Source organism: Castanea sativa, chromosome 10 (assembly GCF_040712315.1).
Source record: "Castanea sativa cultivar Marrone di Chiusa Pesio chromosome 10, ASM4071231v1".
Classification (NCBI taxonomy): domain Eukaryota; kingdom Viridiplantae; phylum Streptophyta; class Magnoliopsida; order Fagales; family Fagaceae; genus Castanea; species Castanea sativa.
In genome coordinates this window covers 15,158,224-15,229,397 of record NC_134022.1, presented here as the reverse complement: position 1 = coordinate 15,229,397, position 71,174 = coordinate 15,158,224, and the positions used below count along the sequence as shown (strand labels likewise).

General features: G+C 40.5%; 5 protein-coding genes across 5 annotated transcripts; 3 read left to right on the top strand and 2 right to left on the bottom strand.

Moving 5' to 3' along the window:
• Nucleotides 1–20,714: 20,714 nt before the first annotated feature.
• Nucleotides 20,715–21,586, bottom strand: LOC142612096 (uncharacterized). The gene is made up of 3 exons (XM_075784220.1): nt 21,528–21,586; nt 21,085–21,227; nt 20,715–20,983 (listed from the first exon to the last, which is right to left on the bottom strand). Exons 1-3 carry the CDS (start codon nt 21,584–21,586, stop codon nt 20,715–20,717), a joined length of 471 nt encoding a protein of 156 aa, XP_075640335.1.
• A 243-nt stretch (nt 21,587–21,829) lies between these two features.
• Nucleotides 21,830–22,327, bottom strand: LOC142612095 (uncharacterized). Its single transcript, XM_075784219.1, has one exon. It carries the CDS (start codon nt 22,325–22,327, stop codon nt 21,830–21,832), a length of 498 nt encoding a protein of 165 aa, XP_075640334.1.
• An 8,684-nt stretch (nt 22,328–31,011) lies between these two features.
• On the top strand, nt 31,012–37,101 carry LOC142613315 (lysophospholipid acyltransferase 1-like). The gene is made up of 8 exons (XM_075785618.1): nt 31,012–31,442; nt 33,507–33,562; nt 34,002–34,222; nt 34,347–34,755; nt 35,452–35,537; nt 36,318–36,381; nt 36,483–36,601; nt 36,732–37,101. The coding sequence occupies exons 1-8, from the start codon at nt 31,141–31,143 to the stop codon at nt 36,870–36,872; spliced, it is 1,398 nt and encodes a 465-aa protein (XP_075641733.1). The 5' UTR covers nt 31,012–31,140; the 3' UTR covers nt 36,873–37,101.
• An 8,794-nt stretch (nt 37,102–45,895) lies between these two features.
• On the top strand, nt 45,896–47,294 carry LOC142612094 (uncharacterized). Its single transcript, XM_075784218.1, has 2 exons — nt 45,896–46,399; nt 46,488–47,294. Exons 1-2 carry the CDS (start codon nt 45,896–45,898, stop codon nt 47,292–47,294), a joined length of 1,311 nt encoding a protein of 436 aa, XP_075640333.1.
• Nucleotides 47,295–57,775: 10,481 nt separating this feature from the next.
• Nucleotides 57,776–60,075, top strand: LOC142612973 (BAG family molecular chaperone regulator 1-like). The gene is made up of 4 exons (XM_075785148.1): nt 57,776–58,473; nt 58,587–58,843; nt 58,932–59,081; nt 59,189–60,075. Exons 1-4 carry the CDS (start codon nt 58,254–58,256, stop codon nt 59,447–59,449), a joined length of 888 nt encoding a protein of 295 aa, XP_075641263.1. The 5' UTR covers nt 57,776–58,253; the 3' UTR covers nt 59,450–60,075.
• The last annotated feature ends 11,099 nt before the right edge of the window (nt 60,076–71,174 follow it).

Below are 71,174 nucleotides of genomic sequence, written 5' to 3'. Positions count from 1 at the left end.
CAAAAACGAAGGAGTTGACAGGTGGGTTATTAATGTAGACGGATCGTCCACACTATATGCAGGAGGGATTGGAGTCATACTAAAGTCCCCAGAGGGTGACAAGCTGGAGTACGCAGCCCGTCTACAGTATCAAACCACCAACAACGAGGCTGAGTACAAAGCTCTACTCAAAGGATTGGAATTGGCTAAGTCCTTAGAGGCGGAGTCGATAATAATCAAAGGAGATTCTCAGCTAGTCATCAACCAAGTAAATGGAATGTGTGATACCAAGGAAGATCGGATGAAGAAATACCTCAATAAAGTGAAACGACTTGCACGAAAGTTTTCAGCAGTAAGTTTTGTTTAACTCCCCAGGGAGGAAAATATGGAAGCAGATGCCTTGGCGAAAGCAGTTTCGGCAAGAGGAGTTACGGACGAGTACGACAACGTCCAATATATGCCGAGCATAGACTATCCGGACATACAGCAGATAGGAGGGGGAAAAAATTGGATGAGTCCAATAGTAATCTATCTTAAAGATGGAAGGCTTCCAGAAGACAAGGATGAAGCTAGGAAGTTGAGGGTCAGGGCAGCCAAATACATCCTCATAAACGAAGTACTGTATAAGCGAGGTTTTTCCCAACCTTACCTAAGGTGCTTGGCTCTAGACGAGTCAAACTATGTTTTGAGGGAAGTTCATGAAGGAGCATGTGGGAATCATTCTGGAGCGAGATCACTAGTCCATAAGGTCGTCCGTGCAGGCTACTATTGACCTACAATGCAAGCAGATGCTAAAGCCTATGTCAAGGTATGTGACCAATGTCAACGCTATAACAATGTCCCTAGACAGCCGTCAGAGTACCAGACCCTAATGATGGCCCCATGGCCCTTTGCACAGTAGGGACTGGATATCCTAGGTCCCTTCCCTATGGGAACCAGACAAATGAAGTTCTTGGTAGTAGGGATTGATTACTTTACCAAGTAGGTAGAGGCTAAACCTCTTGCAACAATCACTCAGCAAAATGTTAAAAATTTTGTATGGAAGAATATTTTACGTAGGTTTGGAGTACCCAGGGTACTAGTATCGGATAACGGACGTCAGTTTGACAACGCACCCTTTAGAGACTTTTGCAAACATTTTGGAATCAAGAATCACTATTCCTCACCCTCCCATCCACAGGCGAATGGACAAGCAGAAGTATCGAACCGATCCCTACTAAAAATCATCAAAACTCGGCTCGAGGGGGGCAAAAGGGATATGGGCAAAAGGTATATGGCCAGACAAGTTACCAGGTGTTCTTTGGGCCTACAGGACGACTGTACGAACTCTGACAGGAGAAACCCCCTTTAAGCTAGCCTATGGAAGTGAAGCCATCATACCGGCAGAAGTTCATATGGCTAATCATCGAGTGATGAAGTATCAGGAGAAAGAGAATGGGGAACAACTTCGTCTTGACCTCGATCTTATTGACAAGGTAAGAATAGATGCAGAGCAAAGGACAGCAAGATACAAGAATCTTATGGCTAGACAACATGATGTCATGGTGAAACCCAAACGATTCAGTGTTGGGGACCTTATTCTCAAAAGAGTCTCCTTGGCAACCAGGAACCCAGCTCATGGAAAATTGGGACCCAATTGGGAAGGACCCTATAGCGTAATCAACTGCAAAAGGCAGGGGTCTTACTACCTGGAAGCTTTAGATGGACGAAAGTTAGAGCATCCTTGGAACGTGGAGCACCTGAGGAGGTACTATCAGTGATAAGTAGGGACGAGGGAAATCAATGACGAAGTTACAGCTATGATCTACGTGTTCACTTATATTTACTGTTGTGTTCTTACTACTACTATGGTGTGTATTAAGAATAAAAAGTGCACTAGTTCTTAAACTTTTGCACCACTTACAAACCAGCTTGTGAAAGACGATGTTATGTATTTTCTTAAGTATTTTAATAAGGCACTAGCTTATAAACGGGTGCCATACTTGTGAATAATGTTCATATAATAATATGGTTTGGATTTCTAATGTATTCAATGCATAAATCTAATTTCCATAATAATACCCACAAGGGGGGCAAAAACCTGAAATGAATGAAAATCCCTGGACGCAGGGATGTGACGTTCATAAGCTTTTCTCGAGACGAGGATAAAACAAAGGGAAAATAAGCTAAGGCATGATCGTCCACGGACGAGGAAAAAAAGGCATACAGTGAAATTTGTCTATGGACGAGCATATGGCCAAGACGCCCAGAAGCTTTAGGACGAGGTAAACACTACGAACGTCTGAACGAAAGACGAATGCTAACTGTCTAGCCATGAACGAGGAAAAGGACACATGATCATCGTTGCCATTTCTGAGATGAGTTATACTTAGAAAAATTAAAATGGCTAACAAAGACGTCCATGCATAGGTGGGTTGTCCATAAGAAAAATGCATGGACGACTATACAACACTGCTCACTGTTTAAAAGCCCATATCTAATGGTAAAAACAGAGCATAGACTCGTCCAAACAATATAAACTCGTCCAAACAATAAAAGCCAATACTGGATAAAAGTATGCATTCATCAAAGTTTAAAACAAGGGTAGACAACCAACGTCCAAAAACCCCTGCAAAGTAAGCCTTAAAAGACAATTGTTAATAAACTCGTCCAGAAAACGTTGGACGAGATAATTGTATTCAAATACATCTGAAAAAGGTCCTAAAAATAGTGGACCAAAATAAAGAAACAAAAACACTTTGAACAAATAGTCAAAATATCGTCTTCAGGCAGCGGGGGCATCGGCATTGGGGTCGTCCTAGGCAGGCTTAGTCGAGGCGTCATCTTCAATGTTGATATCTTCAGAACTTGTTTGAAGAAAAGAACTAGCAGCACCCCCTAATTGAAGCACAATGGAGCTGAAATTAACCTTGGGAAACTTTTCCTTTGCCTCCATGCGAAAATCTTCGAATCCGGCTGCATAGTTAGCGTCCAACAGGTCAATTAATTGCTTTGAGGTCCTAAACTCCTCTACGGCATCTTCCTTGGCCTTCTCAAGAGAATTGCTCAAATTGTCAGTCTTCTTCTGAAAGTGATCAAGACGAGTGTCTTTCTCTACTATATCAGCTTTCAGCTCTTCGACGAGGTTCAGCAAACCCTTGGTTTCCTTCTTAGCCTTGGCTGCTATTTCAGCCCAGCCTTTATAGTCGTCCCTGACTTCCTGTATCCTCTTTTCCAATAATATCCTCATCTTATCCAGCTCAGTAGCCTGTCTGGACGCGGCTATGAACTCTGACATAGCCTACACAAGTGATTACGAATTTTCGTATAAAGCAAATAAATGAAGCGTATGACGAGGAAGATATGGACGAAAGGAAAAAGAATGGAGAAAAGTTTGTATTAATTACCTTGAAAAGGTCGTGGACACCTAAGTGTTCGAACTCTCTCAAGGACATGTTGAAGCACGCAGCCACATCCTCGCCAGAAACTGCCTTCTCAAACCTCTCCCAGGCTAAGTCCTCATTCTCGATGATGTTTGAAGCAACTTCCAAAGGAGGCTGGGATGAGGTAGGAGCATTAGTTTTGGACGGAGGGGTATGGGTAGGCTCAGACGACTCTACGTCCAGGATCTGGATGGACGGCGACTGAGATGGAGGAGGAATAGGGACAACAAGAGTGACGACCCCAGACTTGGATGACCTCTTGTGCTTCGCTCTCTTCTCCTTCAAGCGGCTGGGGAGAATCTCAAGATTAACAGCTTTTGACGGGCTTCTCTTATCACCTACAGCAGGACGAGCCCGAGTTTCAACGTCTTGCTTGCTTGCCTCGTCCATAACTTCCTTGCCCTTGTTCTCTTTCATAGTAGCCATTCCTGCAAAGAAAGTTGTTAGCATCATTCAAAAAATATATATATATATATATATATATATATATATAATAATATGATGATGGTAATGGCAAAATGAACGAAATGATGAAGAAATCTTTCAGGGCAAAAACTTACGTCTGTGGATTGTAATTTCGTGAGCTGTGGCTTCTGGAGAGGGCTTAGGGCCAAGTCCCCAAGTAGCGAGGCGTTGAAGGGTAACCAAGGAATGGAAGTCCCTCTCTGGGTGAAGACGAGCTTTTTGAACATGTCCCAAATAAAACTGTTCAAAGATGGCCTTCTAACACCTGCAGTAAGGACGAGGAGCTTAGTATGGAACGACGTGTGATAAAGGTAATGCTATAATAGTAATAAGCATACCTTCAGGATGAAGGTTCCCTAACTCTACTGTATATGGGGCAAATGGATCCCTGCCCACCTCAACAGGGTGTCCTGCCTAAAAACCAGAGACGAAGAAATACTCTATCTTCCAATTCCTATCTGATGTGACCAATGATTTTATTATCCTACAATCTCTTCTTCTGGCTGTAAATTGATAAAAGCCACAGGATTGGCTAATTTCAGAGGGTTTGTAGCAGAAAATGAATTCGTCCACGGTAAGGGGACAATCCCCTTCAAAAACCTCTCTCCACAAAATTTGCATAAAAACGATGAGTCTCCATGCATTGGGATTGAACTGACACAGCCCTAAACCCAATCTAGTGAGTAACTCCCTAGCAAATGCATTGAGAGGCAACCTAAGACCTCCTAGAAGATAGGCCTCATAAATTCCTATGCCAAAATGAGGTTGGCAACACCACTCATCACGGACGGCTAACTTAGGGTTTAGCTCATTTGGAATCTGATACCAGCTCCTAAGAGATGCTAATTTCTTCTCGTCTGTCTTAGAAGGAACCCCCACAGCACAACTATAAATGGTCTCAACCTCGTCTTTCAGAGTGGACGAGGGAGCATTGGAGGGACCAGCCCCAGACCCGGACGCTGCTCTCGTCCTAAATTCCTCTTGAAAGACTTCCAAGGGAACCGCAGGAACCCCAAAAACATACTCGTCTGTGGTGTTACCCCCACTACTACTACTGTTACTACTAGAGCCACTATAACTAGTTGAGTTGTGGTATTCGTCTATCTCTTTGTCAACACTATTACTAGACGAAGGAAAAACTTTAGACATTGTGGAAATTTAAGGGAAACCTAAAGACGAGTGTAAAGAAAATACCTGGCTCTAGATGAAGGGAAACTAGGGACGCTGGAATACTTCTAGACGAGGCGATGGATGAGGAATGTCAAACAAGAAAATTTGAAAAATGCAGAGGGTATGGGAGGAAATCTACTATTTATAGGCGTTGAAAAATGGAACCTGGAACGACGTGATCAATCAGAAAAAGCCACGTGGCAACTTCCTCGAAAACACAAACCGACGCGATGGTTAACCAATAAAGTCATGACGCGTGGCACAATCCGAAACCAATGGAACTCAACCATCAAGATCGTGACACATGGGGTAACTCATGATCATGAACAAGGAAACACGTGTCCAAAGACCAGGAGCTCTGGACGACCTTCGGACAAGGGGGCAACTGATAGGGTACGATAAAGTACCAACCCCGACGTCGTCCATAGAGGTCATCCAGGACTTAGCCAGTGAAGTAAGGACCCCGAAAACATCAATAATAACTACCTCGTCCATGAAGGAAGAAGCTTCGACGAGGTTCGTATGATCAGGGAACAAGTCGCCTCGTCCCAAAGAGTCGCGAAGCTCATCCTGAACAAAATCCGTCCATAGGAGGAACGACCTTTATTTCTAAGCTAGGTACGCTCGACAAGAAGATCCTCGGACGAGACTATCACACTTAGGAAAATTTTCGAGTGTAATATTACAACTCCTTATTACACGTATAACTTCCAGTGACCGTTGTGTGAGAAGTATATAACTCCTAAGCAGTTATGGAAGTTATCTTTGAACCCTCACACCTCCTCGAATCCAGGGGAGGTTACAAGTGTGATAACTGTCTTTAGGACACTATATAAACGCCCATTCAAACCAAACAAAGGTACGCTTTTATATTTCCCAAAAAGTTGGAACTTCGAAAATATAGAGAGAAAACTAACTTTGCCATCGGAGGGTTCTTGGCCGGCAACCTCGGTCACCTTTGATCGCTTTTCTTTCTTTTCCAGGCCATCGAAAAAGCAAGTAGTCCTTTCAAGTCCGGAGCATCCAGCCTACTGATTTTCTTCGCATTAGCAGTTTGTAATTTTTATATTGGTGAGAATAAGAAATATAAAATGTAAAAATCACATAAATTATTTTAAAAGTTTAGATATTTTCAAAAAATACTACGAGCTATAAAATTATTGTAGTTGTGGGGAGTGAAACAGTCTCTACTCAGACTTAGAGTCCAAAAAGTTACTGGGCCACGGGAAAGTAGTTGGGCTTGGCCTTTGTGATGAGAGAAATGCTCAAAGAGTGATAATCCGTGAAAGAAGTGAAAGTTGGATCATCGTAAGGGTTTAGGACAAGGTTGAGTACCATAGTTAGCCCATTCCCGTGAGAAAGGGAAATTGTTGACCTATCCGAGTCATGAAGCAAGGATGATCAATGTGTGACCTCTAGAAGATACTAATAACCACGAGATACTCCTAGAAGGTGCAAGGAGGAAGATCTTTACCTCCGCATTAATGAGGGGGTTCTTACCTAATTTCTGCCGCATTAATGGCGCATGAGACAACCTAAATAGTACATGTAACCCCTTAACCATTAGAATCCCAAGATAAGAGGTGAGGAAACTGATAAAGTAAGGAGAAAAAATATCCCTGATACTCTGGGTAGAAGCAGAATAGTTGTAAGGGTAAGAACACGGATTGAAGCTATAAAAGGGAAAAGGGCCAAAATGAAAGGGGAGGAAAAAGCGGAAGAGAGAGATTGATCCGAGAAAAAAAAAAGAGAAAGAAGAGAGCAACATTTTGTGTAACACCACGGGAATAAAAGTAAAAACCTTCCCATGGTCATTTAAGAATTTGTAATAGGAAAGATAGTATTTTAATGGTCAAAAAGATCCACTGTTTGTGTTTCCCATTGTAGAGTGTTTGTTCCCACTATTTAATTATATTTTTATTGTGTGGGTATTTAGTAAAGCGATCCAAGAACCATTCCTTGAAGATTAACTTTAGTGTCCCTACAATTGGTGTCGTCTATGGGAATAACTCTACCAAGCAAAAGACTCAAAAGTTGGGTTGTCTGAGATTATGGCTAATCGATCACAAAGTGGTCCTGCACATCTGGAGCAGCCTAGTATATCTGAAGAGTCTGTTCATGTAAATAGACGAGTGAGATTCGAAGTGCATAAGGGGACTCAGCAACAACCTAGTCCACCCGCACAGCATGAGGGATCGGCTACCAATATGGAGGGGCCATTTAATGCTTATAAGGACGTGGAGGTGGAGAGGTTGAGGGAACAAGTGGCTTTATTGCTAAGAAATGCAAAGAAGGATAAAGAGTTGCTACACCGTAAAGATGAGGAGTTGAGGGGGCCAAGTCCAGCACCTAGACACTTTTGAGGAGGTGAGCGCCGAAGAGGTGATGGGAATAGAAAGAGGGATAGGAGATCACCCTATTCTCATGAGGAACAAAAGAAGACTCCTTCCAGAGATAAAATAGTTTCTCCACCTCCTCAAAAGACTAGGAGGGAAGAGCAAGAGGGGAAGAAGTTGAAAGGCCCAGTTCCTCACTCTCAAGTCTTTTCAACTCTGAATGTTTCTGGTAAGGATGCCATGACCAAGGCTTTGCATTAAATATCTCAGTCTCTATTCTCGGAAGAAATAGAGAAAACAGATTTACCAGGCCAACTTTCACAATTTATGATGGCAAGGCAGACCCCATGGAGCATGTCAGTCATTACAATCAAAGCATAACCATATACTCTAAGAATGAGGCCCTGATGCGTAAAATTTTTCCTTCTAGCTTGGGACCGATAGCTATGAGATGGTTTAATGGGCTAGAGAAAAGGGATATCCGAGGTTATGATGAGCTTATCAAAGCATTTGGGGCCAAGTTTGTGACGTGTAGTCAAACCTTGAAGCCATTCACCTCACTCCTCTCGTTAGCAATGAAGGAAGGAGAGACCCTTAGAGCTTATTTGGATCGGTATTGGGAGCTGTACAATGAGATCAGGGGAGATAATAGGGGAATTGCTGCAAGTACCTGTAAGGTAGGCTTTCCCATTAATTCTAATTTGAGGACTTCATTGGCCTTAAAACTAGTTAGGGATATGAACAAACTAATGGAATGGGTGGAAGAATATAAAAGACTAGAGGATGACCAGTTGCAAGATAAGGCTAGAGTATGTGTCGACTTCACGTACCTAAATAAGGCATGTCCTAAAGATCCTTTTCCAGTGTCAAAGATTACTAGCTTGTTGATGCAACTTTTGGGCACCCTAGGATGAGTTTCCTTGATACTTTCCAAGGATACTACTAGATAGCACTGGCCATCGAGGACCAGGAGAAAACTTCTTTTATCACCCCCAGTGGTAATTTTCACTATAAGGTCATGCCATTTGGGTTGAAAAATGCAAGATCTACCTATCAAAGGATGGTAACCAAGATGTTCAAAGAGCAATTGGGAAGAAATATGGAAGCATACATCAATGATATGGTAGTAAAAAATACGGCAACTGAGGATCACCTCATAGATCTCGCAGAAACGTTTGAGACATTACAGAAGCACCATTTAAAGTTGAACGCCTCCAAATGTGCCTTTGGGGTTAGCTCAAGAAGGTTTTTAGGCTACCTGGTGACGCATCAGGGTATAGAATTTAATCTGGACCAAATTGTAGCCCTGTAAAATTTAAGATCACCTTAGAGTCCTAAGGAGGTTCAACGACTTATAGGGATGACCGCAGCTCTCAATCAATTCATCTCCAGGTCTGCAGATAGATGTCACCCTTTTTTCCAGTTGCTGAAGAAATGGAAAGGCTTTCAGTAGACGGATGAATGCCAGCAAGCGTTTGAGGACCTGAAATTGTACTTGTCACGGGCACCCATTTTGTCAAGGCCAGTTCCTGGAGAAACATTGTATATGTATCTAGCTGCGACTGATCATGCAGTAAGTGTTGTTCTACTGAGGGTGGATCAAGGAATTCAAAAACCAATCTTTTATGTCAGTAAGATTCTTGTGGAAGTAGAGACGTGATATCTCCCTTAGGAAAAAGCCGTGCTAGCAGTAATTCATGATGTGCGGAGGTTACTCCACTATTTTCAAGCTCATACTGTAATTGTGCTAACCGAGCACCCTTTGCAAGCATTGCTTAGAAGGTCAGATTTTACAGGGAGGATAGCCAAGTGGGGGGCTTCTTTAGGAGCCTTTGATATACAATATAAACCCCGAACCGCTATTTAGGGGCAAGTCTTAGCAGATTTCATTGCAGAATTCACACCCAAACAACCCGAAGTCTTAAGGATAGGTAAAGACAAGACAGCGGAACCTAGGAAAAACGTATGGCAGGTGTACATTGATGGGGCATTGAATTGCCAAAGAGTAGGGGTTGGGATCATACTTGTTTCTCTAGAAGGAATTAGAGTTGAGAAATCATTCAAACTAGGTTTCCCTACGTCCAACAATGAGGCTGAGTATGAAGCTCTCCTCACGGGGCTCCAGAATGTCGAACCAAATTGGGGCAGATAAGGTACAATTATATTGTGATTCGTAGTTGGTGGTTAGTCAAGTCGCAGACAAATTTAAGGCTAAAGACTAGAGAATGATAGGCTACCTAAAGGAGGTCGGAGTAATGAAGTGTCAATTCAAGCAATTAGAGATATCACATATCTCTAGGGGAGGCAATAGCCATGCTGATTCTCTAGCCACTCTAGCTTCTACAGTGGCTGATCCACTTCTAAGGATTGTGTTTGTTGAGCTGCTACCTTTTTCTAGTCTAACTCCCCCTAGCAATGTCGAAGTCCTAAGCATATATCTGTCCACCAGCTGGATGGATCCCGTAGTGGCCTATCTCTGGAATGGTAGTTTGCCCGAGTATAAGAAAGAATCCGACCGAATCAGGTGCAGGTCTTCACACTACTGGGTCTCCAAAGATGGGAAGTTATATAAGAAGTCGTATTCAGGACCTATCTACTGTGTGTACACCCCGAGGTAGTTGAGGTACTTTTGGAAGAGTTACATGAAAGAATATGTGGAAGTCATACAGAAGGTCGGTTGTTAGCACACCGAGTCCTTACTTAGGAATATTGGTGGCCAAGCATGCAGAAGTAAGCGCTGGAATTTTCTAAAAAGTGTGACCAGTGCCAGAGATTCGCTACTAGCATCGATTAACTTGGGGGAATTTTCAATCACATATCTAGCCTATGGCCTTTTGCGTAGTGGGGGCTAGATATAATAGGACCTTTTCCTAGGGCTATGGGTAATAGGAAATGGCTCTTGGTGGGAACAGACTATTTCACTAAGTGAGTAGAAGAAGAGCCCTTTGCAAACATTCGAGATATGAATTTTAAAAATTTTGTATGGAAGAACATTGTGACGCGGTTTGATATGCCAAAAGTTCTCATATCATATAATAGTTTGCAATTCGATAGCAAGACGTTTCGGAGGTACTGCTTAGAGTTAAGGATTACTAATAGGTATTCAACTCCATCTTTTCCCTAAGGAAATGGCCAAGCTGAAGCAACAAATAAGTCTATTGTGAATGGCTTAAGAAGGAGACTTGACTATTAGAAAGGACGGTAGACGGAAGAGCTCCCGAGCGTATTATGGGCATACCGAACTACTCCACGACGCTCAACAGGAGAAACACATTTCTCAATGACATATGGTGCAGAAGCCATGATACCCATAGAGACAGGGTTGCTAACCTCTCATACCGAGGTGTTTCAAGTCGAAAAGAACGACCAACTGCTCTGCAAGCATCTGGACTTGATAGAAGAAAACCTTGACAACACTTCGGTAAAGTTGGCAAACTATCAGCAGAAGATTTGCCGAGGATATAATAAGGGTGCCAAAAGTAGAGAGTTTATTTCAAGAGACTTGGTATTGAGAAAGGTTGTGGTGAATACCCGAGATCCTACTATAAGAAAGCTTGGTCCAACTTGAGAGGGTCCCTATAAGGTAACATCTATTACTGGAATCAATGCTTATCGATTGGAGGATCTAGATGAAAGGCCTGTGGTAAGGCCATGGAATGTATTTAATTTAAATAAGTACTACTTTTGAGTATTATATAAGAGATATGTACTGTTTATCTTCTATGGTGTTTTAGTTTTGTAAACAGCAGAAAACCCCATGAAGACGGAAATGCCCAAAACGACAAAGGAAATAAACCCTGAGATACTAGACCTTGTCTTTGCTTTGAGTAAGTTTTAAATTGAGTTTCTTGCTTTAGTTTGACTCCAGGATCATTATGAGGGAACAAAACTAAAATTTCGCATAAATAAACCTCGAGGTACTAAACCTTGTCTTTGCTTCGGGTAAGTTTTAAACTGAGTTTCTTGCCTTAGTCTAACTCCAGGGTCACTATCAGGGAACAAAATTAAAACTTCACATAAATAAACCCCGAGGAACTAGACCTTGTCTTTGCTTCGGGTAAATTTTAAACTGGGTTTCTTGCTTTAGTTTAACTCCAGGGTCACTATCAGGGAACAAAATTAAAACTTCGCATAAATAAAACCCGAGGTATTAGACCCTGTCTTTGTTTCGGGTAAATTTTAAACTAAGTTGCTTGTCTTAGTCTGACTCCAGGGTCACTATAAGGAAACAAAATCAAAATTTCATAAAGATAACATCCGTGGCAGTAGGTCCCATTTTTACTTCAGGAAGAAGCTGAGTTTCTTACCTCAATCTAAGTACAAAGCTATTCAGAAGAAAACAAGAGTGGAATTTCAAAAGAGCTTTATTGAATAGCAAAGCTGTAATCTGAGGAAATATGGGAGAAAAATTCCGTAGTGAATGGCCTACGCCAACACCTCGGTAAGAAACAAGTTCAGCTTTTACTCATCTTAAATATTTCTAAGATATAATAGTTGGGTTGTTAAATTAAACCCTAAAGAACAAATGATGTAACTTATGTAGGATAAGTTATGGATAAAAACAAAATTGTTAAACATCTAAAATAGTTAAGAAAGCATGAATAGGAAGTATAGAGTAAATAAAAAACAAACTTGGAGATATACTTAGTAGATAGAAGTTGAAGGTACTTAACAAAAAAATATATATTATACAGAGTTGTGGCCCCCAAAAACTAGGCAAGATAGACAAGTGTTCAAAAAAAAAAACATCCGAAAGAAAAAAGCTTAAGCACAAGGCGGCTTTTCGGTGGTAGACATAGCTACTGGGTTGATCACATCTCCTCCTGATCTCGTAGTAGGACCAACCCCTTCAGCTTTGTGGACGAGAGATTCGTCATTGATGTTCACCTGGATCTTAGGGTTAGAAATGATGATGAGTTTTTCAGGGATTAGGATACTACTATCTTGCCTAAAGGAAGAAGAAGGTTCCACTTGCATCTTATCAAGTGCAGCAAACCACCTTTTGGAGAGGTAGACTTGAAGGTTTTGCTGTACTTCAAGCTTCACAGAGGAAATGCAGTCGAGCTGGCCTTGGTCATAGGACTTTTGAATTTTGGCCTCATCAACTGTCACATAACCTTTTAGCTCAGCCTCTTTTTCCGCAAGAGTTTTCTTCACTTCCTCAAGCTATTTCTCTAAAGCTTCCTTCCTTTCGTTAATGGCCTTGATGTTTTCCTTGACCTTAGCTCTAAAGTTTCTCGGATCCAGAAACTTTATTCATCACTTCAAAAATATTCTTTAGAAGATCCTCATTGTCAGTATGCAGCTCTTTAGCCTTAGCCTTGACAACTAGAAACCTCTCCTCAATGACTGCTGAGCATTGATAGCCCTGCCAAAAGTTGTAGAGAAAAGATTGAGTGAATTTGCAAAATTCATTAAAGGAAAATAAGAAAGGCAATGAGATTGCTAATTACCATGATGTCTTCCCTTTTCATGTTCAGCAACAGGGTATTGTCATCCTACTTTTCCTAGTGCTTCATGTCCTCGGGAGGTAAAAGAGCCTTCCTTACACATTCACCAACCTTTCCTCCACGGCCATCCCTCTAGGGCCTTATTCTGTCCATAGCATGAAGAGCCTCCCCATCTACCACAAATGCCTTTATATAGGCTGGTGCACCCATAACATCAACATGAGTGTCACCTAAGTCTAGAGGGGAGTTCTTTGAGTCAGGTAGGGCTGTAAATGAGCCAAGCTTTGCTGAGTAGTGTGTGTTTGAGCTTGGCTCGTCAATAAAAATCAAATCCTCAAGCTTGGCTTGAGCTTGAGACAAGCCTAAAAACAATGTTTGAACTTGAGCTTGTGAGAATTTAGCTCAGCTTGGCTTGGCTTGATTAATTAGTCAAGCTAAGCTCGAGCTTAATATCAAGCTCAAACTCGAGCTCAAGTCAATTTTTTTAGCTTGGGATAAAAAAAATTGCATCATCAAATGCTTATATCACCAAAAATCAAGTAAACAAATATTCATACATATGTATGTACGTACATACATACATACATACATATATATATATATATATATATATAATATACTTATTTTATCATGCTTCTAACACCCGTGATTAGAATTTGTTCAAATTACAACTTTACATAATTAAATCCATCCATCATCATTTATTATCTATATCTTGAGTAATTGTTCAAAATACAATTTTTACATCCACATTTGTCATTCGTACAACTATAATCTTTACAAATCTAAATAAATTAACATTCCAAAACATATATGAATAAACAAGCTATATATTAACATTTCAAAACATGTGTAATGTCATAATAATAAGTTTATTTAGTAAACATATATCAAGCTATAAACGAGGTTAAGCTTAGCATGTTTTGTATCGAGCTCTATTGTTCACGAGCTTGTTCACAAACAATTTTTTTTGCTTGAGCTCGGCTTGTTTATCAAACAAGCCTAAACTAAGGCTCAAGCTTGGCTTATTTGTAAACAAACGAACATGAATGAGCTTTTTATCGAGTCAAGCCCGAGTTGTTCATTAACGGCTTGGTTCATTTATAGCCCTAGAGTCAGGAATTGCTAAGGGCTACTCGAAATTTGACCCCCTTGGTCGCTTATGCCCAGCCCTAGTCTCACGGGTCGGGGAATTGGTCACTGTGGTAATTGGTGAAGCTAGAGGAGGGGTAGAGACAGTTGTAGTAGGGGAGGTGTTTGGCCTTGAGGCCTAACAAGCACAACCAAAACCTGAGCAAGGTTGACCCGACTTCTTTGAAGTGTCATCACGGTGGAGGGATCGTCCAAAAGGATAGCTGCTGGAATGGTGAGTTCTTCATAGGGTGGAGAAGGGTCGTTGGTTGTGTCGCGGTTTGTTTTCTTCTTCCTTTGTCTCCGAAGGCGGTCAAATGGAGTGGGGACGACAAGGGTAACTCCTAGATCCTCAAAGGTAGAAGGAGGAGGGGATTTGCTGTGGTATCACCCCTCTTTTCGGCGAGCACGTTCTGAGGGAGATAATATATACCCCTTATAGCGAACGTTGACGTATGGAAGCAGTGGATGCTTTATTGTGATAGCCTTCCCCGTGGCTTGAAAGTTATGATACACGGGAGAGTACCCAAGGATCAAATAAGTTGCACGAAGTTGACCGTCAGGATGAGGATAGATTGAAGATCTTAACAATCTATTTAAATCTGTGGAGTTGATCAGCTACCTTTTCTTCCTGAATGCGTGGTCCTCTGGAAAAGAAATAAATAAAGGTTAGTCACATTGAATGTCAACAATAGCTCGGGAATGGAATAAATTAGAAAACAGTGAGTTAGTAAATAAAAAATGAGTCTTACAAAATCTACCCACTTGCTTTACTCGCCTTAGTGTGGCAATGGATCCCGCTTCTACTATAGCAACGAGTGGAATTACTATTCTATCCTCCCCTCTTAAGAGTATTGCCTCGACTTCTGGGCAATAACTCACCTTTATATCATCAAGGAAGTTATACTTGCTCTTAAACTCGGCTAATCTCTCAGGGGTATTAACCATCAATTTAAACTTCCTAATAGTAGGCAAAGCAAGAATTAAGAAGAAAGAGATGACAAAGATTAAATCTAAAAAGTGAAGGAGTAGACAGACTTACAAGATGATAGAAATGCAAATAAAAGGAAGGTCGTTGGAAGTCGCCTGAAGGTCGTCGGAAAAGAAAGTAGTGAAGAGAAGAGAAGAAGAGAAAATTTGTAGTGTTTGAGGAAAGAAAAAACGTGAAAGGAACCAGAGAATGGGTCTGAGGTCTCCCTTATATAGGAAAAATGGGGGAGAGGAAGGGACAAAAGAGACATTTCCTTTCCTGCCTTTTTTTTCGTTTTCTAAAAGACCCATCTAACCATCCATTCAAAGACACGCACAAAAGATCGTGGGGCGAGAATATCAAGCGTGTCCACCGCATTTAATACCTGACGCTGCCACTATTCATAAATGCCAGTTAAAAAATGCCACAATTTCCTTGAACCACGATCCTCACATCAGTAATGATGACCTGAAGATCGTGGGGGGCTATTGTGGGAAGTGAAACAGTCTCTACTCGGACCTAGGACCCAAAAAGTTACTAGGCCACGAGAAAGTAGTTGGGCCTGGCCTTTGTGATAAAGGGAATGCTCAAAGAGTGATAAGTGAAAGAGGTGAAAGTTGGATCATCGTAAGTGCTTAAGACAAGGTTAAGTACCACGGTTAGCCCATTCACATGGGAAAGAGAAATTGTTAGCCTATCGGAGTCATAAAGCACGGATGATCAATGTGTGACCTCTGGAAGATACTAATAACCGCAAGACAATCCTGAAAGGTGCAAGAAGGAGGAAGATCTTTACCTCCGCATTAATAAGGGGGTTCTTACCTAACTTCTACCGCATTAATGGTGCATGAGACAGCCTGAACAGTACACGTAACCCCTGGCTATCAAAGTCCCAAGATAAGAAGGTGAGGAAACTGATAAAGTAAGGAAAAAAAATATCCCTGATACTCTGGGTAGAAGTAGAATACTGTAAAGGTAAGAACAGGGATTGAAGCTATAAAAGGGAAAAGGGCCAAAAGAAGGGAAGGAAAAAAAATGGAAGAGAGAGATCAATCTGAGAAAAAAAAAAAAGAGAAAAAAGAGAGCAACATTCTGTGTAACACCACGGGAATAAAAGTAAAAAGCTTCCCATGGTCATTTGAGTATTTGTAATAGGAAAGATAGTATTTTAATGGTCAAAGAGATCCACTGTTTGTGTTTCCCATTGTAGAGTGTTTGTTCACACTATTTAATTATATCTTTATTGTTTTGGTAGTTAGTAAAGCAATCCGAGAACCATTCCTTGTGGACTAACTTCAGTGTCCCTACAATAATTATAATTATTATTACTATGTGCACCCAAATATGCTATTGGGCCTAAAATCTATTTGGGCTCACAATTTATTTGTATTGTGGACTTTCAGATTTCCTACAATAGGTGGTTCTATGTTCGGCAGCCCAAGTACCCAGGTTCCCTAGGCTCTCAAGATCACTCTCACTCTTTTTCCCAGGATGGTCACCTTCTTTCCTTGGTATCTACTATTTGGAATTTCCAACCCCTTCAACTGAATCTTTTTTGCTTATTTATAGTCAGAGTTAGTGGGATTGCCATGATCATTTTCCTAGTGGGTGGAAGGAGAGGTCCAATACTGTTTCTTCTAAGTGGGTGCTTAATTGCAAGTGGGAGAAGGTGACAGTAGCATTGGAACTAGCTCCACCGTTAGGTTTGCTGCCCGGCAGGGGCATTCCCTAGGCGACGAAAGGAAGGTCCAATACCATTACTTTTAAGTGGATGTTTGGTGGTGAGTGGGAGAAGGTGGCAGTGGCAGTGGCATTGGAACTAGCTCCACCGGTAGATTTTATGTCTGGCAGCGGCATTCCCTAAGTGATGCCGTGCAATCCGAGTTCTACATGCCCGGGGAAGATATTCATCGAAGGTGGTGAGGCTTTACCTTCACCGGTCATGTCGTAAACGTTTTCATCCCTAGGCTTCGAGCTTTAGATGAGCATCAAAACTTGCTTAGAATGAGCCCGTGTGTCTGATCAATGTAAGGTTCTACAGGTGGCATCAATATAATGGGCTTTTACGAACAACCGGGCCTTAAGGAGGGTAACGCCCGTAATATAGCCCCTCCTTGATTCACATTCGGCGTTTAGCATTGAATCAAGGATTCTGGTCAGGTCATGATAGTGGTTTCCCAAGGGTACCGAGCACCATTTTCATGTGGCCAGGGTAATTATTGCAAACTTCTTAAAAGTAGTGCCGTGTCAGGTCGTCACATCAATAACTGTAACTTGTTGGTTGGCAAATCGTTTGACGGTTGGTGAACCGTCTGACGATTCGCGAACCGTCTGACGGTTCGTAAACTGCGCCACACGTGTGGGGAGGTTATCTAGAAAGAGTTGAGAGGGTTTTTCCCGCTCCTCGCCTCATTAAATGCCTTAGTCCCTATATATAGTCTTTCTTGGGTTTTCATTTCACTTTTGCGTCCTTTTCACTCTCAATCCCTTCTTTGCCAAGCATTCCTCTTCTGCGCAAAAACACTCCTCAGTTTTTCACCCTCTAGAACCCAAAGTAAGTCTTCTTTACCTCTCTCTCTTTTTCGATTCTTCTCTGTTTCATACTTTAGGAATGGGGTTTTCTCACCTTTTCACCCCTGGGGCTGCCTTGGCTAGTTTTAGAGAGACCTTTGGTGTCCCAAGGGATGTCGACATTGCGTACTACAATGTGGGCGATATCGCACTTGCGAGAGCTGCTGATCCGAATGCAGCATTTTTTCCGTTGATGTCTATACTTGAGGGTGGGGTTAGATTTCCTATAGACCCTCTCATCATAAGCACCCTAGGGTTCTATGGTCTGTGCCCCGACCAGTTTCCCCCTAATTTTCATAGAGTTGTTAGTTGTGTCAGCCGACTGAATCAGATATTCGGGCTGTAACTGAACCATCATGACATCAATTTCATGTACGAATTGTGCGGTAATTTTACAAGTGACTATTATTTAAAGACTAGAGATATGCGAGTCCAGCTTATCTCTTATCTGCCCAACTCCAATAGAAACTAGGCTGGAGAGTTTGTTCAGGTGCGCAGCAACTGGCTCGCCGGTGAGCTACTTTGCCCGCTTTCTCCACGTGAAGTTGGTCGGTACCGAGAATCTCCACTTGTTCTAGTTTTGCGTCCTTTTATTATTTATGTATTTAACTGATCGGTCTATTCTCGAACTTGCTATAGAATCAAAAAGGTTTCTGCCGAACTCCCGAGTCATACACGCGCGAGATCTCAATTTTGTTCTCAGGTTAGAGAATTTTGTGCACGACAACGGGCAACTTCAGGCATCTCATTTGATTCTTGGCGTTAACCCAGTGTACACCACTTGGCAAAACTTCAACCAGACGCTTTTAGTAGACAGTCCGCTCTTGTCATACATAGACGTCCAGCACAAAAAATTCCTCCCTCCCTCACTTACTATTGGCGAGGCTCGTGATCTTGGCCCCCGTTATACCACCGTAGATGACATTGTGCCGATAAGGGACGAGTCTGTCGAGTGCGTGTCCCAATATCCCAAGAGACACGAAGCCATCGAACAGCCAGAAACCGTTGTCCAAGTAGTCGAGAAAGAAGCTGCCGAACTTGTAGGTACTTCAGGCGCTAAATCCGGCCACGCAGAAAGAAGCAGAGGACGATGACTCTCGCTCGGTTTTTACCTGGGGCCGACCCCGTGGCTCAACCTCAATCCCTCTAAGGAATAAGGCAGACTCATCTCGTTGGTGAAACCAAAAAGAGGAAACGAGCTACCGAAAAGAATACTCCTGTCCCGCGTGATGCCCTACTGAAGACCTCGCCTCGCGCAAAAAGCGGGCCTAGGATTCAGGAGACGCTAGGCGTTACTTCACCGGCGGCCCAGCTCGGGATCAACGTGGCATCTTTTTCCAAACTTGAGGTTGGTTGGCAGCACACTTTTCTATTAGGCTATAAGCCTTTACTGGCAACAGCCAGCGTTCGGCTATGGGATAAGGGCAAAGGGGGGCGTGTAGCTCAAAGTCTGGCGCAGGGCCTCCTGCTACCCGAGGATGTTCACTTTTTCTCGGACGGGGATGACGAGTCACTTGCTAGACGGTTGCAATGGCATACCATCGCTATAATTTCCTATTCCTTCTATTGCATACGTTGTAACAAATAGCTATCTTCCTAGTTTCATCATTTTGTTACTATTCTGTTTTCAGGCCACGCAGCTGACTAGCGTTATGGACGGGAGGCTGAAGGATGCGGCCGAGACCATTGAGCGGGAGAAGGCACTAAAGGTCGTTGCTGAGGTCACTACTAAGGAGAAGCGTGAAGCTGCCGTGGCGTCGGAGAGGAAAGCAATAGATGCTGAAAAGGCCTGGTTGGCTGCTGAGAGTAAGCTAACCATTATAGAGAAGAACCTAGGCGAGATAGAGCTCAAGCTAGCAATGGCGAATAGCTTGAATCTAGCCTAAGCTGATCAAATTGCTGACTTGAAGGAATCCCTCGAAGCCTATAAGGATAAATGGTACAACATAGGCTTCTCGGAGGCTGAAAACTCTGTGGAACCGATCATTCACCAAACTCGGCACCATGGATTCAAGGAAGGATGGTTAGCTACTCTTCAAGCGATGGGAGTGGCTGAGGACTCCCCGCTATGGAATCCAACGCAAATCCCTACCCGGCCCCTTCCACCCCTGTTCAGAGTCGAGCTGATGCCATGGATAAGGAGGAAACTCCAAGTATGAGGGATCTTGTACGGGACATCAATGCTCATGTGGAAATGGCTGACTCGGAGGTTACAAGAAATATCCGTACTGAAGCTGAAGCTGTTCAGGACCAGACCCCTTTAATTACTCAGACAGCTAGAAACGGAGCCGAGCAACCTGTTGCTCCCCCCACACCAACCGACCCTACCGTTTGAAAATTTAGCTTTCCCTTTTTCTTTTTTTTCTTTTTTTGGTTTTGTGCTTGATGAGCCTAAATCGCTGGGCTGTGGCGATAGAACAATTTCTCTATCTCTTGGATGGTTTTAATTAATATCGTTCAGATATAAATTTGTGTGTCTCATTGCTGCTTGTTTGATAACTACCGACTTTGCATATGATTAGGGTTAACCTGCTCATCATACCTTACTTTCTCACTCTCGGGGGCTGGGAGCAGCTTTTCTGCCCTTAGGATGTTCTAGCTTAGGTTTTTAGTTGTTCGGTGATGAAGGTCGAACCGATGATAGATTTCTGTCTTTAGAAAATTGTAGTTTAAGGTTTAGTCCTGCTCGGTGACAAGATCGAATCGAGGACAGGTTTTCGTCCTTAGAAAATTTTAGTTTAAGGTTTTTACCTGCTCAGTGATAAGATCAAACTGAGGACAAGTTTTTGTCCTTAGAGAAAATTTTAGTTTAAGGTTTCCACCTACTCGGTGATAAGATCGAACCGAGGACAGGTTTCAGTCCTTAGAAAATTGTAGTTTAAGGCTTCCACCTGCTCGGTGATAAGATCGAACCGAGGATAGGTTCTGGTCCTTAGGGTGGAATGAGTTGCCTCGGCCTGCACAATGCTATCCGTATTTGTTGACCGAAGATAATAAGTTATCAGTAATAGAGTTAAATGCGTTTGCATGAATAAATACCGTCATATTAATACGTAATAATGCAAAATTACATCAAATTTACATCCTGGAGTGTAGTTGATTAGTGATAAAACTTTTTTAAGTTGTGAACATTCCATAACTGGGGAAGTGGTTTTTCCTCCAAATCCTCTAAGTAGTATGCTCCTGCACCCGCAATAGCAGTTGTTTTGTAGGGCCCTTCTCAGGACGGGGCTAGTTTCCCTACATTAATGTCTCGTGTATTCCCTACAACCTTTCGAAGTACTAGATCCCCCGCGGCAAACTCCCTTTTCCTCACGTTTCTATTGTACCTCCGGGCGAGCTTTTGCTGATACTCTGCCAGTCGAATGGTAGCAGCTTCGCGGTGTTCCTCTAATAAGTTCAGCTGCTTAAACATTAGCTTCTGATTCTCGGCTGGAGCAAATCCTGCTACTCGGGCGCTGCATAGGTTTACTTCGGCGAGGATGACAGCTTTTGCCGGAAAGTTAGAGAAAATGGTGTCCCTCCCGTGGACCTCCTCGGAGTTGTCCAGTAGGCCCATAGGATGCTTGGCAATTCCTCAGCCCACTTACCTTTGGCGCCCTCCAACCTCTTCTTCAATCCGTTTACAATGGCCTTATTTGTAGCTTCTGCCTGGCCATTGCTCTGCGGATATGTCAGAGTAGAATACCGGTTCTTGATGCCAAGGTCATTACAGAACTCACGAAAAGCTTTGCTATTGAATTGTAGACCATTATCCGACACAAGAGACTCCGACACACCAAATCTTATTACAATGTTTCTCCATACGAACCTCTTGACATCAACATCTCAGATGTTCGCCAGCGCCTCTGCTTCTGCCCACTTAGTGAAGTAGTCTACTGCAACTAGCACGAATCTTCGATTGTCGGTTACCCGGGAAAACGGTCTGACTATGTCTAGCCCTCACTAGGCAAATAGCCACGGGCTACTTACTGGATTTAAACTCCCGGCAGGCTGGTGAATCATCGAGGCGTGTATTTGACACTGCTCACACCTTCGTGCATGCTCGGTGGAATCTTTCCTCATCTGCAACCACCAAAACCCTTGAGTCATTACTCGGTGAGCCAATGAGCATCCCTCCACGTGACTACTGCATACACCCTCATGCAGCTTAGCCAAGAGCTCTCCAGTTTGGTTAGGACGAAGACACTGCAGGTACGGCCCTTCGAATGATCTTCGATATAATTTTCGATCGGCAGATAAAAAATATCGAGCAGTGGTTCGTCGTACTCTGGCTGCCTCTTTTTCATCTTCCGGAGCTCAGTCTTCTGCGAGGAAATCAATGATGGGGTCAATCTAGCACTTCTCGGCTATGACGACCTGTGCAATCGGTGCCTTAACAGCAATACTTGGTTCAGCCACTAACTCCAACCTGATCAATCGAGGTACCACGTTAGCTATTGATGATGCTAGCATCGCTAAGGAATCGGTGTGTCGATTCTGTCCCCGGGCTACCCGTTCAACCTTGACATTTGAAAAATTACCCATGGTCTGCTTTACCAGCTGCAGATATTCAATCATCTGGGGGTCTTTGGCCTCGAAATTCCTTTGCACTTGATTAACTACTAGGAGAGAATCTGAGTAAACCTCCACCTCTTTGGCTCCCAAATCCAAGACAACTCTCAGTCCGGCAAGCAGAGCCTCATACTCGGCCTCATTATTAGAGGCCTTGAAGCCTAATCTAAACGAGTGCTCTAGCTTTAATCCTTCCGGGGTGATGACCACGATTCCAGCCCCCGCTTTTGTCGTATTGGATGGGCCATCCACAAATGCCTTCCACGGTCTGGCCCCCATGAGACAAACTATTTATGTACTCTTCGACGTAAACTCAGCGATGAAATCAGCGAGCACTTGTCCCTTTACTGAGTTCCTTGGCCTGTATCTAATGTCAAATGAGCCTAGCCGAGTCCCCCACTTAGCTATTCTCCCCGTAAAGTCAAATCTTCTCAACAATGACTGAAGAGGATACTCGGTCAGAACATAGACGGTGTGAACCTGAAAGTAATGGGGCAATTTTCGGGTGGAATGCATGAGTGCCAACACTAGTTTCTCCAGTGGTAAATACCTGGTCTCGGCGTCAACAAATGTCTTGCTTATGTAGTAAATCGGCATCTGTACACCACTATCCTTCAGTAGCACTGCGCAGGCTGCATACTTGGATACCGAGAGGTACATATACAAGTCTTCTCCTGGCTCCGGAACGGTCAACGTTGGTGCCCACCCAAGATAGTCCTTTAGGTCTTAGAAGGCTCTATCACACTCCTCATCCCATTGAAACCCCTTCTACTTATTCAAAAGCAGATAAAATGGTCGGCACCGATCAGCGAACTTGGAAGTAAATTGGTTGATAGCAGCCAACATACCAGTCAATTTTTGAACCTTATTCGGATTGCTTGGTGGTTTGAGACGTTTCATGGCTTCAATTTGATCAGGGTTAACTTCAATTCCCCGCTTGGTGATCAAATAACCCAGGAATTTGCCGCATCCCACCCCGAAAGCGCACTTATCAGCATTGAGACGCATCTAGTGTCGTCGGAGTATTTCAAGCACTTCTTTAAGGTCACCTATATATTGCCCCCTGCTTGCTTTTTATCACCATTTCATCGATGTATACTTCGATCGTACCTTCAATCTTATCCCTAAACATCCTCGTCATCATTCGTTGATAAGTAGCTCCCGCGTTTTTCAATTTGAATGGCATCACGGTATAATGATAGTTAGCATCAGGTGTTATGAATGCTATGTTCTCCTGATCCTCGGTGGATAAGGCAATCTGGTGATAACCCTGGAAAGCATCAAGAAAGCTCATCCTCGGGTGCCCATACGTAGCATCCATCAGTTGATCAATTTTTGGCATCTTGAACGGATCCTTCGAGCATGCTCGGTTTAGATTAGTGAAATCAACACAAACCCTCCACTTACCATTCTTCTTCTTCACAACCACAGTGTTTGCAAGCCATTCTGGAAAGAACGTTTCCTTCACAACTTCGACATGCTCTTTAGCAGACCTTCTCAGTCTCTATTTCTTAGGAGGGCATAAAGGATCCACATTCAGCTTATGAACTATAAATTCGGGGTCAACCCCAGGCACCTCATATGGATTCCAAGCAAATACATCCATGTTTTGTATAAGAAAAGTAGTAACTCCACCATTTCTTCATCACTCAAGCTTGCCTCTATCAGGAAACTCCTTTCACCGTCCGGCAGGATTTTCACTTTAACCAGATCCTTGGCAACGTTGGTCTCCTCCACTTGGGGCTGCTGTAATTGTTATAAGAGAGCCTTCTTGGTTGACTCAATTTGTTCGGTTTGTTTGTTGGCCGTGGCTACTAAGCACTGTCTGGTTGCCTGCTAATCACCCCTTATCACTGTAATTCCTTCTTCAGTTCAAAATTTACCTTTACGTGCAAGGTGGACGGCACAGCCCCCATGTCATGAATCCACGGCCTTCCAAGGATTGTCGTGTATGGCGAGAAAGAAGCGACCACTATGAACGTCACAATTACCTTCTTACCTCCCATGCTGACTGAGAGTGAAATCTGCCCTTCTAGAATCACCATATGTCCATAAAATCCCATCAATGGTGTATCATACTTGGACAAGTCCTCCTTTTTCAGTCTGAGCCCCCTGTACAAGTCGGGGTACATTACGTCTGCGCCACTCCCCTGATCTATCATTATTCTTTTTACTATGAAACCCCTTACACAGGCCATGACTACTAAAGCATTGTGGTGCGGCTGAGTGGTGCCTTCCATATCATCATCGTCAAACGCTATGGGTTGTTTAGTGTATCTCAACTTCTTCCCCGGAGGACGTTCGCCTGTGCAACTTTCTGCTAATACCACGACCAATACCCCCTTGTTTTGGGTGCTTGAAAGCTCTTTGGTACTGCATGGATGACTTCTATTACTCCCAAAGGGGGTGGGGGAGGGTTTTCACGTAGTCGATTTGCTTGCTCGGTTTCCTGATTCCTTATTTCCACTAGAAACTCTTTCAGATGTCCCGCCTTCACCAACTGTTCCAGATGGTCTTTCAATACTCTGCACTGCTCACTGGTGTGCCCTTTATCTTTGTGGTAGGTGCAATACAAATTCTGATTCCTCCTTAATGGGTCACCCCCATCTTGTTCGGCCGCTTAAAATACCGCTCATTTTTTATTTGATCAATGATCCTGTGCACGGGCTCCTTGAAGGCCGGATTAACTCCTCCAATTGCCAGCCCGGACTCTTGAATCCTCAGATCCTTCTGGGGTTTGGGTTGGAAACCAGTATTTCGAGGATAATTGATGATCGGGGCCTTCCCCTTGGTCTGCAGCCGATCATCTTCTAATCGCTTATACTTCTCGATACGCCTCATCAACTGCCTCATATCCTCGGGAGGCCTTCTCGTCAATGATTCTGTCAGCCCGGACTCTTCAGGAAACCCCATCCGAAAGGTGCTCGCCGCAATCTTTTCATTGCCCCCACCGATCTCGTTATGCAACTCCCAGTACCGGTTGGCATAGTTACAAAAGGTTTCCCCAGCCCCCATTTTCATCGATAGTAACGCGTCCATGGGCTACGGAACCCGACTATAAGTCATGAATTGTATTTCAAATTCCTGGATCAGTTCCGAAAAACTATGGATCGAACCTTTCTTTAATCCATTGAACCACCTCAAAGCAATGGGGCTAAGGCTCAAAGGGAAGACCTTACACATCAATGCATCGTTATGGGCGTGTAAAAACACCATTTGAATGTAGTGGCTTACATGTTCCACCGGGTCTGTCTTTCCAGTGTAGGAATTGAACGGCGGCCGTGTGAATTTGCTTGGCATAGGCGCGCTTTCGATATCTCTCGAGAATGGCGACTGGGCAGCTTGGCATAATGCCCGGCTCATTGCATCCATGGCCACATTTTGAGGTCACCCCTCATCCGGGGAAGTCAAATCACGGTTCATATACTCCAGCGAACGATCGCAGTGTCGATGAGACCCGGATTGATGGGATCTTGCCGCATGGTGATTCCCTACACTTGCCGACCTTTCTCTTCGCTCGTCGTGGTCCCTTCTTCTGCGTCTGCCCCTCACTTGCAACTCCAAATCCCTTATCGCCCTACGTAGGCGCTCGAGTTCTTGATCCCTTTGCTCAAGCTCCTAGTCTCTTCTGTCGAGGCGGCTGCGGCCTGAAGTGTCAGACACTGTCCAGAGAGTTTGATATGATCCCTCTCCGAGTCCAGATTCCTTTGCTTCCTCATGTCGTCTGTCCTCTTGTCTTTTTTGCCTCCTTTCTCGCCATGTTGACCCCCGCGATGACCCTCTAGAGCCACTTTTAGCATGACTTCCCAACCTATTTCCCGACATTTTCCCATGCGCACCTAGATAGCACCATAGCTACGTAAGAGTTTCCCACAGATGGCGCCAATTGTGCGCACCCAAATATGGCTATTGGGCCTAAAATCTATTTGGGCTCACAATCTATTTGTATTGTGGGCTTTCAGATTTCCTACAATGGGTGGTTCTATGTTCGGCAACCCAAGTACCCAGGTTTCCTAGGCTTTCAAGATCACTCTCACTCTTTTTCCCAAGATGGTCACGTTCTTTCCTCGATATCTACTCTTCCGAAGTTCCAACCCCTTCAACTGAATCTTTCTTACTTATTTATAGTCAGAGTTAGTAGGATGGCCGTGATCATTTTCCTGGTGGGTGGAAGGAGAGGTCCAATACTGTTTCTTCTAAGTGGGTGCTTAATTACGAGTGGAAGAAGGTGACAATGGCATTGGAACTAGCTCCACCGTTAGGTTTGCTGCCCGGCAAGGGCATTCCCTAGGCGACGGAAGGAAGGTCCAATACCATTACTTTTAAGTGGATGTTTGGTGGTGAGTGGGAGAAGGTGGCAGTGGCAGTGGCATTGGAACTAGTTCCACCAGTAGATTTTATGCTTGGCAGCGGCATTCCCTAAGTGATGCCGTGCAATCCGAGTTCTACATGCCCGAGGAAGATATTCATCGAAGGTGGTGAGGCTTCACCTTCGCCGGTCATGTCGTAAACGTTTTCATCCCTAGGCTTCGGGCTTTAGATGAGCATCAAAACTTGCCTAGAATGAGCCCATGTGTCTGATTAGTGTGAGGTTCTACACGTGGCATCAATATAATGGGCTTTTACGAACAACCGGGCCTTAAGGAGGGTAACGCCCGTACAATTACTATTAATTATTTATTTGTGATGTCATGGCCTGATCACCGGTCTGACCTCGATCGAACCAAAAAACAATTCCCCATTTTAGTACTTTGTCCATTTCGATTTTTAGAACCATATTAAACAACTACTTAAATCGCTTTTTACTTATTCAACCGATATGGTTTTTGGTTTTACTGCTTGAATCCTAGTTCACGGTTATATATTATATATTTATTTATTTTTCTCACCTTGAATTTTGGTTTTTGGTTTTTTCATTTTTTCGGTTAATGAGTAATGACACTTCATCCCTTCCTCTCCACTATTTACATAACAAATAATTATAAAAAATAATAAATTTGGATAGACATAGGAGTAACAATTCATGTAGGAACAGTAAAACTTAACATCTAGAATTTGTTGCGAAAATATTGTGGATGTAGCACTTAAAAAAAAGAGCAATATACAAAAATTTCAAAACATTTTTTAACAACACTCTAGTTGTCAAACTTTTACTAATTCTTATTTAGATCTACCACTAATATCACTTTTTTACTTACCACTATCAATTTGCCACATCAACAGGTGTTTTGTCAATTTTTTTGTATCTATAGACTTCCTAAAACAAAAATTCTATGTGGTTCAAGTTAATTAGTAATTTTGCATCTAAACACAACAGAATAGAGTTCAAGCAATATTTAATTTTTTTTAAAAGTCATATTTAATAAAATGCATCAATTCAATGTTTGCCTTAGGCCCTTAAATGCATCAAGCCTCTCTTGAATTTGTGTTAGCGGATTGTGTTCGTGTCGTGTTGAAGTAAGGGTATTTGAATACATAGTTCAACTCTAATCTGACTCAGTTAATAATCGTGTAAAAAATCTTTAAGGACCTCAACCCTAACACAAAGTATTTATTAAACAAGTTGACTACATAACCCATTTAATAGGGGGAAAAAAAAAGCGAATGGAGAGTTTTTTTCCCCATTGTTTAGGTAAAAGGTTAGGGACTTTAGAGGTTAGTGAAGAATTTATCAATATAACCAATAAAATTCTTTTAATTACTCCATTGTATTTAGAATCCAAATTTAAGTTAGATAAAAATGACATTTATTTATATTAATTGGATCATTTTGGGTTATTTGCGAGTTAATCTGACTCGGCATTGACTCATTTATTAATCGTGTCAAAGTGCATCAACCCATTTTTACACGAACTAATTTACTTTCAATACTAACCCATAAATAATTGTTTCATATTAGCGGATCGTGTCACACATTATCACCCCTAAATAGATGAATTATGTTTGAAATTTATGTTAACTGTGAAGGATTAAAATGAAAAATTATAAAACTAAACTAAAGACAAAAATAAAAAGGGACTAAAAAAATATATTTAGAAACGAATGAATATCAGCTTTGCACTAAAAACTATTATTTTCCAACTTATACTTCATTTGGGAACAACTTATTTAGTTCAAACTGAAAACTTTTTGTTGAAAGTTCTATAAGTAAAGTTAAATGGTAGCTGAAATAGTACCGTGAGACCCATGAATAATATCAAAAAGTGCAATGAGACCTATGAATAGCAAGAAAAATAAACTAAATAATAAAAAATAACTGGCCTTTTTAGTCAATAACAAACTTACACTTTGTGTGCGTTTGGCTTAGCTTAAAAAGTCAGCTTATTTACTATTTAGCATGGTTGTCAAAATCTTAATCTGGATCTTACGATCCTACGATTTGATCCCCCTTCCCAAAACGATCCGAATCTTTCAAGAATCTTTACGATCATTCAAGATCGGTAGGATCATATGATTTTGACGATCTCAAACGACTTTGGTTTTTTGTAATTTTCTTTAACTTGACAGAAGGCTTAGTTGACCCTGAATGAAAAATAAAATCCCAATAGACCAAGTTTTTCCACTCTAATGTAGAGAGAGTGTCAGTTGGACCCAAATAAAAAATATCCCTATAGAGTGTTACATTTTGAGGTTTTTAACCTCTTTAAATGATGCTTACAAATGAATGTAGTGATGTATGATAATTATATCAATGAATGTATAATTTATGTAATTATTTAACATACCAATGTGTATTTTTTTCCAAATAATGTAGGATCTTACGATCTACGATCCGATCCTACGATTTACGATCACACCTATCTTTTACGATCCTATGTAAGATCTCGATTTTGACAACCTTGCTATTTAGTTTATTTTTGTTACTATTCATGGTCTCACTTCACTTTTTAATACTATTTATGAGTCCTATTATACTATTTCAGTTAATTTTTATTTTTATTTACAATACTTTCAGTAAAAAAATTTCAATTTTAGTAAAATACTTTGCGCCTCTTGCAAAGGACAGCCCTCCCTTTTTTTTCTTCTCATGAACCCACAATTTTTGCGTGGATGTGCTGATGGGATTTTAGGTAGGTGGGGAGGTCTGAACTCTGATGTGTCAGCTTTAAGGCCAAGAGCGGCTGCATTCAATTGAGCAATAAGTCAATAAGCACAACAGCTAATTCGGCTGCACGTGTACTGGGGACGGGCATTAAAGAATCTGGTTTGTTTTTATTCCCCCACTAGCTAATTCGACAATTCTCATGGGTTTGTAAATGCTTTCACCAAAGATCTCATTGCCTAAAGTCTTCATATTCGGGACCAAAAAAAAAAAAGAATAGTGAAATTAATTAATGTTGCTCATATAAAGTTAAAAAGAGGGCATATTCCAAAGACTATCCCATGTACAAACATCATTTAACATGTTTAAAAATTTTTTGCTTCACCATTCATTTTTTACAACTATTTAACTATTATTGGCTGCGCAAGTCCCTTACGTATATAATTGTCATAATACTGTTTTTGTGAGACATGTGCAATCAAAATAAGTTGTTAGGAGGCTGCAGGAGACTTAGTGTGTATTTAGATACCGCTTTTTTTTACTGAAAATTAAAAATTTATTATTGAAAGCACAGTAGCAAAATATTTTTTATTGCTTAAATTTACTGTTCACTCGTAATTTGCATTCGGTTGGTCCATGAAAAGTGCCATGGACCAGCCAAAAAACGCAACTTAGGAAAATGTAAACGCAAAAAGTCTTACCCAAACGGAGCTTTAGAGGAGCATGAAACTTTTAAACAGTATTAGGTGTTGTTTGTGCTTAGTAGTACAAGAATTTTTAGTTTATTCTTGGTGGCGGTCCAAGAATTTTTCGATGTTCAAAGCAAAGCCCACCTTTCCCTCCCGATTTATTTATTTAGTAGTGGTTATTACACATACCTTAATGCAATAATATTTATCCTTATAAGTACATTCCAAACAAGCAATTAATGTGATAAGCAGTTATTAGTAAGAGAAAAGTAATGATAGTGATAGATTCATGTAAAAACTAGTAAAAAAGTTGCTATAGTAACATTTGTAAAAATATTATAAAATAATTTTGTGATTATAGTAGTGCTTGTACAAGATTTATTGTTTGCGACTAATCGTATTCTTTTTGGTGAAAAATGTTTAATTTTATGTTTTCAACCTCATTTTTACTGAATAAGAAACAAATTTATTATTTACTTTAAGGTTACGAGCACTATCAGGGTATTTTATAATAAATTGTTTTAAGAAAATTTTAACACTGCTTTTATGGGAATATAAAAAACTAATATAAAAAAAAATTCTTTTTATTTTTTATAAAAGAATTTCTAAAAAAGTTTCCTAAATTGGACTTAAGCATCTGTTAACAATTTACATTTTTAAATAAGTCAAAAACTTTTTTTTTTTTAGAGTTTCAACCTATGATTTTCGTTCCTGATGATAGTTTTTTACATCAGATCAAGATATCAATCAATTTTTAGTATAGACAATAATTGAATCTCAAATTTTAAAAATTTTACCAATTAAATTAACTCGAACTCACCCCATTTTATCTTATTATCCCCTCCGAATGGCCGGATAAAGTTGTCAAACGGATGCCAAACTCCCAAAAAGCTAGTAGCCGTCTCAAAATCACCGTACGCTGACTTGTTCCCGCAAATGACGGGGCGAGTACAGTCACTGAATAACTATTATTATAATCTCTCTTTGTTTATGTTGGGAAAAGAAAGAAACTCTCCGATTCGGCGAGGCAGAGGGACAAAGACAGTTTCGACAATTTTCAAGTATCACCGCAACTCACAAATCCAAAAACGTTATTCCCACGCGAACGTACGATTATCGAACGGCCACGGCTATTGCCGGACCCACCAATCCGAACGTACAAGGGCATTTCAGTAATTTCACATGGCCGAATCGAAATTATATATACCTTAAAACTTTTTCAACGGTTCATAATAACGTTGCTTTTTTTTTTTTTCGTTTACATATCCCCTGAAAATTACAAGAACACAGATTTGTTCCAGCGAGTCCGGGAAACTCAACTCACTGAGTCAGATTTCTGACCGAGTCAACGCTAATTAGCTATGGAGCTGCAGCTGGATTCCATGGCGGGAGCGATCGGTGTGTCGGTCCCGGTGCTTAGGTTCCTCCTATGCTTCGTGACCACCATACCCGTGAGCTTCCTCTGGCGATTCGTTCCGGGTCGACTCGGCAAGCACCTGTACTCGGCCGTGTCAGGCTTTCTTCTGTCCTCACTTTCATTTGGGTTGTCTTCGAATCTTCATTTTTTGGTCCCCATGTTGTTGGGTTACGCTTCGATGGTGCTATTTCGCTCGCGATGCGGGATTCTCACGTTCTTCTTGGGATTTGGCTATCTTATTGGCTGGTATTTTTTCTTACTCTTTCTCACTTTTGCTTTAATTCGAAGAAAAACGATTGGTTTCTTTGATTTGTAAGTTTGATATTATGTGAATGCGTGAGAATTTCAATGTGCACTGTTATACAAAAAGCGATTTTATTTATTTATTTATTTATTTTTCCCCTTTTCCCACGGTGATTGAAAGCGTCGAATTGGACATTATTTCGTCATTGGTGAAAGCAATAGAAACTGCGGTTACAACGACACTTTTTTATTTTTAAGATTGTTATATTATGACGTGTTTATTGCCTTTTAATGCCAACTTTTAATATGAAAATTTGGATGCTTGATTAATTTTCAATTTGAATTATGTATTAGTTGGATTTGTATTTTGCAAGGTTTTAATGGTCCGGTTGGAAAACCGTTCACTGGTAAGTAAAGGGTTTGAGCTTATTGGATTGACCTTGGTATGCGGTGTAGTAGAATTTGAGAAAGTTTGCATTTGAATTATTTTTCCCTTTAGTGTTTTGGTTTAATGTTGTTGTTTTTGCCAGCTCCAACCTTTTAAATGTTGATGCAATTGCTAAAGAACTGATGAAGAACAAAGGTGATTTATTAATATATATATATATATATATATATTTTTTTTTTATGAAAAAAAAAAAGGATAAGAGGGGGCGACTAGAGTGGCTTCCCTACAAAGGTAATTGTAAAATTTGACACATAGGGTCTTCATCATATTTCACCATAGAAGAGGGCAAATAAATTTTCCTATCCTCAGGTTGTCTCGTGTTGTTTTGTCTAGCCCGAAGAAAGACTAAAAATGTGACCATATTCTTACATGTTTTGGTGCAAGCAAGGGCAATATTCCTTTAATATAGAGTGTAGCTGAGAGGTGTCTCAAGTGCAAAAAGACTGTCTAGAGATTACTAGAATGTAACCAAATTTCATTGTAAGCATTTCACATTTTTTGCCTAAGTTGTTGAATTAGTTGAGTCACCTTGCCAATCATGGAGTCCATGACAGGCAGATCATCTGATAAAAAAATATGAAAATAGCTAACTTCTTGAAAAAAATAAAATAAAAAATAAAAAATCTAGCCCAGACTGAAGTATTCTCTGCTTTATGAATCTGATAATTTGCATTCTATGTGACCTACACAAGTGTCTTGCTTTTTTTTTTTTTTGGATGCATGAACAAAAAGTTCATTCTTAGTGCCAGGGACGGAACCAGGATTCTTACCTGGGGGGCCAAAGCTTAAAACCAATAAAAATTTATGAAAATAAAAACTAACATCTATTTCATATTCAACAAAATACAATATACAAAATAAATATTTTTTAAACATTTCATATTATAAAACACATCAACAAAGTATCACATACAAAATAAGTGTTTCTTATTTTGTGCGCGATTTTTGTTTAGTCTATATATATATATATATATATATATATATATATATATATATATATATATTTTTTTTTTTTGTAGTTAAAGGGGCATGAATTTTATTTATTTATTTATTTTCTTGTAGGTCAATATCTAAATATTTTAGAGGAGGAGAGACAATATATATATATATTTATTTAAGGGAAAATCTTAATTTTTTATATACCAATTTTTTTTTTAATAGCTTATATTAGTTTTTTTTTTTGGGGGGGGGGGGGGGGGGCAGGGCCCCCCACAACCCAAGTGTAGGTCCATCCCCTGCCTAGTGCACAAGGTTCTCACTTCTGCAGGGGTTTGAGAGAAGTGATAGTGAACAGCTTTACCCCAATTTGGGAAAAATGATTCCTGAACTTGTTAGATGCATGAACACATTTATTTTATTTTATTTTATTTTATTTATATTCATGTTGGAAAATGGGGCTGTTGATTTTATATTCCTGCAATTTTTTTTCCCCACAGATTTTTAAATAAAAATATTGGTATGTTTGTTTTTTTTTTTCTTGGTCTTAATTGATTTTAAAACTTCAACTGATTTCTGAAGAATATTTGAAAATGTCTTTTCTGTGCATTTTATTTGGAATTCAATTTTTTAAAGATATGCCTTTTTATCTTGGATTCTTGACCGTTTGTATACATGTGTAGCCATGTCTATTACATGAGTGGTGATGCATGGAAGGAAGGAGGTATTGATGCCACAGGTAAGCACATTTTCAGCCTTTGTACCTAACTCACATTTTGTCAAATAGAGGTGAAATGATAATAACTACTCTTTACACTTTATCTTTTAAAGATTTCCTGTTGATAAATTTGATAGATAAGGGCTTGTTCCTTTATATGGCACCTGATTTCCACTGATTGCCATCTTTTTATTTCCTGATTTTTCCTGGGTTCTGATGAGTGTCAATGTCTTCCAATGAAAACTAGGAGTTATCTGATTAGTGACGGACAACTTCAATAAAGTTTTTGGTGGTTATCAACCTCCTCTTGATTTTTGAAGCTCATAACCGCCTATGTTGATCATGTTCAATGCCCCCCCCCCCCCCCCCCCCCCCGGTTTTCTTTTTTCATTCATATGCATAAGAACTCATATGTGGTAATTATGTGTCAGTTAATTGTGTATTTCCTTCTAATATCTAGGAGCCCTGATGGTGTTAACACTGAAAGTCGTTTCCTGTGCAATAAATTACAATGATGGGCTATTAAAAGAGGAAGGATTGAGTGAGACTCAGAAGAAAAATCGGTTGATTAAGTTGCCCTCATTGATTGAGTACTTTGGTTACTGCCTCAGCTGTGGTAGTCACTTTGCTGGTCCAGTTTATGAAATGAAGGATTATCTTGACTGGACTGAAGGAAAGGGGGTAGGTCTATTGTGTTCTCAATTTGTGCTTCTGTATTCCTTGTTTAATAGAGAATAAGTGCTCTTAGCTTTTCTAGTCTCTCATTTTTTTCCACTTTTTTCTTTTCTCTTTGAATCTTTTGCAGATTTGGAGCCATTCAGAGAATGGACCCTCACCATCACCATACGGGGCAATGGTTCGAGCCCTTCTTCAAGCTGCTTTTTGCATGGCCTTGTATCTGTACCTGGTACCTCAGCATCCTTTGTCCCGGTTTACCGATCCCATATACCAAGGATGGGGATTCTGGAGACGGTTGAGTTACCAGTTCATGGCTGGCTTTACAGCACGCTGGAAATATTACTTCATCTGGTCAATTTCAGAAGCCTCTATTATTGTTTCTGGCCTGGGTTTTACTGGATGGACAGAATCTTCTCCACCAAAGCCACGCTGGGACCGTGCCAAAAATGTTGACATTCTAGGTGTCGAGTTCGCAAAGAGTGCAGTTGAATTGCCACTTGTGTGGAATATCCAAGTCAGCACCTGGTTGCGTCGTTGTAAGCTTCTCTATTCTCTTCTCTGAGTGTTCCATTCCTTTATATCCTAGGTTTTGCTTGGTTATCTGAAAGGAAATATATACTTTTTGATTACCCATAAATATTGATTTTGCATCGGAAAACTAAAATCAAGAAGTCCATGTTAGGCTGTATGAATCATGAATCTTCCCCCCCCCCCCCAGCGCGGCCCCCAATTCTTTCTCTCAGAAATGAATCAGAAACTAACTTTTGAAAAAAAGAAATGAATCAGAAAAGAGTTGAATCGATAATTTGATTTACCTGGTAAAAGTAAACTGTAAACTGAAATGTAATCCATATCATTCTTTTTTAAAATTTAATTTTGTAACAATTGGATCCTGTGGGCTGAAAATATTATTACCTGTTATAATGGTCCTGTTAGGATCTTGATCCAATTCATTGACACATTGTATTCTTTACCCTTTGAAATTGCTATAGGAAATTATAAGTCAAAAGATCTCTTTAAAAAAGAACAAAGTTAGTTCACAAGTTTGCTATTTGGATGTCTTTTGTGCCATCCAATCCTAGAACAACAGGTTACTGAATGCTAAAGTGGCAGACTTTGATTTTCTAAAATTGGTCTTTTAGTACTTTATGGGTATTAGATATGAGTATGTAGAACATCAAAGCAAAAGATTAATGTTTAAATTGAATAGCTAATATCTTGTGCTGCTGTAGATGTTTATGAGAGACTTGTTCCGAAGGGCAAGAAGGCTGGTTTCTTTCAGTTGCTGGCTACACAGACTGTCAGTGCTGTTTGGCATGTAAGTATAAGTTCAGCCTTATTGTATTCTGATTCTCCTGCATATTTTGTTACGCCCTGCTATTACTTGTGCCATTTTTTTTTAATTAATTCAATCTCCTAGCCAATGGATCTCATTCTTACTATTCACTATCTGTGCCAATTTTTAGGTTTTTTAACAAATCAATGTCCTTGTTTTTTGATACACCTGGTGTTCTTTCTGATGGTGATTACAGAGCCTTTTCACCTTATCAAGTTTTATATACTGCAGTTTCTTTCATATTATTAGGTTCATGGTGCAATTTCTGCCATCTTTCAGTTCCAGTTTCATATTACCAAATTCTTCTTTGATTGAAGCATCCTTTAATCTTAAATGTTGCCAGAACCATATGATTATAAATAACATCTGTAAAGCAGAAAGTACACTATTATTTTCATGAATCATCATTCATAGTGCCATTTTTTTATGAGTTCTTGTAATTTTAACCTGGTCTTTTATCCTTATCACACACAAATTTTTTCCTAAATATTGCGACTTGCTTATTAGGCATTTTATGTTTTCCCTCTACCCAATCAATATAATCACTCTTTATCTCAGAGATGGTATAAGCAGTGACTAGTTTTCATACTTTGCTTCATTAAGAACAAAGAACATGGTTTTTTTTTTTGTTCGTGTTTCTCTATGAAGTTTTGCCTTTCATCTTGGGTTTATTAATGGAAGTGTGAACCTTTTTTTGTCTTCAATTTCAACTTCAACACAAATTTACATCTGCCTTATGCTTCTTGTCGCTTCAAATTACAGGGATTATATCCTGGATACATCATCTTCTTTGTTCAGTCAGCATTGATGATTGCTGGTTCAAGAGGTATTGATTAGACCTTCCCCCCCCTAATTCGCAGTGTGTTTTGTTCAGAAATTTGAACTAATTCTTTGTTTGCCTTTACTATTTTATTTCTGTCCAAACAGTCATTTACAGATGGCAGCAAGCTATTCCTCCAACAATGGGTCTGTTTAAGAAGATACTTGTGTTTTTGAACTTTGCTTACACACTTTTGGTTCTGAACTACTCCTGTGTTGGTTTCATGGTTAGTCCTTTTCTCGCATACACAGTCACTTAACTAATTTTTCTAGGATCCAGAACATGTTGCTTTCAAGTTTCTTATGCTTATTTTACGAAAAAGAAGTTTCTTATGCTTATGTGCTTGTATTGGACAGGTACTAAGCCTGCATGAAACAATCGCCTCGTATGGGAGCGTATATTATATTGGAACCATCATTCCCATAGTATTGATCCTCCTAGGTTACATAATTAGACCTGCAAAGCGTGTCAGATCTAAAGCTCGGAAAGAACAGTAAGGTAGACAACACATTTTCTTCTCTTTGGAGTGGTCTGATGAGATCAGGAGAGTGGAAGAAAACTGCTTTCCATGGTTTCTCCTCCACCTTGTCAATTGATGATCATCTGTAACATTTATTTAAGCTTTGAATATAATGTTACATCAATTCATAAACTTTTCATCTTTTCAGTTCACTACTTTTGACCGTTTTCCACATTTGAATATAATGCTTTAGCTTTTGCTTTAAATTGTTTAAATTAGAAACACACTTTTGGCCATTTTAGTTATTAGATTTTTTTTTTAACCACCGCACACCCTTATGGAGTGTGGGAGGCAAGGGTCGGGGTTCAAGTCTCCAGGAGGGAGCTTCACGCACATATACACTTAGATTAGGTTAGAGTAGAAATTCTATCTTGTATCAAAAAAAAGTTATTAGATTTTTTTAGAAACATATAGTTTGACCCAAAGGGGGAAAAAATACTAATAAATTTTAAGCATAACGGTTCCAAGTACAAAGAGTTGAATGATAATGTCATTCTCTTTGCACTGAGCCATTGACATGCTAAAAGGCTGTCTAAACAGAAATGGGGAAAAAAAAAAAAAAAATTTTAGGGACGCTTCAATTAACCCTTCATGATTCGATTCCATTACTTCATCTATCAATATATAAAAAGATAATGATTAATTTTTTTTTTTCTTTTCTTTTCATCTTTTGACTGCTTTTGATTTTTTGATTTTTTCCATTAAACAAAATGTGCGAATGGATTTTTTTTAATGGAAATCATTCAGGGCTGACTCAGAAATTTACAAAAAGAATCTCGGGCTCCCATTACAGTAAAAAAAAAAAAAAACGCCCCCCAAAATTGTTTTATTTTTATTTTTAAATCCCTATAAATAGAAAAGAGACAAATATTGAGACAACCTTCCATCTCTTCACGCAATGCCCCTTTGTACAATTGGTTTGGCTCTCCTCCTCTATGGCCTATCCACCTAAACAGAATTCCCATATCCAATACAATAAACTGTGCATAAATTTATTTATTAAAAAAAAAAAAACTGGATTAAGCCTTGCGAAATCCATGTATGTACCCACCGAAACCTCTCTTTTGAAGAGGCCCCCTAAAAGTTTATTTTCATTTCTAAACTTTACGATATTCATTTTTTTCATCCCTAAATTATTGAAAAGTTTTTTTTTTTTTTTTTCCATCCATGTACTATTGAGAATATTCTATTTTTGTCCTTAAGCTTAAAAGATTTTTTTTAATCCCTAAGCAATTGAAAAATTTTCTTTTCTCATTCTTATTTTTGTCTTTAAACTATTGAAAAAACTATTTACAAAGTTTAAGAATGAAAACAGAAAATTTTACAATTTAGGAATGAAAAACAAATTTTTGGTAAAATTTAGAAACTGAAATAGTATTTTACCCAAAATTTTAATTTAGGAAAATTTTTTTACAGAATATAATTTATCCTGTGGAAAATTGATAATAATGTAGTATATTATGTGGATAACTGATTTACAATTTTTTTTTTGAGAATCTGTATTTTTATAAAAATTAAAGTATTAAGTTATTAGTGAAATTGAGTATTAATGATCATTCGACCATTCATAATATATATATATATATATATATATATATATATATATATATATATATATATATATGGTAAAATAGGTAAGGCTTTTAATTATATTAGACTTCTGTATGCTCAAAAATTGATAAAACCCTACTTCAAATTGATTGTGTCATGAAGATTAAGTTGATTAACTATTCTTAATTGTAAAAGTAATGTTAATAAAACTTAAACACAAAAGAAAAGTTATTATTAATTTTACATCTCAAAAACAAGAAAAATGGTTTTAAAAAAATAATTAAAAGTAACATTAATTAATATTTAAATATAAAAAAATCTCACTTAAATTTATTCCCTTATAGCTTAATATATATTGAGTTGGCCCTTAAATCAATAGCTAGACTTACTACATGTATAGTACACTACAAAACACTCTGTGGCGTTCATAAAAAATGCCACTATAAGTACCCTATAGTAGTGTTCATAAAAAATGCCACTATAGTTTCTCTATAGCTGTGTTTTGAAGGGTCTGTAATGGTGTTTTAAAACACTAGGTCCAGCAAAAAAAAAAAAAAAATTAAAGAACTACAATGGCGTCTAGACCTCCTTTGCTCCGGACTGACAAAATGGTCAGCACACTCTGAGCCCATAGACTCCTTTCTATCTTGTACGGGGTTAGCCATAACTTGGATAAGAAAGATTGCAGATACTTCCCACAAACGGTGCCAATTGTAGGAACTCAAAATATAAAAGCCCAAGCCCACTTAGAATAGTGATGCTTGGATCTTCAAACCAAGCCCAAATAATGAATTTTTAATAGAGCGAGATTCTAAGCCAAGTGCAACATTGAGATCGTTCCAAGTCTATAGCTAACAGAGCCTAAGGGAGAAATATGAGTAAATGGACTAGTGATTCAATGAAATGCTTTCTTAAGCAAGTTCGAGGAAAGATCTTATATTGATAAGTTGGGATGATATTCCTTTATACGTTATTTCTTTATCCTCACATTTGTATTCTTTTTCTTGAAAAAATGTCTAGCCCCTTTTTCTGGAGAGTTCCCTTCCTTGCATAGCCAATTTCCTTGCATCCCAACCCTCCATTTGTACGTTTCGGGGGATCTTTTAGGATACTTATGCCATCAGGACCCTTGTGGAGGTGGTAGAGAGAGTTGTGAGTTGTGAAGTTGCTGTTTAGGTTTGTGCAAAGTAATTGGTTAATGTAGCTGGTTAGGTCCTCATTAATATAGCTGGTTAGGTTCGTGCAAAGTATTGAATGCAGAGGTGAGAGGTGTCTTCTTTAGGAAACTTCCTCCCTCCACCCTTGCAAGTCTTGTACCTTCCCTTTGCCATTCATTCCCCTATCCTTTAGCTTTTCCGGGATGTCAGACATCCTTTGACACTTTTGCTCTCCTTGGGTAGGTGTAGTCCTTAGAGTTTGCCTACCTTTCTTTGCTTAGATTGGGCGAATTCATCCTTAGATTGGGTTCCTTGGTTCTTGCCCCCCCACAACTATATAATAAAAGTTGGACTTAGAAGTCATGACTGCGCCAAGTATCTACTCTAGCTAATTAGTAAATTAATTTTATATTAGTTGTTAGAATATATTTCCTCAAATTAAGGGATAATATTTAACAATTGTTTAATTTAGGTAAAAATTTATCATTTAAATTTCAATAAATTTAAAATTTCAAACTAAAAGTCTATTATAAAAAATTCTAAACTTAAATTTCAAACAAAAACCCAAGTTTTCTTTCTAAAAAAAAAACCATGTTTTGACTTCTACTCTAATTAAAAGTCTATTATCAATATTTTAAGCACAACTGATTAATAAATTAATTTTATATTAGTTGTTATGATATATTTCCTCAAATTAAAGGATAATATTTAACAACTGTTTAATTCATATACAACTTTTAAACTTCAACAAATTTAAATTCTCTTCAAACTAAAAATTTATTATCAAAATTTTTTAAACTTAAATATTTCAACAAATATAAATTCTATTTAAACTAATGTGGCGTTTGGTACGGGGGAATCTATATTACTCTTAACATCCAGATTCCTAAGAATGTAGCTATTCCTATGTTTGATTTCATTGGGAATGTGAGATGATAATTTTGGTTTATTCCTAGGAATCTTAAATGAATTATTTATTTTTCCCATTCTATCTTTAGATTTGAATGTGAACTACCAAGTCCTTTAAAAAAAATATTCCTCTAAATAAATAATGAAAAACCAAATACAAACTATTAATTATGACAAATTCATTAAAATTATAGTCTAACATTTCAAAATGACAAGTACAATACAAAAATAACTATTTAAATTCTTAAATGCTTTTATTCTTAATAATAATTTTTAAAAGAGTTTAATCCATAACAAAACAACTTGACAACATTTTTTTTTCACACGTGAAACCTAAATAAAATTTTGTTAAAGAATATATCAACATAGTTGTCTATCCTTTTTATATTATTTTGGCGGGAAAAGATAAATACAAGAGAAAGATATTGATGATTTATTTTATATTTTATCTTAATTGCTTAAATGATAAGGAAAATGAGTTAAAATTGTCAATTTATAAAAAATACAATTTCCTTCAAGCTTGGAAATCGGGATTCCCACTTGTTTTAAAGAGAATCCACATTCCTACTAAGAGGGGTTTAAGGGGGGAATCCAGATTCTCTTGATATTTGATTCCCTAGCGTGATTTGCAACTAAATATGATAATCTTTAAACATTCATGATAATCCTAAAATATTATCCCGTACCAAACGCCACATAAAGGTCATTATAAAAAAATTCTAAACTTAAATCCCAGACACCAACTCATGTTTTCTTTCTAAAAAAAAAAAAACCACATTTTGACTTCTACTCCAACTAAAGTCTATTATCAACATTTTAAGAACATCTAATCATATACTAATTATATAATAAAAGTTAGACTTAGATGCTGTTGTTGCGCCAAGTGACTACTTTCATTAATTAGTAAATTAATTTTATATTATTTGTTAAGATATATTTCCTCAAATTAAGGGATAATATTTAACAACTATTTAATTTAGGTAAAATTTTATCATTTAAATTTTAACAAATTTGAATTCTATTCAAACTAAAAGTCTACTATAAAATATTCTAAACTTAAATTCCAAATAACCACCCTCATTTTCTTTCATAAAAAAAAAAACCCCAACATTTTGACTTCTACTCCAACTAAAAGTCTATTATCAATATTTTAAGAACAACTAATTAGTAAATTAATTTTATATTATTTGTTATGCTATATGTAAGGTCACAATTTGCACCTAAGCCCAATAGTAGAAAGGGTATAGGCCCAAAGAGCCCAATACAATAAATTTGTAGAAAGTGGGTTCTAAATCTAGTTGTATGTGAGCTTAGTTAACAACGGTAATGACTCAAGATCATAAAACAATATTGATGGACAAGTTTATATGATGAAAAACTGTCATCAGACTCAAGCTGATGAGCTAGTTCTTATACTTTTTTCTTCTTAAAGGAAGATTACAAAAATATCCAATCTACAATGTTTTCTTTTCTTTCTCTCCGATCCTCTTTCCTGAATGTCTCTTCCTCCTTTTATATCATCTTCCTTCCTCTCTACATCCTCCACTTATGGATCAGATTATTGGTTTTGATACTTATCCCATCAGCCCCTCCCTGAAGTCTTTGGAGGTAGCTGTAAGGCTGAACCCTGATGCTCAGCCATCATCTCCTCATTAATGCGGCCAGAGAGTTAGCTGCAGAGCATTCAATGCGGTGACAATAGCTTTTTCCTTAGATATTTCACGGCCCTTCCTTGTCCTATACTCTTACCATGTACATCATTATTTATAGACCATCCCTCTCAACCTCGGCTTTAATCTGCCGAGGAAGTATTCCACCTGGATCGCCTTCTTGGATGACCTTAGTCAGACTTTATCCTTTTACTTTCCAACCCGGACTCTTGAGGAGATATTTTCCCATTTTCGGACTTCCTAATGTCCTCGGATCGGGCCACTGGCCCAGTACATACATAGATATATACTCCGGGGCCCATTGACCTTACACTATATTTTCTCAAATTAAGAGATAATAATTATCAATTTTTTAATTTAGATAAAATTTTATCATTTAAACTTTAACAAATTTAAATTCTATTTAAACTTAAAACCTATTATCAAAAATTTTTAAAACTTAAATATTTCAAAAAATTTAAATTCTATTCAAATTAAAAGTCTATTATAAAAAAATTCTTAACTTAAACCCCAGACAACAACCCACGTTTTCTTTCTTAGGAAAAAACAAGCTACCTTTTGACTTTTATTCTAACTAAAAATCTATTATTTCCATGCATCGCTCAAGAATAACACTAGTTTATAGTGTATTCCATCAAAACCAATGATATTTCTTGACGGCATGCTTGGGAAGTTTTTGATGTTGAATATTTAAATTAAAAAAATTACAATCACCTTCCCTTAAGCTTATGGTTTGTGAAAAAGGAAAGACAATAGAAAAATATGGAAGGAAAATAACGATTGTGGAAGTTTTACAGCGTTTGATTGGAAGAAAATGGTAGGTGCAAGTGTTTTTCACCTAAACCCACCAAAATTCATCCTTCCAAATAGGAAGGAAAATGGGAATGAAAATGCATGTGTGATTTAAAAAAGGTATTATCCCTATTACTCTATTATTTCAAACTATAATATGAGTAAAATAGTAATCTAATTTTTATCATTCCATTTTTCTAGCCATTCTTCCAAACATTCATGCTAAAAAATTAAAATTTTTTCTACTCACTCATATTTTAATCATTCCAATCAAATAAAGCCGTAGAGTATAAAAAATGATGGTGACCTTTAAAATTACAAAAGCGACAATGCTCTCACTAAAATTTATAATAAATTTAACAAAAACAATAAAATATCTATCCTATCCTTTGAGTTAATTAAAAACTTTTAATCTTTAGATAAATTGGGTGAATGAGACAACTCAAGGGAAAAAAAAAATATTTAAACATATTTGTCGCTTTTATTATAAACCTCAAAGAAGGGATTGTTGTAAGCGTACAATTGCACCTGGCCCCAAGAACAGTTATGGGCTCAGGCCCAATGAGCCTTAAACAATATGAATTTGTAGAGTGTGGGCTTGAAACCCAGGTTAGAAGTGTCTGAGGATTAAATGAGAAGCCAAAGATTGCAAACACCTGGAAACAACAAGGAATATTGTAAATCAACCTCCTCGGACGTAAGCTGAGAGTTGTTCTTATATTATCTCTTCCTCTTTTTTCTTTTCCTTTTGGATTACAAAAAAGTCAGTCCCCCCTTTTCTATTCTAGGTTGCTCCTTAAATACTCTTGTTTTTGATACTTTGTACACGTGTTGCCCCAACTCCCCCTTAGCCTAGATATTTCTTTTCTCAGTGCCTTTGAATAGTAACCAGAAGTTTCCCTTCCACTGTTCAGGTGTCACTTCCCCATTAATGCGGCCAGGGTGGTAGGTGCAGGGTCTTTAATGTGGAGGTGGCAGCCTTTATCTTTGGTATTTCTCTGACATCGGTGCTTCCAGGACATTCAAGGGTTCACCCCTTTTAACCATTGGTCTTGACCGTGTCATTCCCTAGCCTTTACCATGAAGTCCCTGGTTCTCCGGTGTCCGTCCGAGGAGAAATTCACCCTCGGCTGGATCCTCGGATCCTCGGCGTATGGGCCGACCCGTAGTACTAACAAATTCTAAACCCAAGAGCAGGTCGGCCTTCTTTAACATGGCCCAAAGGCCCACATTCCCATCAGGGTCTTTTTACCCCCCACAATAGCCCCTCAAAACTCTAATTTTCAACGTCCAAGGAGAAAAATAGGGTTTTGATCTGACGAGAACCTTCTCCACACACTTTGCGAATAATTGCACGCGTGGAAATCGTTTCGCGTCCCAGAAGATGCCACTTGGCGGTTTTATTTTCAAAACGCGCGCATTTATTACCGTAAGTTATACCTTGTCCCCCACGTTCAACGGTGAGATGAGCATCCAACGGTCCTTATCATTCCACGAAAATTTGGGCGGGACGAACATAATTTCGAGGCTGCTTTTCCGCACATTGTGACGCTTCGGGAACCTGCGCCTTCATTTAATTCCCCAGGGGCTAATCCCATCAAAACATCAGCAATCATACTTTACCTGCAGAAAACCGTGGAAATTTGCACACCTTCAACTTTGTAAGTTCTTGCTCTCTCTATCCTTAACCTTTTCTCCTCGGATATAGTCCTCGGCTGTCCTCGTAGATATTCTCCCCTTTAGAGTTTAGTCTTTCGTTCTTTTCTAATGGGTAGGTTTAAGTGTCTAGTTGACACCGCCGCTGGAATGGAAGGCTTCAGAGCCAAGTATCACATTCCCGGTGATGTGGGTTTAGAATATTGCCCGGCAGAAGCCGTGGCCGGTTCTAGAAAAGAGGGAGAGGTTATCATCCCAATGATAGCCTTTATAGAGGGTGGGATGACCCTCCCAATGAAACCTGTAACTAGGGAGTACCTTCGCAGCCACCGGTTGTGCCCCGATCAGTGCCTCCCAAACGTTTTTAGAGTTTTGGGTAGTGTCGATGCTCTAAATGAGCAAATGGGTCTAAACCTCACCTGGCACGACGTCGTCTTTCTATACGAATCCCATAAACTTTCCAATGTAGGTTACTACATTAAATCTCGCTCCAGTGTCGTTAGGCTAATCTCCTGTCTGCCCAAATCCAACAAAGGCATGAAGGACGACTACCTGATCGTCTCTGGGAACTGGCACGACGGCCTCCACTGCCCAGTTGAGTGGGGAAATCCAGGTGCGACACCTCAGGATTTACCTCCCCATCTCACGACTTCCTTTAATACTCACAAACATGCACACTAACATGTATTTATATTTGTTTAACTTTATCACTTGTTGTGTGAATCTGACCATGTTCGTTTGCTTTGGTGTCTTTCTTCGCAGATAAGCAACACGTGCGCCCACGCTTAAGCCACTGCAACGTTGCAGATCTCAACCGAGTGCTTCGCTCCGAGGTGTTTGTCAGCGAGGACCTACAACTTAGAGCTGCTCATCTAATTCTGGGGTACACTCCCATCTCTTCGGACTTCCAGGAGATAGAAAACGCCATAATCGCGGGTGACCGAAGACGAAGGAGAATAAACGTAGCCCGGCCCCACTTCTTGGACGAACACGATCTCCCTGACGCCCCTGACACCGTTTTGTACAACCAGCCCATAGCGGCAATTCCCCTCGCTGTGCACTCTCAGGCAACTGTTGTTCCAGAAGAGCAGGTGTCCTCTTCAAACACGCTAGACGAGGAGATAAAACAGTTCCAACTTGAGGACACCGAAAGACCTCGAGGGAGCCAGTTCGTTGTCCTCTCTGACGAGGAAGAAGAAGCCACAGAGGCTTTAGGAATTGCAGGATTAGTTGTTGCCCAGCCAGAGGACGAATCCGAGGAGGATATGGACAGGATGAAGGGTCTCCTAACCAATAGAGCTGCGAAGGTTGTGGAGAAAAAGACGGGGGGGGGGTCCCAAGCTCTTCAAACTTTGCCACCTCCCCCTCCTCCAGCTGAGCCAAAAATTCCAGCCGAGGATCCCAAAAAGAAGAGAAAGGGGGAGGCCGAGGGGACTATAAGCAAAGACCCCAAGAAACCACGACAACAACTCCCACCGGTTCAGCAGCAGAAGCTGGACAAAGGCAAAGGTAGGGCCCGCTCAGTTGAAAGGGGGGAAATCAGGAACGAGGCCGAAGTGCGTCGAGCACCGACCACCTGGTCCCCTGACTTAAGACTGGACGGCGCTCCCATCTCCTGCCAATCCAGTATAAGGGCGGTTCAACAAGGCCATGCTCACCACTTGGCCGAAGTGTTGGAGCGCCCTCTTTTGCTGCCCAAGGACATGGAAACCTTGGAAAAAATGAGCCAGCCACAACTATTCCTCTCTTTAAAAAGAGACTTAGCGCTGGTAAGTTTACCCCTTTTTAGGAAGATTCCACTTTTAACAATATTCATAAGTTTTTTACTATTCCTGATTCCCTCATACTTTGTTACAGGCCATTCAGGAAGTCTTTGTAGCCGAGAAGTTCATAGAAGACACTCGGAAGAAGGCCAGAACTGAGCAGGAGATTAGGATGGAGACTGAGAAGTCCTTGGGCATAGCCCTTGCTGAAAATGAGAAGCTTACTTCGGAGGTGGCTGAGCTGAGGAGAGAGAAAAATGGGGTCGAGTCAAACTTGAAGACTATGAAGACCCAGATAGAAGGGCAGCGCAAGCTCCTTCACGAAAAAGATGATGAGCTCTCCCGAGCCCAAAGGGAACGCTCGGATTTGGAGAAGGAACTTGCACTGATGAAGGAAGAAGCCAGCTCATTCCATCGCTCTCTACAGGCTGCCAAGCAGACGAGCTACGAGGAAGGGGTAGCAAACACCGAGGAGCAGCTGACAGAGGCCTTCGCGGCTTTGTGCCGGGAGTACTGTCAGAAAGTCTGGGGGGAAGCCCTAAACGTAGCTGGAGTTCCTCTATCCTCGGATCTGAGGAAGTCCGAGAACGTTTGGCTTCCCCTGGAGATACAGGAGATTGAAGAGGCTCCTGCTGCTACTCCTACCCCTGAGTCAACTCTCCCTGCTCTGCCTCCGGTGGTCCCACAGCAAATTCCTGATCCTACAGAACCTTCAGGTTCCAACAAAGAGAAGGAAGGAGGAGGAAATGCAGAGAAGGACTTGAGCCAGATAGTGGAACCCAACGTCCTTCCAACGAAGACAGCAGATAAAGGAAAGCAAGTCTTGACTCCCTTTGAGCTAGAGTTGAGAAAGACCGAGGCCACCAGTACCTCTCAGCAAGACCCCCCTCCAAAGGCTTAGGACCTAGCTTAGGACTTCTCTTTTTCCATGTTTGAATAAACATGTAATATATATTTGAATGATTAATGAAAAACAATTTCATTTGATTCTCACCTATGTTACATCCGTTTTACTTTACTCTTTTTGGTATTTGTTATAAAGATTGCCATTAGTACATAGTCAAAAGGGATAGAACAAACAAATCTAACTCCAAATATCACACAATCATAACTTCCACGTAGTTATTCGCATGTTTTAGCATTAAAAATTTAACAGCAGATGACATGGTTGAGATATTTTAAACAATGCCTTGATAAAAAGAAACCTCATATAACGGTTAAATCCTTATAATGTGTAGCATTGTTTTTAGTAGGATGTAAGATCCGAAGACCATTCCTTACATAAATTTGCTTAACGCTTAAAGGTATAAAACTTAAGACCTGAGTTAATGACCAGTAAGGCACTAATTTCCAGACGCAATAAGAAATTAACTCTAATAAAGCTTGGGGTCCGAGGACTGGACTTAATCAATTTCCTATTTGATTCTTAAAGATTGTAACTTCAAACGTTAATTTTCCCAAAGTAGGAGGTCCGAGGACCCGACATAACTAAGGTTCTGTTTAACAAATGATAAGACATCAATTTCCACAAGGTTTGTGGTCCAAGGACTACACTTAACCAAGTTTCTGTTTGATTCTTAAAGATTGTAACTTCAAATGTTAATTTTCCCAAAGTAGGAGGTCCGAGGACCCGACATAACTAAGGTTCTGTTTAACAAATGATAAGACATCAATTTCCACAAGGTTTGTGGTCCGAGGACTACACTTAACCAAGTTTCTGTTTGATTCTTAAAGATTGTAACTTCAAATGTTAATTTTCCCAAAGTAGGAGGTCCGAGGACCCGACATAACTAAGGTTCTGTTTAACAAATGATAAGACATCAATTTTCACAAGGTTTGTGGTCCGAGGACTACACTTAACCAAGTTTCTGTTTGATTTTTAAAGATTGTAACTTCAAATGTTAATTTTCCCAAAGTAGGAGGTCCGAGGACCCGACATAACTAAGGTTCTGTTTAACAAATGATAAGACATCAATTTTTACAAGGTTTGTGGTCTGAGGACTACACTTAACCAAGTTTCTGTTTGATTCTTAAAGATTGTAACTTCAAATGTTAATTTTCCCAAAGTAGGAGGTCCGAGGACCCGACATAACTAAGGTTCTATTTAACAAATGATAAGACATCAATTTCCACAAGGTTTGTGGTCCGAGGACTACACTTAACCAAGTTTCTGTTTGATTCTTAAAGATTGTAACTTCAAATGTTAATTTTCCCAAAGTAGGAGGTCCGAGGACCCGACATAACTAAGGTTCTGTTTAACAAATGATAAGACATCAATTTCCACAAGGTTTGTGGTCCGAGGACTACACTTAACCAAGTTTCTGTTTGATTCTTAAGAACAGTAGCTTCAAGTGTCAGAGATACTCATAACTTTAAAATGTTCACTGAAAAAAGCACATTTTATTAATAATAATACCTTCTAAGATTGTTTACATTCCATGGGCGTGGTACAATTTTTTCATCTACGTCAGCTAGCCGATATGACCCTATGCCGGCTACTGAAACAATGCGATAGGGACCTTCCCAGTTGGGTCCTAGCTTACCCCAAGCTGGGTTTTTAGAGGTGCCAACAACTTTTCTTAGAACAAGATCACTAGGTGCAAGTGGCCTTAGCCTCACGTGGGCATCATATCCTCGTTTTAGCTTCTGTTGATAGTAAGCCATTTGAACCATAGCTGCCTCACGTCGTTCCTCAAGTAAATCAAGACCTTTCTCCAGGAGTCCATCATTATTCTCCGGGCTAAAAGAACTTGTCTTTAAGGTAGGAAAACCGTATTCCAATGGTATCACCGCCTCGGCCCCATAAGTCATAGAGAATGGGGTTTCTCCAGTGGACCTGCGCGGTGTGGTCCGATACGTCCACAGAACATGAGGTAGCTCTTCTACCCATCTGCCTTTCGCATCGTCCAACCTTTTCTTCAGCCCACTGACAATGACCTTGTTAACGGCCTCGGTTTGCCCATTTCCCTGAGGATAAACTGGAGTGGAATATCTATTTATGATACCCATGTCACCACAATACTTCCTAAAAGCCTTACTATCGAACTGAACACCATTGTCTGAGATGAGTGTGTGTGGTATACCGAATCTAGTGACGATATTTTTCCAGACAAACTTCTTGGAGTCAACATCTCTAATGTTTGCTAAGGGCTCGGCCTCAACCCATTTAGTGAAATAGTCTGTTCCCACGAGAAGCCATCTTTTGTTACCTGTTGCCCTTGGAAATGGCCCAACTATGTCTAGTCCCCACTGTGCGAAGGGCCAAGGACTGGAAAGGGGGTTAAGGACTCCTCCAGGTTGATGAATATTAGGGGCGAACCTCTGACACTGATCGCATTTCCTAGCATAGTCTTAAGCCTCCCTTTGCATATTGGGCCACCAATAACCCTGAGTCAGAGCTCTGTGGGCTAAGGATCTTCCCCCAGTGTGGCTGCCACAAATCCCTTCATGCAGTTCTTCCAGAAGCCCTTCCGTTGAGTCAGGGTGTACACACAACAAGTACGGTCCTGAAAAGGATCGTTTGTACAGTTTCTGGTCCTCGGACAACTAGAAACGCGGCGCCTTCGGCGTATCTTATCTGCTTCAGATTTGTCCTCAGGAAGGACATCATTCCTAAGAAAAGATATGACCGGGTCAATCCAACTAGGTCCAGGCCTTATTAGATGGATGCGAGGCGCGTTGGCGATGACAACAGAGGGTTCTAGTAAATCCTCAACGAGGATAACCCTAGGTAAACCTTGAGCCGAGGTAGTTGCCAGCGTGGCTAAGGAGTCTGCATGGGTGTTTCCGCTCCGAGAGACATGAGTTAAGGCGAAGGAGTCAAATTCAGGTTACTGGCGCTTGATCTGTGCCAAATATTCACACGTGCAGGGTCTCTAGCCTCCATGGTCCCCATGATCTGGCCGACCACCAGTTGAGAGTCCGAGAAGACATGGACTTCCTTTCCACCCATCTTACGTACCATCTGCATGCCTACCAAGACTGCTTCATACTCGGCCTCATTGTTAGTAGCCGAGAATGCCAATCTTAAAGATTTTTCAAAGACAATTCCTTCAGGGGACATTAGAACAAGTCCAATACCGGACCCTCTCTGATTAGCAGCCCTATCCACATACACCTTCCAAGCCGAGGGCACTGCGGCCGTGATCACTCCAACTGATTTTGCATCCATGTGTGCTTCCTTTAGAGCTTCTTCTAGCAATGGTTCAGTAAACCCTGCCACCAAGTCAGCAAGGACCTGGCCCTTCACCGATGTGAGAGGCTTGTATTTAACGTCAAAAGCCCCCAGGATGGTCCCCCACTTTGCTATCCTGCCCGAGTAGTCGGCACTACGTAGTACTGCCTTGAGGGGCAATTGGGTCAGAACAACCACTGTGTGAGACTGAAAATAATGGGGAAGCTTTCGCGTGGCATGAACCACAGCTAGAAGCGCTTTCTCTAAGGGTTGATAACGCACCTCGGCATCACCTAAAGACTTACTAACATAATATACCGGTCTTTGCACCCCGTTATCATCTTTTATCAGGACCAGGCTGACCGCGTGGACGGCCACTGCCAGATAAGCAAACAAAATCTCATGTGCCTCCGGACGAGACAGAATGGGTGGCCGAGAAAGATATTGCTTGAGCTGTTGAAAAGCTAACTCGCAGTCCTCGGTCCATCGAAACCCTTTCCACTTATTCAACAGTTGGAAGAAAGGACGACACCGGTCAGCTGACCGAGATATGAACCTATTCAAGGCGGCAATCATTCCCGTTAACTTTTGAATCTCTTTTGGGTTCCGAGGAGGCTGCAAGTCCTGAATAGCCTTGACCTGCACCGGATTTACCTTTATGCCTCTATGAGTAATCATGTATCCTAAAAATTTTCTAGACCCCACGCCGAAAGAGCATTTTGAGGCGTTGAGGCGCAACTTGTACTTTCTCAGTATCTGAAAAGTGTCGGCCAAATCTTTCACGTGTGAGGGTATTGTTTTGCTTTTCACCACCATATCGTCGACATATACTTCAATGGTTTTCCCCATTTGCTGTTCGAACATTCTGGTCATCATCCTTTGATAGGTAGCCCCAGCATTCTTCAAGCCGAATGGCATGACCTTATAATGATAATTCCCCGTCGGTGTAATAAAGGCAGTCTTCTCCTGATCCTCTAATGCCAAGGGAATCTGGTGGTAACCCTGGAAGGCGTCCAAAAAACTCATCCGAGGATGTCCGACAGTGGTATCCACCAATTGATCAATACGTGGCATTGGGAACGAATCTTTAGGACAGGCCTTGTTCAGATCAGTGAAGTCCACACATATCCTCCACGTTCCATTCTTCTTTTTGACAACAATCGTATGGGCCAACCACTCGGGGTAGAAAACCTCTTTGATAGCACCAGCCCTTTTAAGTTTAAGAACCTCTTCCTTCACAGCCTCGGAATGTTCCCTGGAAGATCGCCGAGGTGGCTGCCTTCTCGGAACGATAGCTGGGTTGACATTTAAGTGATGAAAAATGAAGCTCGAATCAACGCTTGGAGCTTCATAAGGATCCCACGCAAAAACATCAACATTGTCCTTCAAGAATTCTAACAATTCCATCTTCTCTTGGTGTGGCAAAAGTACACCGACTTGGAAGAATCTCTCTGGGTCATCGGCTACTGGAAACTTCTCTAACTCCTCACAATATGTCTCCTCTCCTGTCGCCATCCCAGATGAACCGGGAGCAATTAATTGCTATAAACCTTTGGTGATCAGAGCCGAAGATTCGGCTTCCGTCTGATGCAGGACATCAGCCGATATGCATTGCCTAGCCACCGATTGGCTGCCGAGGACCTCTTCAACACATTCCCCTAAGGGAAATTTGACTTTAACATGCAAGGTAGAGGAGACAGCTCCAAGAGCGTGCAGCCATGGCCTGGCAAGTATGGCTGTATATGGGGAGTACGCGTCAACCACAATAAAGTCCACCTCAACCATTTCTGAGCCGGATTGAACGGGCAAACGAATCTGTCCCTTCGGCACAACGGCTCTCCCTTCAAAACTTATGAGCGGCGAATCATAAGGAGTAAGATCTTCCAACTTCAACCTTAACCCCTTGAATAGATCAGGGTACATGATATCTGCACCGCTGCCCTGGTCTATCATCACCCTTCTCACATCATAGTTCCCTATCCTGAGGGTGACCACAAGAGCATCGTCATGGGGCTGGATAGTCCCTACCTTATCCTCCTCGGAGAAACCTAGGACGGGCAAAGTGCCCTTCAACCTCTTCGGCCTGCTACCCACATCCTCAACCTGAGGATGGGAAACCGCCATCACCCTAGTGGGACCTGAGCCGGTCCTACCAGGTGCAGCGAAGATAACATTAATTGTTCCTAATGCTGGTCGAGATGAATTGTTCCTCTGGTTGTTTGAGCCAACTTGACTGACCTACCCAGCGGGCTGACACAAGTGCTGCTTCAACTTTCCCTCACTGACGAGCTGCTCCGGATGGTTCCACAAGGTCCGACAGTTCTCGGTAGTGTGGCCCACATCCTGATGGTACTGGCAAAAGAGATTTTGATTTCTTTTCGCAGGGTCCCCTGCCATCTTGCTGGGCCATCTGAAGAAGGACTCTTTACGAACTTTCTCTAGTAACTGATGCACTGGTTCTCGGAACACAGTATTTACAGCCTGAGGTGCTGCCGAGCCGGATTGCCCGAAATAATCCCTCATCGGCTTGTTGTTGTGATATCTGTTCGACTTGAAATCCCTTCTCTCCTGCGGGATAACCTTCTCCTTTCCCTTCCCCTGCTGCTGGTCTTCCTCTACCCTTTTATACTCGTCAATACGATCCATAAGGCGTCGTACGCTGCGGACGGGCTTTTTCGTCAAAGACTTTCTTAGGTCGTGGTCAGTAGGAAGACCTACCTTAAAGGTATTAAGCGCCACCTCATCAAAATCACCATCTATTTCATTAAACATTTCCCAATATCGGTCGGAGTATGCTTTCAGCGTCTCCCCTTCCTTCATGGCCATGGATAGCAGCGAGTCCAATGGCCGAGGGACTCTGCTACACGTGATAAACCGCGAAGTGAATGCCCTAGTTAGCTCCCCGAATGAGCCCGTAGACCCTGATTTGAGACCGTTAAACCATCTCATAGCCACAGGTCCCAAGCTGGAGGGGAAAACTTTACACATCAGAGTCTCGTTGTGAGAGTGCACTGCCATCCTCTGGTTGAAGTGGCTCACGTGCTCCACCGGATCAGTCCGGCCGTTGTAGATGGTAAAGGTGGGCTGGGTAAACCTCCTGGGAAGCCTTCCTTTTTCAATCCTTCGTGTGAATGGAGACTTAGAGAGTTGGTGCAACGCCCTACTCATAGCGTCGTTGCCTAAGCCCCTAGAATGAAGCTTCTTACGTCTGCAAGTTGGCTGGTCGTCCTCCTCACCGGAGGACGTTGTACTGGTGGGGGAGCGCGACCTCGAGCTCTAGACATCTCCCCTATCCTCCTTAGAGGAAGGATTAGACGAGGACGGTGAAAACCTGCGTTTAGCACGGCGTAACTTCCTCTTCAAACGATTAATTTCCTTCTGCATGGATTTAGAACCCTCCTCGTGAGTGGTGCTACCCCCACCATGAGTATGGCTGGCGCCTGGGTACTCTGTGTGGACGCTTCCCTCATGATCCCTTCGATGTTCAAGACGTTCGAAATGGTCCTCCGGTTGTGATCCCTGTGACTCTGCATGGTAAGAGCCTAAGCCTGCCATAATATCCCTACCTCTTCTAGACTAGATTTCCCACAGACGGCGCCAATTGTAAGCGTACAATTACACCTGGCCCCAAGAACAGTTATGGGCTCAGGCCCAATGAGCCTTAAACAATATGAATTTGTAGAGTGTGGGCTTGAAACCCAGGTTAGAAGTGTCTGAGGATTAAATGACAAGCCAAAGATTGCAAACACCTGGAAACAACAAGGAATATTGTAAATCAACCTCCTCGGACGTAAGCCGAGAGTTGTTCTTATATTATCTCTTCCTCTTTTTTCTTTTCCTTTTGGATTACAAAAAAGTCAGTCCCCCCTTTTCTATTCTAGGTTGCTCCTTAAATACTCTTCTTTTTGATACTTTGTACACGTGTTGCCCCAACTCCCCCTTAGCCTAGATATTTCTTTTCTCAGTGCCTTTGAATAGTAACCAGAAGTTTCCCTTCCACTGTTCAGGTGTCACTTCCCCATTAATGCGGCCAGGGTGGTAGGTGCAGGGTCTTTAATGTGGAGGTGGCAGCCTTTATCTTTGGTATTTCTCTGACATCGGTGCTTCCAGGACATTCAAGGGTTCACCCCTTTTAACCATTGGTCTTGACCGTGTCATTCCCTAGCCTTTACCATGAAGTCCCTGGTTCTCCGGTGTCCGTCCGAGGAGAAATTCACCCTCGGCTGGATCCTCGGATCCTCGGCGTATGGGCCGACCCGTAATACTAACAAATTCTAAACCCAAGAGCAGGTCGGCCTTCTTTAACATGGCCCAAATGCCCACATTCCCATCAGGGTCTTTTTACCCCCCACAATTGTCATTTTGGAAAAATCACAATCATGTTCTTAAATCACAAGAAAGTTGATATAATTTTCCCTTCACAATTATAGCATAGTACTTGTTGTATATATAGGTATATATAAGGATAGACTGTAATAATGATGTTTGAGTTTGAAGAATATGGTTTTATAAAGTAAAAATTCAAGTTCTGGAATTTTCTAAGTGAAAATTTGAAAATCTGAATTTTCTGGAATTTTCTGCAGAATTTTCTAGTGACTATTCAGAAAGGTTGAAGAGGTTTCAATCTTTGTTAACCATTTTATGAAAAATAACTAACTCTCCATACGTGCTTTTTCATGAGACATAACCCTATAGGTATAAATGGAGGCTTATGTTAACTTGAAAAAATAACTAACTCTCCATACGTGTCTTTTCGTGAAACATAATCCTATGGGTATAAATAGAGGCTTATGTTCACTTGATTGAAAATAATCCAACATCCCGTGATCATTCTCCAAAATTGTTATATGTAGAATCCAACATCTTGGTTGTATCTTAGGGACAAATTTGCAATAGTCCTTTAGCAACAAAAGTATAGGGGGCAAATATTGTTTAAGGAAAACGATATAGTGGTTTCAAGTTATCTATTTTTTGTTTGTCTTTTGTGTTAATCTTGTTCTTTCATTATTATTTTGTGTAATATCCCAACAGTATCTACTTAAGTTATCAATATATATATAGTGAGTGTTTGAAATCCGTAAATATTTTTTTGTCTGGTAGAACGTTGTGTTAAATTGTTAATCAAGGTAAGATTTTGCGTGTATAATTTTTCTTCTCTTCATGTCAGGACATCACAATCTCCAAAATTCCAAATGATATCAAAGGGGCTATAGTTTAGCAAAAAATGAAGAATGACCTTAATAAGACTTGCAGTCAAATTAATTAAGAGACCAATATGTGTGAAATCACATTAATGTGTTTGATTTTAATAAATCATGTGCTAATTTTTAATTACGGCCAGCATTTCCTGAGAATTTATTGGCTTCGCACGTCATGTTATCCACAAATGATTGCGTGGAATATTACATTATGATTATATGCTGCCAAATTGGTATAATGGTATCTATTTTCAGAGACAATGAGGGATTTGTCTAATACTTTCTGTGTTAAATTTTACTCATCCATGTGATGGGATTTAAACACAATCTCACATTCATTTGCCAATTTCTGAGGGGGTTGAAACTTTTTTTTTTCTTTTTTTGAAAGAGAGTTTTAACCTATGACGTCCGCTTCTAATGACAGTTCTTTATCATCAAACCAAGACACCAATTAGTTTTTAGTGTAGGCGAGGATTGAATTCCAGATCTCTTATTCAACCATCAGAGACTTTACTAGTTGAGCTAACTGGAATCCACAAGGGGGTTGAAACTTGAAAGTGTCACTCAAAGCTCATTAACAAAAATTAAGTCTGATTTTATTACTAGATGCAATGGACAAGCAATTTATTATTTCCAAAAAAATTCATTAATTTTGTAAGAAATTAAAGAATACTTCAACACTAACAGTTCAACTAGACATATTACTGGTTGTGGCTAAGGTATAATTCTTGCTACTGCTTGTGGAATCAGTGTATTTGTTACCTAATTGGAATCGATTTTAAAAAATGATATTGATATTTCATATCTGTTCAACATTACGTAGGGATATATATTATATTAATTTATAGAGATGATAATAATTCATTCATCTCCTTCATTATTTAGTTAATTTAGTTTTTTTTTTTGGTTGGTAAACCAGGATCTTTGATAGGCTTAAGCCTTGCTTTGTTCCTAGTCTTGACCATGACCATGAGTATTATATAAGAAACAACCAATAGTTATACCTAAATGGTAAATTGAATAAAAGGACTAAAGGGGTATTATTTTGAAGGAAATAAAAAATTATTTAACAATAACTTTCCAAATTTTTTAATTTAAATTTATATAAACAAAATGACAGCAATCTCCCTTAGACCCGACCATTAGGCAACCAGGCAGGTGCCAACTGGCCATAGATTTTTCCAGGCAGAGCTGTCCTCTTTCAACATAAGTTAAACTTTCCAGTTGGAGAAAATGATAGCCCGCTAGATTTTCTTCTCTCTCTCTCTTCTTCTTCTTCTTCTTCTATTTTTTATTTTATTTTGTTCTTTCCGGTGTGTTTTGGTCCATTCCTTTCTGGATTGACATCAAATGCATATATATATATATATAAAAGAAACCTTATTGGTGTCTTAATAAGAACTAAACAATTATAATTGTGAAGCGAAAGTCATAGATCAAAATTCTATAGTTACAGCACTTAGAAGCTTTTCTTTAAGTTCATCTTTTAATATTCTGATATGTGACTTTTTTTTCATAAATGAAAGTGTATTTTTAAGTTAAGCAGTCACGTGATAATATTTTAATAGAAGAACATAAGAAACATATGTAAGTTTTGTCTAAAAAATATTATGTTGGGGATAGAGTTATTAATATCAGAGTGCAAATATGTAGCAAATTACATAATGAAATTGAAAAAGTTTGTCGTGTTTGAAATTTTTATGACAGTAGTTATTATATAAACTCATATTTTTTTGATAGAAGGATAAAGCTTTATGAATGACTATTATTAGTATTATTACTCATGTATCACCTTTGTTTAGGCAGGATGGAAATTGATTTTTCTTGCTGCCGTCTTCTTTTTCACCAACTGAACTAAAATATTTACAAAGAATTTAACATTTCATGTAAAATTATTTCCATCTCTTCCTATGTGGTTTTGTTTTATTTCCTTGTAAGAAGCCAAATATTTATTCTAGTATCTCTCCTCTTCCCTTAACTATATATTTTCCATATTATACTTCTTTCTTTGTATACACATTACACACATATTCTTGTATTTCACTAGCTTTCCTCGTTGGCCATTCATTTTCTTTCCTTTCCTTTTTCATTTTCCTTTCTCTTCTTTATGCTTCATTGAGATCTCAATTCTTTCTCTCTCTCTTTTAGTTTTGAAAACAGTTACTTAAAAACTGTGATGTTACAATGACATAAACAAAAGTTTATATTTTCTTGTGATAGTTCTTTAGCCTAGTATTTTTAGTCTAAGGATTTTCCAAACCATGTTCTTCTAGTTCTATCTCAGTGGTTCACAACTGGGTTCCATTGCATATCACACAAAAGAGAACTTTGAGAGGCCTAAAGATTCTTTCTTCACTTTGTGGATTGCCTCTACTCCAAGGGAGGAATTTGACAGACCTCAAAGACTCAAACTTTTTGTGGTATTTACTGTTCAACCAGATTCTCATTTTCTTGAGCCATTTGGAATCAGAACCAAGAATATATATAGATGAAGCCAATGAAGTCAAAGAATATTAACAGCATGTTTTCCAACTCTGTCGGTGGTGGAGGCAATCAGAATGTTGAGGAGTGGGAAATTAGGCCAGGAGGAATGTTGGTGCAGAAGCGTGATATGAATCAAGGCACTGTTTCAATTCCCACAATTAAAGTTAGAGTGAAGTATGGCTCTTTGTGCCATGAAATTCAAATAAGTTCCCAAGCAAGCTTTGGTAATTAGAATTCTTGATTTTGAATAAGAATTTGAATCTTTAATTTTTGTTGAGTTTTAAAGTATCATAGAGGAACTGGATTTGCTAATGGCGAATGATCTTTTGGGTTGCAGGGGATTTGAAGAAAATGTTGGCAGAACTTACTGGCTTGCACCCTCTTGATCAGAAGCTGATATACAAGAACAAGGAGAGAGTATCCAAAGCATATCTTGATGCAGCAAGAGTAAAAAATGGATCCAAAATCGAGCTTGTTGAGGACATTGTAAGTAGAGAAAGAAGGTGCGTTGAGATGCTAAAAAATTCAAAGGTTGAAAAGGCCTCAAAATCCTTGGCAGAAATCAGTTTGGAAGTGGACAAAATTGCAGGACAGGTAAATTTTACATCAGAACAACATAGAAAGGATTCATAAAGGAAATGGGTAAATTTTTTTTGACATTTTTTTTACTGCAATTTGGTAGGTCACTGCTTTGGAAGCCAAAGTCTCTAGAGGTGGGAAAGTCACAAAAATGGATGTGGAAAGTTTGACTGAAATGTTGATGACAAAGTTAGTTAAGTTGGATGAAATTGTTAGTGTTGAGGGAGATTTAAAATTGCAGAGAAAGGCGCAGGTATGTTGGATTTGTTATTACTCCTTAAGCTTTAGTGTTACACATTGTTTTAATTGTTATTCCTTACTAAGCCAATGAGGTCATTAACTTTGGAATGGTTCTTAAAGGTGAGGAGAGTTCAGAAACACATCGAAACTCTCGATAAAATGAAGATGCATTATTCAAAGCCTGGCGGCAGTGGAGGTAATATCCCATGGCAGCAACAAGAAGCAAATTCATCCAACCAAATGTCTGTACCAATGCAAAAGCATCATGTGCAAATGAGGCAGATGGAGTCTAGAGGGCAAATGCAAGGGCTGCAGCAGCAGCAACCTTTGCGGCATTCTGAGTCATTTGTGGTAACAACTCAATGGGAAACTTTTGAGTAATGCATACAACTTTAATATGGGGGCCAAGCATATTTTGGAATTTTTTCAAGAAGGCCATCCTAAATTCATATAGCCAATGATGCCAATCTTACAAGTCTTGGGGTTTTTTTGGCTTCAGATTTTAAATCTCTTTATCTCTGAAGTATAATGCAGATCTGCATCATTTAGTAAATTTTTTTTTCCTTTGGGTAACAATGTGTATATGGTATATGATTAATAGGAAAAATAATGAGAGGGAAAAGGAGCTGTGCTGTTCAAGGGTTTATTTATGTGTACTTGAAATGGTTACTTCAGATATCAATTTGTAATACATAATTTGGGCATCATGGAATTCCATTGGAAGAAATTTCTTGCAACAGCTGTTACTGTTGTTGTGTCTGCCTATGTGTATATGTGGCTTGGGACCACAAGGCCAATCATAGCTTTAATTTTATTCAGAAGTAATTAATGTAGCAGTTGTTTTTTGTTAATATATGGCCTTGGAATTCCTTCCGGCTTCGGACCATTTGTCCTATCAATTAAACCTCTTTATAATATACATAACTTCTTGTAGATTCTTCAGTAGTTCTTAATGCAGAAGTAAATTCTTTTAAATTTCGTTTCTCAAAAAAAAAAAAAAAAAAAAAAAAGTTTCATATCTTTTTTTTTTATTTAAAATTTTTAATTATTGCTCCTTCTAGTTTCATATCTTGTTTCTTGTGAGGCTGTTACAAGAAATAATTAAACAAGTACGAAGATACTATTCTTACTAACCATAACATGATGACAGGCAGGTTTGACTTTAGAGGAGATGGTGTGGTATGAGTGGGGTAGCTTAATAATATGAAACCCAACTTGTTCTACAAAAATAATTATCAGTTGTAAATAACAAGGGTGATTAGTGATTACCCTTTAACACGGTACACCCTCTTGTATTTTATGGTACGAACGAAATGATGGTTTGTTTTACAATATGGTTTATTATTTGGCAATGTGATGCAACCCCTGAGAAAGAATACAAATCTTCAAAGAGTTGACCTTTGGTGGAGGAGCATGAGTGTATGACTCTCACAGGAGTTGCGACCTTCCATGAAGATGTGATGCTTATTTAAAAATGGGAATGATGTGGGATCATTGAGAACATTCCATTCCTCCTTCAAATGATCCCTCTATATATGACGGGAGGAAAAAAAAAAAATGTTCACAACAAAACAGAATTTTTGTGTATGAAAGTATGCCCGAATTTTGTTTATGAACAGTATATTAGGGATGGTTTTCAATTTGGCACTCATAGAGAGTGTCCTGCTACTGGCTATGTAAACATGTAATGTGTCTAATTTTAAATAAAACTCTTCTTTGCATTAAAAAAAAAAAAAAAAAACCCCACTTATATGCGCATTTCCAAGAGTACAAATATAATTTCATATAATAAGTGGGGTCTTAAAATATTGAGAAAGTTTATAGCACAACAAAATCTCACAAGATTCTTCTTTTGTGTTGTGATGAGTCCCGGTATTATATATATTTTTTATTTTATTTCAATTTATTTTAAGCTATGGTGGGCTCGCTAATAATTCAAATTGTTGTGAAAATTTTATGAAATTTTATTGTGCTCGTAGAAAAGCTCTAATATATTTTACAAAAAAATGTACAATTGTCGATGTAACAACTTTTTAATGGTAAATAATAAAGTGGTGCTTGCGATAGGCTCATATGAGAATTAATCAAACTTGCCAACTCAATAACTATAAAATTTGTTGTGCAAAAATGTTGTGTATATTATGTCACTCAATATTTAAAAATTGTGACTTCAGGTTGTAATTTTAGTTGTTTTTTGGTCTGTGTATAAAATAATTTGTGTTATAAACACAACCATTTGTAAAAATCTAAGACTATTTAGTCTTAATAAAATGTAGCTTGGTTAAATCATTGCATTGCCCCTTATTCTTGTCAACAAATGATGATTTATTTGTACAAAAATTACACTCTAGAGGTAAAGAAAAATATATGATGGGGTCATTGAAGAGAGAAAAAAAAGTGTCGATGTTATGGTATTGCTATAATTATCCAGAACAATGGAAGGAAAAATGCTAAATACATTTGTGCTATATCATAAATAAAAGGACTAATTTGGTTAAATTGAGATTCTTTGTAATTGTTTATAAATCTCAAATCTCAAATTAACCTAGTATATACCTGATGTGGGGGGCAAAAGGATTCTGATGGGAACGTGGGCCTTTTGGGCCGTGTTAAGGAAGGCCGACCTGACCCTGGGTTTGGAAGTTGTTAGTGCTATGGGTCGGCCCATACGCCGAGGATACGAGGATCCAGCCGAGGGTGAACTTACCCTCGGATGAGCACCTAAGAATTCGGGATTTCGTAGTAAAGGTTAGGGGACGACACAGTTAAGGCCAATGGTTAAAAGGGGTGAACCCTAGAACGCCCCAGAAGCACCGGTGTTGAAGAAATGTCAAAGATAAAGGCTGCTACCTCCACATTAAAGACCCTGCACCTACCACCCTGGCCGCATTTATGGGGAAGTGACACCTGAATAGTGGAAGAGAAACTTCTGGTTACTATTCAAAGGCACTGAGAAAAGAAATATCTAGGCTAAAGGGGAGGTGAGGCAACACGTGTACAAAGCATTCAAAAGAGTAGTATATAAAAAGCAATTTAAGACAGAAAGGGGGAGGACTTTTGTAACCTAAAAAGAGAGAAAAGACTAAGAAAGGGATATAATATAAGAACAGCTCTCGGTTTACGTCCGAGGAGGCCAATTTACAATATTCCTTGTTGTTTTTCAAGTGTTTGCAATCTTTGACTTGTCATTTAATCCTCAAACACTTCTAACCTGGGTTTCAAGCCCACACTCTACAAATTCATATTGTTTAAGGCTCATTGGGCCTGGGCCCGTAACTGTTCTTGGGGCCAGGTGCAATTGTGCACTTACAATTGGCGCCGTCTGTGGGAACCTAGTCTAGAAGAGGTAGGGATATTATGGCAGGCTTAGGCTCTCACCATGCAGAGTCACAAGGATCACAACCGGAAGATCACTTTGAACGTCTTGAACATCGTAGGGATCGTGAGGGAAGCGTCCGTACAGAATACCCGGGGGCTAGCCATACTTATGGAGGAGGTAGCACTACTCACGATGAGGGTTCTAAATCCATGCAGAAGGAAATCAATCGTTTGAAGAGGAAGTTACGCCGTGCTAAACGTAAGGTTTCCCCGTCCTCTTCTAGTTCTTCCTCAGGGAAAGATAGGGGGGTTGTCTACAGTTCAAGGTCACGTTCCCCCACCAGCGCAACGTCCTCCGGTGAAGAAGACGATCAACCAACAGGCAGACGTAAGAAGTTTCGTTCTAGGGGCTTAGGTAACGATACCATGAGTAGGGCGTTGCACCAACTCTCTAAATCTCCGTTTTCACGGAGGATTGAGAGGGGGAGGCTTCCCAGGAGGTTCACCCAGCCCACGTTTACCATCTACAATGGCCGGACTGACCCGGTGGAGCACGTGAGTCACTTCAACCAGAGGATGGCAGTGCACTCTCACAACGAGACTTTGATGTGTAAAGTCTTCCCCTCTAGCTTGGGACCTGTGGCTATGAGATGGTTTAACGGTCTCAAATCAGGATCCGTAGGCTCATTTGGGGAGCTAACTAGGGCATTTGCTTCGCGGTTCATTACGTGTAGCAGAGTCCCTCGGCCATTGGACTCGTTGCTATCCATGGCCATGAAGGAAGGGGAGACACTGAAAGCATACTCCGACCGATACTGGGAGATGTTCAATGAAATAGACGGCGACTTTGACGAGGTGGCGCTTAATACTTTTAAGGTGGGTCTCCCTACTGACCACGACCTAAGAAAGTCCTTGACGAAAAAGCCTGTCCGCAGCGTACGCCGTCTTATGGATCGTATTGATGAATACAAGAGGGTAGAGGAAGACCAGCAGCAGGGAAACGGAAAGGAGAAGGTTATCCCACAGGAGAGAAGGGATTTCAGGTCGGACAGATATCACAACAATAAGCCGAGGAGGGATTACTTCGGACAATCCGGCTCGGCAGCACCTCAGGCTGTAAATACTGTGTTCTGAGAACCGGTGCACCAGTTATTAGAAAAGGTTCGTAAAGAGCCCTTCTTCAGATGGCCCGGCAAGATGGCAGGGGACCCTGCTAGAAGAAATCAAAACCTTTTCTGTCAGTACCATCAGGATGTGGGCCACACCACCGAGAACTGTCGGACCCTGTGGAACCATCTAGAGCAGCTCGTCGGTGAGGGAAAGTTAAAGCAGCACTTGTGTCAGCCCACCGGGCAGGTCAGTCAAGTTGGTTCAAACAATCAGAGGAACGGTTCATCTCGGCCAGCATTGGGAACAATTAATGTTATCTTCGCTGCACCTGGTAGGACCGGCTCAGGTCCCACTAGGGTTATGGCGGTTTCCCATCCGCAGGCCGAGGAGGTGGGTAGCAGGCCGAAGAGATTAAAGAGCACTTTACCTGTCTTGGATTTCTCCGAGGAGGATAAGGTAGGGACTATCCAGCCCCATGACGATGCTCTTGTGGTTACCCTCAGAATAGGGAACTATGATGTGAGAAGGGTGATGATAGATCAGGGCAGCGGTGCAGATATCATGTACCCTGATCTATTTAAAGGGCTAAGATTGGAGTTGGAAGATTTAACTCCTTATGACTCCCCACTTATAAGCTTCGAAGGAAGGGCCGTTATGCCGAAGGGACAGATCCGTTTACCCGTTCAATCCGGCACCGAAACGGTTGAGGTAGATTTCATTGTGGTTGACGCGTACTCTCCATATACAGCCATCCTCGCCAGGCCATGGTTGCACGCCTTGGGAGCTGTCTCCTCTACCTTACATGTTAAGGTGAAATTCCCCTCGGGGAGCATGTTGAGGAAATCCTCGGCGGCCGGGTAGTGGCTAGGCAATGCATATCCGCCGCGGTGCTTCGTCGATCGAAATTGAGTCATCAACCTTGCCCATCCAGGAGTCATAGCAATTAACAGCTCCGGAGGCACCTGGATCGATGACAGGAGACGAGGCTATTTGTGAGGAGTTAGAGAAGTTTGTAATAACAGATGATCCAGAGAGGTTTTTCCAAGTTGGCATACTTTTGCCACACCAAGAGAAGATGGAGTTGTTGAAATTTCTGAAAGATAATTTAGATGTTTTTGCGTGGGACCCCTATGAGGCTCCAGGCGTAGATCCGAACTTTATTTGTCATCGTTTAAACGTCAATCCTGCCATTGTTCCGAGGAGGCAGCCACCTCGGCGATCTTCCCGAGAACATTTTGAAGCTGTGAGGGTAGAGGTTCTTAAACTCAAAAGGGCGGGGGCTATCAAAGAAGTTTTCTACCCTGAGTGGTTGGCTCATACTGTTGTTGTTAAAAAGAAGAGCGGTAACTGGAGAGTATGTGTGGACTTTACTGATCTGAACAAGGCCTGTCCTAAAGATTCGTTCCCAATGCCACAGATTGATCAACTGGTAGATGCCACTGTTGGACATCCTCGGATGAGTTTCTTGGACGCCTTCCAGGGTTACCACCAAATTCCCTTGGCGTTGGAGGATCAGGAGAAGACTGCTTTCATTACTCCAACCGGGAACTATCATTATAAGGTCATGCCGTTTGGATTAAAAAACGCTGGGGCTACTTATCAAAGAATGATGACCCGAATGTTTGAACAGCAACTGGGGAAAACCATCGAAGTATACGTGGATGATATGGTGGTGAAGAGTAAGGCAATACCATCGCACATGACAGATTTGGCCGACACCTTCCAGATGCTAAGGAAGTATAAGTTGCGCCTTAACGCCTCCAAGTGTTCTTTTGGCGTGGGATCTGGAAAGTTCTTGGGATATATGATTACTCATAGGGGCATAGAGGTAAACCCGGTGCAGGTTAAGGCTATTCAGAATTTGCGGCCGCCTAGGAACCCAAAAGAGATTCGAAATTGATCGGAATGGTGGCTGCGTTGAATAGATTTATTTCTCGGTCAGCTGACCGGTGCCGTCCTTTCTTTCAGTTGTTGCACAAGTGGAAAGGGTTTCAATGGACTGAGGACTGCGATTTAGCTTTCCAACAGCTTAAGCAATATCTTTCTCGGCCACCTATTTTATCTCGCCCTGAGGTGGACGAGGTTTTATTCGCTTATCTGGCCGTGGCTATTCACGCGGTGAGCTTAGTCCTTATAAGGAATGAAAGCGGAGTACAGAGACCGATCTACTACGTTAGTAAGTCCTTGAATGAGGCCGAGGTGCGCTATCTGCCCTTGGAAAAAGCACTTCTGGCTGTAGTCCACGCCACGCGCAAGCTTCCCCATTATTTCCAATCTCATACTGTGGTTGTCTTGACCCGGTTGCCTCTTAAGGCCGTGTCTTGCGTAGTGCTGATTATTCGGCGGGGTGGCAAAATGGGGAACCATTTTGGGAGCTTTCGATGTTAAATACAAGCCTCGCACTTCGGAGAAGGGACGGAGTTCTCGCTGATTTGGTGGCGAGTTTGCGAACCATTGCTAGAAGAAGCTTCAAAAGAAGCACACATGGGTGAAAAATCAGTTGGTGTGATTACGGCCGTATCGCCCTCGGCTTGGAGAGTTTATGTGGATGGGGCTGCTAATCAAAAGGGGTCCGGTGTTGGACTTGTTCTAATGTCCCCGAAGGAATTGTCTTCGAAAAATCTTTGAGATTGGCTTTCTCGGCTACTAACAATGAGGCCGAGTATGAAGCGATCTTGGTAGGCATGAAAATGGTACATAAGATGGGTGGCAAGGAGATCCATGTGTTCTCGGACTCTCGGTTGGTGGTTGGACGGGTCATGGGAACCATGGAGGCTAGAGACCCCGGAATGCGGGGATATTTGGCCCAGTCAAACGCCGGCGGCCGAATTCGACTCCTTTTCCTTAGCTCACGTTTCTAGGAGTGGAAACACTCATGCAGATTCCTTGGCTACTTTGGCAACGTCCTCGGCTCAAGGGTTACCAAGGGTTATCCTCGTTCAGGATTTGGTAGAACCTTCTCTTGTAACTGCTAACGCACCTCGCATCCATCTAATAAGGCCTGGTCCTAGTTGGACGGATTCGATCATATCTTTTCTTAAAAATGACATTCTTCCCGAAGCCAAGGTTGAAGCAGAAAAGATACGTCGAAAGGCGTCGCGTTTCTGGTTGTCCGAGGACCAGAAGCTGTACAAACGATCCTTCTCAGGACCGTATTTGTTATGTGTGCACCCTGAATCAACAGAGGCATTACTGGAGGAATTGCATGAGGGAATTTGTGGGAGCCACACTGGGGGAAGGTCTTTAGCCCATAGAGCCCTGACGCAGGGTTATTGGTGGCCTAATATGCAGAGGGAAGCTCAGGACTATGCCAGAAAATGCGATCAATGTCGAGGATCGCGCCAAATAACCACCAACCTGGAGGAGTTCTTCACCCTCTCTCCGGCCCTTGGCCTTTCGCACGGTGGGGCTTGGACATTGTAGGGCCATTTCCGAGGGCCGTTGGCAACAAAAGATGGCTGCCGGTGGGAACGAGACTACTTCACTAAATGGGTTGAAGCTGAGCCCTTAGCCAATATCCGAGATGTCGATTCGAAGAAATTTATATGGAAAAACATCGTTACTAGATTTGGTGTACCACACACACTCATCTCTGACAATGGTGTCCAGTTCGATAGTAAGTCTTTTAGGAAGTATTGTGGTGACATGGGTATCATAAACAGATATTCCACCCCTGTTTATCCTCAGGGAAATGGACAAGCCGAGGCCGTTAACAAGGTCATAGTTAACGGGCTCAAGAAGAGGTTGGACGATGCGAAAGGTAGATGGGTAGAGGAGCTCCCTCATGTCCTGTGGACGTATCGGACCACACCGCGCAGATCTACTGGAGAAACGCCATTCTCTATGACTTATGGAGCCGAGGCGGTGATACCTTTGGAATCTGGTTTTCCTACTCTAAAGACAAGTTCTTTTAGCCCAGAGAATAACGAGGGACTTCTAGAGAAAGATCTTGATTTACTTGAGGAACGGCGTGAGGCAGCTATGGTCCAGATGGCCTATTATCAGCAGAAGCTAAAACGAGGATATGATGCCCATGTGAAGCTAAGACCACTTGCACCTGGTGATCTTGTATTAAGGAAAGTTGTAGGCACTTCTAAGAACCCGGCTTGGGGTAAGCTGGGACCTAACTGGGAAGGCCCCTATCGCATTGTTTCAGTAGCAGGCATAGGGTCATATAGGCTAGCCGATCTAGACGAACGGATTGTACCACGTCCATGGAATGTAAATAATCTTAGAAGGTATTATTATTAATAAAATGAGTTTTTCTCAGTTTGTATTTCAAAGTTATGAGTAGCTCTGATGCTCGCAGTTACAATTTTAAGAATCAAATAGAAACTTGGTTAAGTGCAGTCCTCGGATCACAAACCTTGTGGAAATTGATGTCTTGTCATTTGTTAAACAGAACCTTAGTTATGCCGGGTCTTCGGACCTCCTACTTTGGGAAAATTAACATTTGAAGTGATAATTTTTAAGAATCAAACAGAAACTTGGTTAAGTGCAGTCCTCGGATCACAAACCTTGTGGAAATTGATGTCTTGTCATTTGTTAAACAGAACCTTAGTTATGCCGGGTCTTCGGACCTCCTACTTTGGGAAAATTAACATTTGAAGTGATAATTTTTAAGAATCAAACAGAAACTTGGTTAAGTGCAGTCCTCGGATCACAAACCTTGTGGAAATTGATGTCTTGTCATTTGTTAAACAGAACCTTAGTTATGCCGGGTCTTCGGACCTCCTACTTTGGGAAAATTAACATTTGAAGTGATAATTTTTAAGAATCAAACAGAAACTTGGTTAAGTGCAGTCCTCGGATCACAAACCTTGTGAAAATTGATGTCTTGTCATTTGTTAAACAGAACCTTAATTATGCCGGGTCTTCGGACCTCCTACTTTGGGAAAATTAACATTTGAAGTGATAATTTTTAAGAATCAAACAGAAACTTGGTTAAGTGCAGTCCTCGGATCACAAACCTTGTGAAAATTGATGTCTTGTCATTTGTTAAACGAACCTTAGTTATGCGGGTCTTCGGACCTCCTACTTTGGGAAAATTAACATTTGAAGTGATAATTTTTAAGAATCAAACGAAACTTTGTTAATTGCAGTCCTCGGATCACAAACATTGTGGTAATTGATGTCTTGTCATTTGTTAAACAGAACCTTAGTTATGCCGGGTCTTCGGACCTCCTACTTTGGGAAAATTAACATTTGAAGTGATAATTTTTAAGAATCAAACAGAAACTTGGTTAAGTGCAGTCCTCGGATCACAAACCTTGTGGAAATTGATGTCTTGTCATTTGTTAAACAGAACATTAGTTATGCCGGGTCTTCGGACCTCCTACTTTGGGAAAATTAACATTTGGAGTGATAATTTTTAAGAATCAAACAGAAACTTGGTTAAGTGCAGTCCTCGGATCACAAACCTTGTGAAAATTGATGTCTTGTCATTTGTTAAACAGAACCTTAGTTATGCCGGGTCTTCGGACCTCCTACTTTGGGAAAATTAACATTTGAAGTGATAATTTTTAAGAATCAAACAGAAACTTGGTTAAGTGCAGTCCTCGGATCACAAACCTTGTAGAAATTGATGTCTTGTCACTTGTTAAACAGAACCTTAGTTATGCCGGGTCTTCGGACCTCCTACTTTGGGAAAATTAACATTTGAAGCTATAATTTTTAAGGATTAAACGTAAAATTGGTTAAGTCTTGTCTTCGGACCACAATTTTGATCAAGGTTATCTCCTTATTATGTCTGGATGTTAATGTGTTACTGTTTATTAAACTCGAACCTTAAGTTTCATATCTTTAAGTGTTAAGCAATTTTGTGCAAGGAATGGTCCTCGGATCTTACATCCTACTAGAAACGGTGTTATGCATTATGAGGGTTTAATCGTTATATGAATTCCTCTTTTCTTTTTAATCAAGGCATTGTTTAAATATATTAACCATGTCACCTTTATTAAATCTTTAATGATGTGCATAAGATTATGTGAAAGTTATGATTGTGCAATCGTTGGAGTTAGATTTGTTTACTCTAAGAAATTTTTGGTTATGTGCTAATGGCAATCTTTATAACAAATACAAAAAGAGTAAGGTAAAGTATAACAAATACAACCCAAGTGAAAGGCAAATGAAATTGTTCTTCATTAATCAGTTAAATATGCATTACATGATAGTTCAAAAATGAAAAAAGAGAAGCCCTAAGCTAAGTCCTAAGCTTTTGGAGGAGGCTCTTGCTGAGAGGTACTAGTGCCCTCGGTCTTTCTCAACTCCAGCTCAAAGGGAGTCAAGATCTGCTTTCCCTTATCTGCTGTCTTCGTTGGAGGGACGTTGGGTTCAACTGTTTGGCTTAAATCCCTCTCTGCATCCCCTCCTCCTTCCTTCTCTTTGTTGGAACCAGAAGGTTCTGTAGGATCAGGAATTTGCTGTGTGACCACTGGAGGTAGAGCAGGAAGAGTTGTCTCAGGGGTAGGAGTAACAGCATGAGCCTCTTCAATCTCCTGTATTTCTAGGGGAAGCCAAACGTTCTCGGACTTCCTCAAATCCGAAGATTGAGGAACTCCTGCTACGTTTAAAGCTTCCCCCATACTTTTTGACAGTAATCGCGGCATAAAGCCGCGAACTCCTCTGTCAGCTGTTCCTCGGTGGTTGCTACCCCTTCATCAAAACTTGCCTGCTTGGCAGCTTGAAGAGAGAGTTGGAAGGAGCTGGCTTCCTCCTTCATCAGAGCCAGTTGCTTCTTCAGATCCAAGCACTCCCTTTGAGCTTGGGAGAGTTCTTCATCTCTTTCATGAAGGAGCTTGCGCTGTCCTTCTATCTGGGTCTTCATGGTCTTCAAGTTTGACTCGACCCCATTTTTCTCTCTCCTCAGATCAGCCACCTCCGAGGTCAACTTCTCATTCGCAGCAAGGGCTGTGCCCAAGGACTTCTCAGTTTCCATCCTGATTTCGAGCTCAGTCCTGGCTATTTTCCGAGTGTCTTCAATAAACTTCTCAGCTACGAAGACCTCCTGAATAGCCTGTAGTAAAGTATGATGGAGTTAGGAATAATAAGAAACGAACTTACCTATAAATATTATTAAAAGTGGAATCTCCCTAAAAAAGGAGAAAAACTTACCAACGCTAAGTCTCTTTTTAGTGAGAGGAATAGTTGTGGCTGGCCCATCTTTTCCAAGGTCTCCATGTCCTTGGGCAGCAGAAGAGGGCGTTCCAAGACCTCGGCCAGGTGGTGGGCGTGGCCTTGTTGAACTGCCCTTATACTGGATTGGCAGGAGATGGGTGCGCCGTCCAGCCTTAGATCGAGTGACCAGGTGGTCGGTGCTCAGCGCACTTCAGCCTCGTCCCTGATTTCCCCGATTTCTACCGAACGGGCTCTACCCTTTCCCTTGTCCAGCTTCTGCTGCTGGGCCGGTGGGAGTTGTTGGCGTGGTTTCTTGGGGTCTTTATTAATCATCCCCTCATTATCCCCCTTCCTCTTCTTCTTGGGATCCTCGGCTGGCAGTTTTGGCTCAGCTGGAGGAGGAGGAGGAGGTAAAGCTGGGGGAGTATGGGACGTCCCCGTTTTCTTTTTCTCTGCAACCTTAGCAGCCCTATTGGTGAGGAGACCCTCCATTCTTCCCATGTCTTCTTCTAATTCGTCTTCGGGAAGGGCAACCACAAACCCTGCAATTCCAGAGGCCTCG

Excerpts from the sequence above, each read along its gene's own strand:
- LOC142613315 (XM_075785618.1), top strand. The coding sequence starts at position 31,141 with ATGGAGCTGCAGCTGGATTCCATGGCGGGAGCGATCGGTGTGTCGGTC. Across the intron at positions 31,443-33,506 it reads TTTGGCTATCTTATTGGCTG|CCATGTCTATTACATGAGTG; the intron begins GTATTTTTTCTT and ends ATACATGTGTAG. Across the intron at positions 36,382-36,482 it reads GATGATTGCTGGTTCAAGAG|TCATTTACAGATGGCAGCAA; the intron begins GTATTGATTAGA and ends CTGTCCAAACAG.
- LOC142612095 (XM_075784219.1), bottom strand. The coding sequence starts at position 22,327 with ATGGGGGCCAGACCGTGGAAGGCATTTGTGGATGGCCCATCCAATACG.
- LOC142612096 (XM_075784220.1), bottom strand. The coding sequence starts at position 21,586 with ATGACTCAAGGGTTTTGGTGGTTGCAGATGAGGAAAGATTCCACCGAG. Across the intron at positions 21,228-21,527 it reads TCCACCGAGCATGCACGAAG|CAAAGCTTTTCGTGAGTTCT; the intron begins GTGTGAGCAGTG and ends ACAATTCAATAG. Across the intron at positions 20,984-21,084 it reads GAGGTTGGAGGGCGCCAAAG|CTGTCATCCTCGCCGAAGTA; the intron begins GTAAGTGGGCTG and ends TTCCGGCAAAAG.
- LOC142612973 (XM_075785148.1), top strand. The coding sequence starts at position 58,254 with ATGAAGCCAATGAAGTCAAAGAATATTAACAGCATGTTTTCCAACTCT. Across the intron at positions 58,474-58,586 it reads AAGTTCCCAAGCAAGCTTTG|GGGATTTGAAGAAAATGTTG; the intron begins GTAATTAGAATT and ends TTTGGGTTGCAG. Across the intron at positions 58,844-58,931 it reads TGGACAAAATTGCAGGACAG|GTCACTGCTTTGGAAGCCAA; the intron begins GTAAATTTTACA and ends GCAATTTGGTAG.
- LOC142612094 (XM_075784218.1), top strand. The coding sequence starts at position 45,896 with ATGGACAGGATGAAGGGTCTCCTAACCAATAGAGCTGCGAAGGTTGTG. Across the intron at positions 46,400-46,487 it reads TAAAAAGAGACTTAGCGCTG|GCCATTCAGGAAGTCTTTGT; the intron begins GTAAGTTTACCC and ends ACTTTGTTACAG.